Source organism: Cryptomeria japonica, chromosome 4, assembly GCF_030272615.1.
Source record: "Cryptomeria japonica chromosome 4, Sugi_1.0, whole genome shotgun sequence".
In the NCBI taxonomy this organism is placed as follows: Eukaryota; Viridiplantae; Streptophyta; class Pinopsida; order Cupressales; family Cupressaceae; genus Cryptomeria; species Cryptomeria japonica.
The window spans coordinates 163,325,685-163,397,773 of record NC_081408.1 but is presented as its reverse complement, the minus strand read 5'-3'; the positions used below and the strand labels follow the sequence as shown (position 1 = coordinate 163,397,773).

General features: G+C 36.6%; 1 protein-coding gene and 1 long non-coding RNA gene across 4 annotated transcripts; both read right to left on the bottom strand.

The window, feature by feature from the left end:
- Positions 1 to 51,102: 51,102 nt before the first annotated feature.
- On the bottom strand, positions 51,103 to 52,173 carry LOC131874985 (uncharacterized). The gene is made up of 3 exons (XM_059218970.1): positions 51,802 to 52,173; positions 51,551 to 51,651; positions 51,103 to 51,439 (listed from the first exon to the last, which is right to left on the bottom strand). The coding sequence occupies exons 1-3, from the start codon at positions 52,171 to 52,173 to the stop codon at positions 51,103 to 51,105; spliced, it is 810 nt and encodes a 269-aa protein (XP_059074953.1).
- A 2,923-nt stretch (positions 52,174 to 55,096) lies between these two features.
- Positions 55,097 to 62,000, bottom strand: LOC131048976 (uncharacterized). 3 transcript variants are annotated; one of them, XR_009372278.1, is made up of 8 exons: positions 61,365 to 62,000; positions 60,860 to 61,200; positions 59,342 to 60,651; positions 59,146 to 59,201; positions 58,963 to 59,052; positions 58,726 to 58,879; positions 55,820 to 58,633; positions 55,097 to 55,695 (listed from the first exon to the last, which is right to left on the bottom strand). It is a non-coding gene; the product is annotated as an uncharacterized LOC131048976 (long non-coding RNA). The 3 variants fall into 3 exon arrangements; XR_009372277.1 differs by having other exon boundaries at positions 55,943 to 58,633; positions 61,365 to 61,998; XR_009106640.2 differs by lacking the exon at positions 55,097 to 55,695 and having other exon boundaries at positions 57,381 to 58,633; positions 58,726 to 58,870; positions 61,365 to 61,993.
- Between the last annotated feature and the right edge of the window lie 10,089 nt (positions 62,001 to 72,089).

Here is a 72,089-nt window from a genome sequence, read left to right as displayed (position 1 = left end):
GAGAAGGAAGTTTCCATGAGTTGAGAACAAAGGTGAATAACTTTGTCACCAAAACCAAACGCTTTCATGATCCTAAGGAGAAACTACCAATTCACTCTATCAAAAGCTTTAGCCATGTCTAACTTTAGGAAGAAGCCCTGGTTATTTGCCACTTTCAGGAAGTGGATATTTTCATGAACGGATATAATGGAATCCAAAATCTGTCTTCTAGGGACAAAGCCATTCTGCTGGACAGAGATAATCCTTGGAAGAATTTCCAACAACCTGGAAGTCAGAACCTTGGATAAAATCTTGTAAATAGAGTTACACAAGCTAATAGGTCTAAACTTGTTGAGAGAATCAGCTCTGGGGATCTTAGGGATAAGGACAATGAAGGTGGCATTCAATTCCTTGAGGAGTCTTCTAGAGCCAAAGAATTATTTAACACCATTACAGATGTCAGCCTCCACTATGTGCCAAAATTTTGAAAGAAAAACATTGGGAAACCGTCCGGTCCAAGGGATTTATCACCCTAAAAGGAGAACGCCACCTTTTTGATTTCCATATTAGAGGGAATATGGGATAAAAGGTTGTTATTAGCTTCAATCAGGATAGAAGGAATAGCTTGTAAAAGGGTGTTTTGATTGCTGAAATCCAAGTTATCCACATCTCCCAAAAGGGTGCTAAAATGCTCGAGAGCTTCCTTCCTAATATCGCTATCCTCTGTTAGGATGCCTTTATTGCAAGATAATATGGATATTCTGTTAGCAGCCCTATGCTTAAGGGCAGTTAAGTGGAAGAACCAGGTGTTTTTATCACCTTCCTTCAGGAACAAGGCTCTGGATCTTTGTCTCCAGAACATCTCTTCATTAGAAATGATGGTGTGGTATTTAGATAAAAGAGCATTTTCAGCCATCCTAAGATCTTCAGACAACCCTGCCTCTTGGATTCTATCTTGAACTTCCTTTATTTCAGTTTTGACTTGAATTTTACTCTTGAATATGTCCCCAAAAATCTCTTTATTCCATATTTTAATTTTGTCTTTTAGGATATTGAGCTTTTTGGCAATTCTAAAAAGAGTCGTACCCTCCACTTCAAAATTCTACCATTTAGCAATACAAGCTTCCAGAGAAGGATGGGAAAGCCAGGCTTTTTCAAATCTGAAAGGGAAGTTTCTCTTGGCCGAAAAGGAGTTGGCAGTAAAGGAAATGGGGTAATGGTCTGACCCAATTTTGATAATAGAAGCCAGGGAGCAGCTATACTTGGAAAACCAGTTAGGAATAATTAAAGATCTATCTAACTTAACTTGAATCAGATCAGCTTTGGTTCTTCTATTGGTCCAAGTGTAATTAATACCCCAGATATCCACATCAATGAGAGCTTGATCATTTATGAAATCATAAGGTCTTGTTATAAATACCTCAATCTGCCTTTAGGATGCCTGAATCTGCCTTTAGGATGAATGCTTTGATGAACTACTTCACTTTTTCAATAAGGATGCCTTCACTTGGGAATTTTTGTGCTCTCAAAGGTTTGACTGCTTGATGAATGAAAAAGAAGCCAAAACACTTGCTTTATAATGTTATTTTCTCCAACTACCACATTTATTGCTCATCGGTTAAGTCACAACTTAACTCATCTGTCGATATAGAAGTAATTTCAACTTCTCACCATCAACTGAGGGAATAATAGCATGTTGTTCGTTTTGTTGCTAAACCCCCAAAGGATTTTCCTTCAGTTAGATGAAGAGTCTCCTGCCGGTGGAGTGATAATCTATTCTACTGGTGGAGGAGTATTCCCATCAACATTCTGATCTAACTTTCTAATCCATTGTTTTGAGAATTCTTGCTTTACCTCTTCAACCTTTTATTTACCTTTCAAACTAGGACCTTTGTTATTTGTCGGTGGGGGCTTGCATCTACAAAAGTTTGCAATATGTCCAATTTTGTTACAAGCATAACAAGTCACATTGTTTTTCTGAATAGCTTTCCCATATCCTATGTCGGTATGTGTTCTGCATTGATTAGATAAGTGTCCAAATCTTCCACAAACATAACATCTTACATTCATTCTACAATTTTATGAGTTATGAGCAACTTTGTTGCATTTAGAACATTGATCAGTGGGTGTATTGGTGTTCTGATAATTTCTAGATCTACATTGATTTGCTCTATGACCATACTTGTTATAGTTAAAACATTTCCCATTAAATTTGTATGCATTAGGTTGTCTTACCGATTTGCTATGATCATGATAATTTGTTGTACTAAAGCTTTCACTAGTTTCAAAGCCAAGGCCATTTGTATCACCATTAGGTTTCTGATTCTTTAGCATGTCAACAAGTTCTTCTAAACTTTTCTTGAATTTCTCCTTGTGTTGATTTGCAGCAGTCAATTCATTCTCCAAGATTCCTTTTTGTCTCATGAGTTCAGTTTTGTCATTTTGTGTGTGCATCAAATCTATCTTCAACATATCATTTTCATGACTAAGTCATGTGTTTTCATTTCCAGCATCATTTAGTCTTCTAACCAATTCTTCTTCATTCTTCTTTTTGTCTTCAATTTCTTTACAAAATCTCATATTCATATCTTGCATCTCATTCTTTGTTGTACTGATTTCTTGTCTTAGCTTGTTTACCAAATCATTAAGAGTTTTCTTTTCATCTTCCTCTTTCTGCATCTTCTCACAAAGTTCTCTTCTTTTATTCCTTGCTATAGTATAATTTTCTTGAAGTTCTTGAATGATATCCTGAGCATCCTTCAGATCATCCTCAAGTTTTATATTCTTCACCTTTTCTGCATCATAGTCTGAAAGAGTTGTTTTCAATTGCTTTCTCAAATTTTCCATCTCTACCAGTGACAAGATCTTCCTCAAGTTGTTAGGCTTCTAAAAATACAGGACTAGGCTCAAATACCAATTGTTAGGATTCCCAAAGATACTGAGAGGGGGGGTGAATCAGTATCTGACCAGTAATAATATTTTCTTAACTTATAACATGAAAAGCATATTAAAACTGTGTACCGGTAAACCAGATATAATGCAGCAAATAAGAATAATAACCACAACATGAAAAGCACACCATAACACAATATTTTAATGAGGAAACCTAGTGTGGGAAAAAACCTCAGTGGGATTTGTGACCCACAATATTCACTTACTGGCCAATAAGAGAATATTACTGCTACAATAGGGGCCTGCACATGCAGGAAGGCCAAGTGCCTAGAGCTCACTGCTCAATTACAAAAGAAGTCACACTGACTTACAAAAATGGATTATACTAATCCAATGTCTTGTACTACTTTAGATTAGCATCTGCTATGCTAGATTCATTATCGGTTTAAGCTCTGCTACATACACAAACCCTTATCCAATAATTCGCATAATAGGTCTGCTACCTTCTATTCATATTTCACATCTTATATTCTAAATGATCTACAATCATCTCATACATATATGAGTCATGTTACAATCTGCCATGTCGGCTTACAAAATATTTTACAATTAATTACAAAATACATTAATACAAAATTGTTGTCGGATAGGGTGTCAGTATTCTTCTTTTTAGTGCCGGTGTTCTGTATGCCGGTGTAGAGTCTGTCGGTGCCGGTGTCAGTGTCTACCTGTTGGTATCATATGATTGTAAGGTTGCCATCAATGACAATACCTTCAATCACCTACAATATCTCATTTGAGTGTGCATTTGCCAACATTGTAGGGAGTCAAATGCTTCAATCTCTTTAGCTTTAGTTTTTCGATCATCTCTTTTGACACAAGTTGTCAAGCTTCCACTTCCACAATGACTTTGCAGCATTTTCCTCCAAACTTACATTTGATTCTAGACATATTTCTCATATGTTCTAGCTCTCCATGTGTCTACTATGCTAACCCTCCTTATCTTCAAGATTCACCATGTTCATTTTCTTCTCCATGGCTTGGTGAGGCCACACTTGCCACACTCTCCTCAATACTTATGAGGCCACCCTTGCTACTCTTCTCAATTTTTTCTATATGAATCTTTGATTCTTTTTCTTTTATATGCTTTGTTGCACTTGAGGGCATTCAAATGCCATATGTCTAGCTTGTCAACATTGGAAACCTATTCTATTTATGACCATCTCAAGGCTAACCAAATAGCCTGCCCGCATCCCTTTATTTCGGAGTCTGAGGAGGATGGGTTGGACTCTATTTTTTCCTTGGATGAGGGTTTTGATAGTGATCCAATGAGTGATTCTGAGGAGAGTATGGATGACTCGAAAGTCGAAATAGGTAAGAGGAAATATTTGAAAACCAGGCCTTCCTCTTCAAAGGGAAAGAAACCCAAAGGCAAAATTCTCTAGATTAGCTCCTCCTACTCCTCGAAGGGCTTAGAAGATTCAAAGAAGGAGAAACCCCAGAGTTCTCAAAAAAAGAGAACTAAAGTCCATACACAGACCAGAAAAAAACAAAAGAGAAAGGATGAGAATATGAAGGAGTTGGAGGATCATAAGCAGAAAAAGATTCTGAAAGCTAACCAGAACTTGGAGGAGGTGACCACTAGAGAAATTCTTAGGTCTAATGACAAAGCTACTATTGGTGACACCCCTAATAAGGAACATGACAACTCTAGCAAGATTGATCTCTCTGTAAACCCACCTCCTCGGGGTATGAAAGATTTTATGGACACCATGGAATGGTTATTCACCAGTTGCAAGAAAGTTGTGGATGACAACAAAAAACTCAGCCACAGAATCCAGATTTTGGAAACTATTAACACAACGGAAGGGAAGACTATGGTTGATTAATGGAGGATTTGACAAATACTATTGCTAAAGCTGAAAACATAAGAGACTCCCTCAACCCCAGATTTGAGCAAAATGAGAAAGACCTGCTGGAGAGGAAAGCAAAAGCTAATGCTATGGATCAAATTATGTCGGAAACTGTCAGTAAAGTCAGCAAAATTGAGGAATGTCTCAAAAGTATCACAGAGAAAAGCTTGAACATTTTGAAGGTCTCTGCTAGCAATACTAAAACTCTCATCAGCAAATTGGATGAGGAGAAGGATAGTTAATAACCAAGGAAGGTCACTTGTATTAATTTGGTCTCCATGGCTATTTGATTGAATGACATTTTTCATTGCATGATTGGAATCCTGAATGTCACTACAAATTTTGATAATTTTTTCTTTGTCACGCCTTCCATCCAATATTTTCCATAATGTCTCTATTATATTATTTCCAATATGCATAGTATCAAACAAATGCACAAATAGTAGGGAAACCTACTAAATTGTTGGGGATAAACTTTTAGTCCCTTAGAAAGGTGGTCATTTATGCCTTGACGACCTTCACGATCATCAATCACATCATCAGTAAGCACAACACAATAGAAAAGATGTTTTATGACATAAACCATTAGATGGGATGGCATTTCCTTGACGATTAATTCTATTATATTCCAACTTCCACAGGTGAGGTGTCATTCTTTGTGGCTTTGATGTATTCTCTTCTTTCCCATTGAAAAGATGTTTTTCACTATTTCGATACTTATGATTTTTGTGGAGAAAGTGCCTATACTCATCAAACACCTGCTTTCCTAAAAATTTTGAATGACAAGATTTCATCTTTGGACCACAAACTAGACATGAAAATTTTCCCTTTGTTTGAAGACCTACAAGATAATGTATAATTGGATTAAATATGTTAATTTTTTTAATTATAATTATCATGCACAACTTGAACACTATAACATACCACAAAAATGTGTTAACCCTGGGGCATCATGCATTGTCCATACAAGCATCGCATGGAATTGAAATTGTCTTTGTCCTATTGGTCTAGAGACGTCATACTGAGTAAACAAAAAATGGGCCATACTGAGTAAACGGATCTCAACTCTCCAAATGGATTGACACCGTCCGCTTCCAATGAAGGCCTGAGATTATGAGGTTCTTCTTTAAAATATGGCCACTTTTCCTCTATGTCCATAAATGTTGAACCATCCACAGGAATTAGAATAATGTCATCTCGGCTTCTATTGTGTGCATGGTAATCCATAAACTATGCCAAGCTAGTGCACTTGAATAATCGTTGCATACGTGGAATAATGGGAATATAGTGAAGAACCTTGCGAGGAACCCTTTTTGTTATTTGATCTGTTCGATATCTACTGATATGACATTCAGGGTATTCAGTTTGAAATTCATGTTGTTTGTGATATATAATATGATAATTAGGACATACATTAACATACATGAGATTGTTATGTTGGATAAACCATTCATAACCTTCAAGTTCATCAACAACAATACAGCGGAGAGAAGAGTTGTCTGGGAGCCTTCGTAAAGGGCCTCAAATGCCTTCTCAAGTAGAGGGACATCATGAACAACATCAAGGTCATCTTCATCATCATGATCACTTGCGCAAGTACTAAATGTGTCATGGATCAATGTATTTGTACCATCATCTTCAATTGTGTTTTGTGGCTCATGATCGTCATCTTCTATGGGATCATTATCTTCAGCTTCGATATTCACACCTCCATGTTCCTCCACTTTGAAAACAATATTCTTCGGGTTGTGTTGATCCATATCATCTACTTCAGGGTGCTTGACCTATATAAAATTGATAAACATAAATAAACCATGATCATGATCTCATCATCAAGTGATTTATTATGTATATAAATTGTTAAAATGATATAATGAAAAACTTACCAATGGATGATAAGCATGTCCACCTTCAATGTGACCATGCAGCCTACAATGTTTCTTAGTTGTTTTGATTAGAAGTCTTCTAGTATTTAAACCCTTACAAATTTTGTAGGGACAATAACATTTTCCATCACCTTTTCTTTGCAAGTTTGACCACAATCTAGCAATTCTCTCCTTATTTTGTTGTTCATTGATATTGTTTGACATGATCCTTCTTCACAGGCAAAAACATTGGGCTATAAAACTAGTTATATAGAAGTTGAAATGTTAGTTATAAAATCACGTTTCAGTATAACATACCAAATTAAATTACTTGAACATAGAAATTATGCAAATTGAACCAAAACCATTTAACTCTTCTTTTTCCTCTCAAAACATATCTAATGGCTTTGTGGTGATTTAGAGTGGGTGATATGCCCATTGAGAACCATAGACCCAAGTTAGCCATAGACCCAAGTTATAGAGAGTCATAGACACAAGTTAGTCTAAAAGGAAAGTAACTATCCATTCCCATGCTCATGCATACTTACATGACTAATGTTTCCCTTATGTATCCTAAACATTGGAGAGACCTTATTTGACTTGCCTAATCAATGTGGTTTCTATCCTAATATGAAATACTGAGTTCTACCCTTGCCTCTGCATCAAACTTCTCACATCATGTTTCTTCACCAAAACACACTATTCCCAATCTTCACCAAAAGGCACTTTTTCGCTTTCTAGGTTAGTTGTCTTAGCTTAGTTGGTTGTTGTCGAGTCTTTATTGTTAAGCTTTTGTTCATAGTTGCTCAGGAGCTGGCCAAGTCTTTCTCTTTGAAATGAAGTGAGGTTTAACATTCCCTTTGCCCAGCCAAGGCATAATTGCTTCCACTTCTATCGATCCTATCAGTGGGTGCCCTAACCCAATCACTCCCATTTCCATTTCCTCCCATTTCCACCTCCCCTAACACTCTTCACTTCCATTTACCATACCTTCTAACTCGCCTACCCTCTTATCCTCTATCCTTTAACCACCTTCCATACCCCATGCCTTAACCTCCTTCACATCTTAACTTAAACCTACCCTTCCATCTTACACCCTCACCTCCCTCCACTAACTTCCTTTCCACCTTACCCCTACCCCTATTTTATCCTATCATCTCCCTTCCCCTCATAACTTATATCTCACACTCCCCTCCACAATACCTTCGCCTTTACCCCTTTACCCCTTTACCCCTTTATTCCCCTAAAATCACCTATTCTAACCCACATCCCATAAGTCTTACTTCCTTTATTTCTCTAAGCTTACGTCTACCACACACCTATTAAGCTACCCTTTCCATCTTATCACCTACCCCCATCCTAGACTACCCATATCCTATCCCTATCCTAACCTACCACCCTACCCCCATCCTAGACTACCCATATCCTATCCCTATCCTAACCTACCACCCTACCCCCTTACCCTTTTTCCTTGCCCCTGCAACTCCCATTGTAACTTGCATCCCCTTTACCCTTTCATTACCCCCTTATACCTTCCACTCTACTTTATTCCCAAACATAGCCTAGCTCCCACCCCTTCTACTGCCCACATACTAAACCTCTTTCCCCCCCACATATCTCCTTCTTCCATCATTTATATCCCTTATGTGCCTAAAGAAGAATGGGATAAAAGAGCGTGCCTATTTTGTAACACTGGACCAGTAGAGACGAAGCGACAATTTTTCATAAAATGCTCAGCATATAGTGACATTTGTGCCATCTACGAAGACATTTTGAAAATAAATAATTTAAACACGCTTTTTGTGGAAACAAAACTCAAAAAATGATAAGTTTGCTAATTAAAATTCATTGAAGAAGAGCCGATTTTGAGAAGAGGTTACATGTTGTTTAAAGTCATAATGCCTTGATTTTATAGGGTGTGTGTTGTCTGTGGATCCCATGGGCTGCTTTGGCCTCGTTGATGTTATTAAAACCCATCATCATCATCATTTCACATGGCATTCAGGGTATCTTTGTGTTCATGTCAACTTTTCTTCCTATTTGGGCTCCTTCATTGTGAAAATGAGTTTAACTACTAAAAAACATTGCGTGTAAACCCTTATACGCCTACTGCACCACCAAAGAAGCCACAAAATTGGCAATAATCTAAACCATGTGAAGAATCATGCATATGAAGGGAAGTCCCAAAGATTCAACAAGCAGTCAAAGAGCAAGTTAAAAAGAGTTTTCAACCAAGATCAGAGATTGAGGTAGGATTTCAACCCAAAGCCAATAGCTTACATTGCAAAGGAAAAAGTATTTGCATTCAATTTAGATTGTTTATTGATAAATATATAATTGTTATCAATTACTTAGGAGAGATTGTAATTTGTGAATATTACATAAGGAGGGCCAAAATAAGATGTTTGCAGAGATATGATGACAACCCCCAAGGGTTAATAGTCATAGAAACCACATAGATGTCAGCCATTAGGTAGAAGACAATGAGTAGAACAATGGGAAGATGATCAAAAATAGATGGAGTAGCAAATATTACAATCCAAATAGAAGTTTTATAGTAGCCAAACATAGAGATTAAAAGCTCATGCCTAATGGATAGGTCTGAAGTGTTGCAGACAACAAGGGTCAAAAGAAATGTTTTAGAGATAAAGAAATCACATGCTTAGAGGGATTTCATTGACACCAAGGAGTAGAGATTTGTTCTTGGCCTTTAATTCCTATGAATGCATGCAAACCATTACCAATGATAAAATATATACATTTGTATAAAGAACCAATAATGAAGAATATGATATTCTTAGGCACTCTCTGTCTGATACTAACATATACATAACACGTGCCTCTCATATAACCCTATGTTGGCTATGCCCCACCATAATTAGAAGATCTTAACTACTAAAAACACTTGATTCTCCCCTAAAAGGTTGTTGAGTCATAGAAGGCCTAGCTTGATAGCCCTATAGTCTCTCATACCTAAAATATCCTTGTGTCGATGATGGTCACATGTGACTACCCTGTGGCCCCTACTATGTTCTAGACCTTTGTCCCTAATATTGATACGATTGGGTTTTTCTTTGAAATCCTATAGTAAGTCTAAATTCTCCTTTGAAGGATGGGGAGGCCTATGGACACTTTAGTCCCTTGATCAAGGTTACAAACTTCTCTCATGCCTCTTGTGTCCTCCCATGTACCTCCTTTTCCATAAGAGGCTTTTCCATAGCAACCATAAAGTCATTTGGATTGGCCATGTGTAGGAAAATTGAAATTTTGGGTGTAATCTACAAACTACAAGAACTCCAAAAACTAACTATCATGTTGAGCCACTATGAAACCTCATTATGTAAATTGTGAAACTCATCTATGCATCTCTGTCAAAAATATTTTGAAATAGAACACACTTTGAAGCACTCCAAAATGGTATCTCATGAGAGGGTTTCCAATGTGAGTTGGTGCATTTTATCCTCCCAGTACCACAAGGTGGAAGCAAGTCCTCTAAAAAATTGCATTGCAAATTATGCCTTTAGGTTGCTCACATATAGATGAAACCCAAAGCATAAGTCCAAGCTAAGTAACCAAGACTTAGCCTCAACCCCATTTGTGGATCTTAAAAATCTAGAGGATTGGAGATGAAGCAACTCTCGAATATAATCCTTTGGCTCAAATATGTGCTTGAAATAGTCTATACCTCTTGTATTTATGAACGATGAGGTTAGGTAATGTGTTGATCAATCTTCTATCTCCTCTATGTGTATTTCCCAAATTCAAGGCGAACTCCTAATAAGCTCCCAAGATGCAAGTATATGCTCCTCTACTACAAGTGGATCCTCATGAGGTGTCTCTATTGTGGGTGAAAACCTATCCTGTATCGCACCTATCAAATTCTATAAGGCTTGTAAGATTTGAGGTCCATACTCAGGCTAATCATCTTGGTGAAAAATCTCAAATTGACATGACTCTTCTTGTCCCTAATGTGAATGTGCTCCTCTTGAAGCACTACGACATGGATGCCCCTTCCTTCCATTTCCTACACCCTATTTTCTAACCCACACCTCATAACCTTTACCTCACTTCCTATCATTATTACCTTCTATCTACCTTTTGTATCCCCTCTCTTAACCTCCTTCACTTTCCTACATCCTAGACTAAACCTCAACCTCATACACATTTACTTCTACTTCACCTACCTAACCCCATTCCATCCTTCACATCCTTTTATCTCAACCACTTCACTTTCCTACCTTCCAAACCCCTAACATATCCTAACTTACTCTTTCACCATTACATCATTCATCACTTACCTCCCTATCTTATCCTAACCGACACCTAATAGCCTTATACCTTTCAGCTTCCTTTTTATACCACCTTCCTATCACGGTACACTTATCCTCCCTTCCAAAACACCGACAAGCATATGGCTAATGTCAATGCCACCTAGGATCAAGGAGGTCCCACACACAAAAGAAGTGTTCAACTAAAAAGATCAAAATCGACCCCACTTTGACCTTCAAAGACCATGATGACCATTGAAAGAACTCAGGGCTAGCTAAAAGGAAATGAAGGCTGACATGGATCTAAAAGGAGAATCATATTCAAGCACAGCTATTGAAAATTCCATTTTTTTTTTTTAATAAACATTTCAAAAACTAAGTCAACTATCATAAGGGTACACCACTCAAGGAGAAGGGATAAAATATTTTTTTTGTTAAAGAAATTCGTCTATCACAAGGGTACACCACTCAAGGAGAAAGGAAGACAAGAAAGAGGTTAAGCCTATAAAGAGGATAATTGATCGTTTCATTTGATCAACCATCCAATTCAATCTTATTTATCTCTTTTTATACCAAACAATGAATATGAGCTAGGGAAACAAAAATTATGAGCAGTAAAATTCATTATAAGAAGGATACAACTTGATCATCAACCAAGACAAATGCAACCTCCTATGTAAAATTCAAACAATTTCATCACTACATCAAGCAAATTCGACACATTGTCACAAACATAACGATTTTTTCTTCAAGAAAACATCTTGTGAATAAATAGGTTGATTACCCTAACTTTTTTCTTCAACCGGATCTTAGCGGCACCCCAATCCAAAACAGTTTCCCTCCTTGTAATGCCCAATAACTTTGTGGATGCCAGAGGTCGACAGGATGAAGTCTAGGTGGGAATGATTTATCAAAGGACTTGCTCTTTTTTTTTAAGTAATGTCCGCAGTCATTGGAATTTCGCCGAACACGAGCACTTTTTCTCAAAAAACACAAATTTCATTGTCAATTCCTTCTCCGTCGACACCAAATGTGGAATTATCATCAGAATTTTGACAAATTTGGGCATTTTTTCAAAAAAATCAAATTTGGTCACAATATACCTTCTCCGTCAGAACCCTCCATCAGAATTTTAGGCCAAATTTATTAGTGTGATTTTTGCTCAAATTTGTTCTTCGGGACTGTGTTTGTGTGCTTTTCCGAACCTAAAAATTGCAGCGACGATCGGATCATATACCTATACCTGCAATTGAAAATGGGGTTTGGGGTGGCTATATAGGGTTTTACCTCAGTCAAACCCCTATGTTGGTGATTTCCACCTCCACAAATAACTGATAATGTACTGAAAATGTGTGTATGCAAGATCCTAAAATGAACTAGAGCTACCCTATGCCTAAGAGTAAACCCTAAATGTAAATGTGAATGTAAATGGAAATGATTCAAATCAAATATGCTAAATGATCTAAAGAATGAATGTAAATATGCAAATTGATGTAAAGAAGCTCATACAAAGACATGAAAATAACATGAAACCATACCAATCCCCAAGGGAGAGATATTGCCACTAGATCTCCTATTACTCTTCAATGTCTTCAAGGCTCCTAATTGATGACGAATGCTTGATGAAATGCTTGATTAATGTTATTGAATTTTGTTGAAGACTCCACATAGGCTTCTCTTTCACTACATAGAAGGCTCCTTGTGCTCCAAAAACCTATGCTTAGATTCTCAAATTCGATAGATAGACAGTTCTTAGTTGCCTTTAAATGAAGAAAGAGAGCTCTTATGTATGAAACCCTAGATCTTAATTTTGACTTATTTCTGCCTTTAGGCCAACCTAGGAATTGAATTTCCCACCAATCTTTTGGGGTTAAGCATTATAATATCATAGAAATGTGCTCCAAAAATTTTGGGAAAAAAGTTAAGGACCATGTGCATTCCCGCCATGGTCCAGCCAACTTTTCACCAAATTTTTTAGTGTCATTAGATATGATGATATTAGAGAGAATCCCAAAGTTACATCTGATTTTGAGGTGTTTTGATATGCAAAATCAGGCCTTAAAGGTCAAAATAGGACATAATTAGGGTTTATGATTAAATGATTTATTGGAGGAATAAAATAAAAAGGGGCACACTTAGGGTAAAGGGCCCAATTTTATGATGTATGAAGTGATGAAATATGACTTTATATTTAATTAAATTAATTAAATGCTTAAAGGGAACTTAATAATGCAAGATGCAAGACACACTACGGTGGGTGCTAACCTAAGTGTGAAATTGTACCACCCTAGCAAGGGTGTACAATTTATGACACTACACAAGTATGATGGACAACTCATCATACAACACGAAGCCTAATTCCCCCTAGGCTTCAATATTCAATTACAAAACAAACTTGAGTATGACATGGTGAACATTGGGGAGTGATCAGGAAACCCTTGAACATATTTATGACAACCTTTGTAGACCCCAAAAGGAAACTAAATGGATCACACCCTTCAATCTGGCGTTAGACACAATGAAACCCTCAATTTGCCCTAGTATCCCTTCACCATTGGACAAAACCAACACACAACCACAAGGTGAATAAACCCAACTTGTTGTTGGCAATATAATATTATAACAGACAATGAAAGATTGTTGGCATTTCAATAAGGATATTGAGAAGGTTGTTGATGATTATGGATATAACTGATTAAGGATGTTTACTGTCTTGATATTATTATTTTGTCATTGATGTCAAGAAATTGATTTTCTAATTCAGTATGATGTTGCCATATCTTGAGAAGTAGGATTTAAAGAGTATAAAGATGTCGGTAAAAGACACAGGAAAGATTATGATGAATAAGGGGATGAATAAGGTATTCAATGGGCAACTATTACCGAGTCAGACAATGATGAGATCATGATGTTTAGATTGTTTTAACATCATACATATGTTGTAAATTGTAAGGTTAATACTATACTATGTTACCAAGCAAAGAACCTAGTCGATAAACCCTAAGGTTATCGCTATCGGTTAATGAAGGCGGAATGTCTACCGAGTGAAGTTTAGTATTCACCGAGTTGTTACCGAGTTGTAACCGAGCTATAACAGAATGTATTAAATGGTTACATGCATTATTTAATGAAGGAAGCTGATGAGCTGGAATTGATTAAATGATTGGTACGCCGTAAATATAGTTTGTTAAGAATCTAAGGCAATGGAAAGTCGGTATGAAGATCTATAGTTCAGAATGAAACGCAATACCCTGGCACAAGTTCCAAGAAATATTTGCAAGTTCCAAGGTGGGGTAAAACATTTTCAGATCAAAAGATGCATTGAACCTGGACAATATTGAAGATCTGATGGCTATGATTGATCATGGGAAATGTGATCAAGGAGATTAAGTGGTTAGCTAATTGTTTATAGATAGGAAACTATTGATAAACAATGTATGCAGGCAAGTGTATGCACAGGGATGCTACATAGTGATTATCAAGCATGGAAGCTTGAAGACCTGTTTGAATAACAAAGTATAGAAGCCCAGCAGATGGACAAGATTATTTCTATGTTTAGATTGTATTGAACAAATAAGAATCTGCTTTAGCATTTTAGATGTGAAGTTGCAGATAGATTTTAATTACTGTTATTTTGTGAAAGTGACAGAAAATCTCTTAACTGAATGGACTTAACAGTCTTATTTGTAAAACCCTCTAGCAAGGTGACATTCTGATTGAGTGTTTGAAATCCTTTAACAAGGTCACTTCTAACAAGGTGAAGATCCTAACAGATCTGAGGGAAATCCCTTAACCGGGTCACATCTAGCAATGTGTTTGTAATCTTTAACAGGATTTGCTTTTAACCGAGCATACTCTAGAAGAGTATATTTCTTAGTGGGTCTGAAATCCCACAGTGGTTTTTCCCTATTTGGGTTTCCATGTTAAATCTGGTGTTATGAGGTTTATGATGTTTATATGCTTTTGAGTTTGCATGTTTGACAGTTTTGGGTTATATTACTAAAGTATATGTTACTGAGGTTGAATCTGATGTTTTTATGGAAGATTAAGTTTGTATGATTCACCCCCCCCCTCTCATCTTGTTGGCTATTGGATCTGTACTTACATGTAGTATCAGAACTATCACTTATACATGAAATTAATTGTTTCAACAAGGCCCTAAACATGTTACAAACTCAGACCTTGACACCTTGAATGGATTCTTCAAATGAAGATTGACCTATTAGGCCTAGAGCCCCAATTAGGTTACTTTTAATAAGGAGCTACCCTCCATTTCAATCAAAGAACCCAATTACCTACTGGAACACTTCTAATATACCTCCAAACCACTAAATTCCACAATATTTGGGGTACCCCTTCAAACAGCTTGGATCTCATTTCTCGCTTCACGAACATCCCTACAACCTTGAGAATCCAATAGTACACATGTAGACTTGACATTACCCCAAGCGATGTGAATTTTAGGTAGTGGAATGTCAAGTTATTAGCATTTTGGTTCAAAACCCTAGGTGTAGGGGTTTTCTTGACCCAGTAAGACAAAATTGATTGGATCTCCTTCAAATATGCACCAAAACTCATCAAACCGGTTGGGAAATAAAGTTAGTTCAATGCTCTAACATAACACACACATCTTTTGCATTCACCAATCCATACAAGAAAGTACAAAGGTCTGAAACATATGATTTGCAGTAAAATTCAAGGAAAACATAGATATTGTATTGCCAATTCTTCAAGAATACTTCAACAAACATTTCCTCGGTTGGAGAGAGTCTTATATAGAAAAATTACAACTTACCAAATGGCCATAACCACTTTTTGAACCATACGACCGTTAAGTGATAAATTTGGCAAAAGTTGCATATGCAACTTTTCTTTTGCAATGCAACTTTTGGAGCAACTTTTACAACATTGACCTCCAACCGATCCAACTTACCTAGATACATCAAAATGTCTCAAATAGGCGAAATATGGCTCAGACATGACAAAAAAAATTGATCCTGACAACATGAAAGCATTGAAGATGTCATATCGGAATAGCTATACACAGTCAGCTAAACAAATTTTAGCTATCTCAACAATAAAAGCTATCTCGATAACATTGTGAAATGATCCAACTGAACTTATTGGGTATGTGCACCAAGTTGTGGTACCAAAAGGGGGTCTTAAGATGCCACTTTTTTCTGAAATCAACAAAGTATGAACTTCAACAACAAATTGAAGATAGTTACACTCCAAATTTGAAGATGCAACAAGAACAAGAGTCAGAGTGCTTTGAGTCTACTTTCTAAACTACTAATTTGTTTTGAAAATGGCTGAGATTAAGGGCTTAAAAAAGGGGAGCCACAAAAAGTGGTCCTATTTTTATGCAAAAAACATAGCGTTTGTTGCGGCCCCCCTAAAATATTAACTTTTTTTTTGAATTTTTAAAATCGCTTTGGTGAGAAATTAGCTAACACCTTGTAGTTTATGTGAGATTTTTCAGCTAATTTTTAAATGAGTATATGATTTTTTACTAATTTTTGAAGTGGACACATCCTGAAAAATAGAAATTTGAGCATGCTCTCCGCTAAAATCATTGATAACTAATCAAAAATCATTTTTTTTTTAAATTGTGTAGAATGGAGTCTAGTTTCTAAAAATGTAAGTTTCTTCAAAATTTGATGAACGTGTAAAAAACTATACCCAAAATAGTGCATGTTGGTTTTCAACCAAAAACGGACACACTAACAAAAGAAATTATAGATGAAAGCCTTAACGAAATCAAAATGTGAAAATAATTACATGCTTGGATAGCTAAGAGAGAGATCGTGGTCTCTATGGTGTTTTTTTTAGTTTTATTGAAAGACATGCAAACCTAATGGAGAGCACAGCCAAGAATATGTGAAATTTTCTAATCTCCTGTTAAAAACACGTCTCAGGCCTAGAATGGTCATCCAACCCTTTCGGTTGGATGCCCAAGTACAAACCAACCCTTTGGGTTGGTGGTTTCCAATGCAGACCATTTGGCGAGCGCCAAATATGGCACTCGCCCTATTTGGTGCTCGTCAAATGAAAAAAAATGACTTTTCCCATTTGGCATGCACCAAATGAGAAAAGTCAACTTTTTTCATTTAGCGAGCACCAAATTTGCCAAATGTCCTGCATTGTCCAATTTGAAGGTTTTGTGATGCAAATTTTTTAACTTGGGCACAAGTTATACCCATCCTGAGAGGAGAATATATACATGTAATATAACATTTAAGTATAAGAAAGAAAAAGACTTATGTACTTAAATCAACTGAAATCAAACATCCCAAATGTAATATAACATTTAAGTATATATTGGTGGGATGTTTGAGAGTGGTTTCAACTCTATACGAGTTATAATGTAGATTCTAGTTTTTAGAGGATCATATTGAATTACATACTTAGTCAAATTTCAGTAATCAACATGCTCCTATTAGCACTCTTTAGATCTATATCTCACTATCTTTATCTTCCCTAAAATCTACACCTATCTCTCTCCCTCGCTTGTCTCTCTCACTTCTCTCTCCCCTCTCTAGATATATCCCACCCTCTCTACCTTTCATCCCTTCCGTGTACCCTAATTTATATCCTTGACTCCCTTCCTCTCTCTTCTCTCTCACTCTTATTATTTCTCTCCCCTCCCATTCATTTCTATCATTCACTACCGATCCCTTCTATCCTCTCTCTCCCCATATCTAGGGCTCTCCTTCCCTCCCTATTCACCTCACTACCTCTCCCTCCCTATATTATTACCCACCTCTCTCTTCCCCTCTAGGTTTCTCACTTATCTAATTGTCCACCCTCTATTTCTCTCTCTCCCTCTCCACCTTTATCTCCCTTTCCCTTGACCCTATCTATTTATGAACACTCTCCCTCTCTTCTTTCTCTCCAAACCTAGATCCATCTCCTCATTCTCTATGTCTCTCACTCCCTCCATTTCTACTTCTCCATCCATCCCCTCTTACTCATCTCTTTGTTCTTGTATCTCTTCTCTTCTCTCTCCCTTCCCTCTCTAGATCTATCCCTTCCTTCCTTCCCCTCTCCATTTATATCTCCTTCCCCCACTCTCATTATCTCTCTTCCTCTCTTATTCCCTATCTCTATTGTCTAGTTCATTAACTCTCCAACCTATCTACCTTTTCATATAGGTCTCGTTACCCACCTCCCTTTATCCCCCTCTATCTATCTCACTCGTCTCTCGCAATATATCTCACCTATCTACATGTCCCCTCTATATTTCTCTCTCTCCCTCTCTATCTCTCTCTCCCTCCTCCTTAACCCTATCCCTTTATGAACTCCCTCCTCTTATCTTCCTCCCCTAGCCTCTTTATCTCCTCCTTCCATAGGTCTCTCACGTCATGTCTATGTCTCCATCTAACCCCCTCCCTCCCTGTACTTGAGCAGTAAATAAGCATAAATTGCATAATCAGATTATCAAAGAGCGAATCACAACTCTAAATCTAATTAGTATTACTCCTAAATAACAATAGAATAAAGCTAATATCAATTGAATTGAAATGAAACTAATTAAAAGCTCCCTCAATTGACACAACGAGGCTTCCATTTCTCTTATCCATTGTTGTTGATGTAGGTGTCTCTTAAGTATTGCACTTGATTTCTTGCATAAGATGGACAACAATTTTGAAGACTGTGATTCCAGATTGAATCGAGAAAAGAGGTTGAATTTATAGATTTTCAACACAAAGGGGGTGAGAAATAGAACTCAAGTGTTGATTGATAGATAACTGATTTAGATTTATCAGTCAACTCAGTTGATTGATTTGTTAACTCATTTGATTGAGTAGTCAACTTGATTGATTGAAGAGTGAACTCCATTGACTGATCAGTAGACTGAATAGATGGATTAGTTGACTAGATTTATTAGAGAGATAAGTGGATTGATTTTGAGTTAAAAAGGATGATTGATGAGTTAACTGAGTTAATTGATTAGACAACCGATTTGATCATTCAGTTATGATTTTAGCATGTGTTGTAGGAATTTGAAATTGAATTTGATTTTCATTTTCAATTTGGATTTTAATTTGGTCATTTGAATGCTAAAATGCACATGAAATCAACTGAAATTCAGATTTGGGAAAAATGTGAATTTGGAAATATGAAATTAGATGAAATTAATTAAAATTCGAATTTGGGAGAAAATGAAATGAAATTAGATGGAATTAATTGGAATTGGAAGAATAAGTTAATTAATTTAAATGAAACTATTTAAACTTAGGAAATAGACTTAATTAAATAATAAAGATTATTTAACTAAGGAAAATATCGTAATTAATTAAATAATTGATATTTAATTAATAGTTGAGATATGGTTAACTGATTAAAATGATTTGAGAATATAAATATAATAATTAGAAGTGTTGAAGGGCGATGATTAGAAGAAATAGTTAGTTTAATCAAATAATTAAATAATTACTTAATTAAACAAACGAATAATTAGTGTAGAATTAATGAGACTTTTTTAGGTGTCTACATTTGCCCCTCTTTGAGACAATTTTGAAACAACATTGTTTCAAATAAAATGAAAATAAAAAATTGCCCCAGTATACCCCAGCGATGCTAGGGTATAATACCCCCTCGAGAGATTGTTTGTGCATTGAAGGCATGAATGATCTCTCGAAAGAAGAAGAATGTTAGATGAAATATGGAAGAATGGTTAGTTGATGACATGAATGAGTTTGATTATAGAAAATAAATGGTTAGAATGATTTGTATATTGATTGATTTTGATAGGATTGGATTGATAAAGATAAAGTCTGGTTTTAGGAAGGACACATCTTGTATAAGACAAAAATAGATGATCATGTCTGGTTTCAGGAAGGATACATCATGTATAAGACAAAGATAGATGATCACGTCTGGTTTCAGGAAGGATGCATCATGTATAAGACGAAGATAGCAAAAAATTGGATGAATGATAAAATATGATGAAGGTGAGGAATAATTGATTGATCGATAGAATAGTTGATATGAGAGAATGATAGAATTATAGATGAAAAGATTTAAATTAAGTGATGAGAGAGGCCATGTTAGAATGATTGGAGGAATTGAAAAGGTTGATTCAAGAAAATATTCTTGATGAGAAAATGATCCGAAGAGACAATCAACATGATGAGATCAAAAAAATAAAATGATATGATTGATGATGAATAGTCTTCTTGTCTTTATTCATAGTGCAATACATTTTCATCATTGAGCCTTAATATGTAACAAAGAATCTTTTTACATCAGGGTATAAGGAACCAAGATGCATAGATATCTCATTGCAAAGAAACAAACACGTAATAGACAAGGAATGAACCCTTCATTCTAGGAAAAACAACAGGGGTCAAGGTATGTGCGGTAGTCACAAACATAGTTATCCTTCATGGGATACTTGCCAAATGAACGTACCAATCATAGACACCCACTGGAACTATTGCCCTAGAAATTCATTGGTTTAAACCACAAACAACAAACAAAGAAAAAGGATCATGCCCATCACAGCCCCTCTAGTCACTTTGTGGACATCCTTGAGTAGCTAGAAACATGATCTTTGCCAATTTGATAAAAGATAAAACCAACTAGAACAAAATACATCAGCCATACTGATTTGTGTCTTCGTGTGATTGCTTGATGTGATTTTGATAATGTTTGGTTTCAGCAGTTTTGAGTACCTCGTATAAGACCGATTTGTCTGGTTTTGAGTGTACTGATTATGTTTAAGATAAGATGTTGATCATGTTGATAGTTTGATAATGATTCAATAGATTAGACAGTTGATCAATTTGATTGCAAACGTTTTGACAAGATAGTTGAATCCTTTGTTTAACTTTGTGCAAAGTGTTTGTTGGATATCTACTAGGATATTTGATTCTTGCGAAATAATTTATTGCAAGTTTTTTTTAAGTGATATTTGAATGTTTTTGGATTTTGTGGATCGGTATTGATTGTTTTTTTATTTTTGCCCCATTCTAGCAATTGCGGTGGATTTTAGCAATTGCACTGAATTTCGATATCAATTGCACCGGATTTTAATAGCAATTGCAGTGTAATATTAGCAATTGTGTGGGATTTTGACATCAATTGCGGTGTAATATTAGCAATTGCAGATTTCAATTTTCTAGGCTTGATTTTTCAATGTTTTGGTATTTTTGACATTTTTTGATGTTTCTTTTTGGATTTAGATGTTTTTCGATGTTTGTTTGGATTTTGATGTTTTTCGATGTTTGTTTGAATTTTGAATTTTTTGATGTTTTGTTGTGATTTTGAATTTTTTGATGTTTTTAATATTGATGAAGCATACCTGCCATTAATTGATAAAGATAAGACTAACTTAGACAAAATCCAGCAGTCATACGGATCTATGTCGTTTTGATTTGTGTGATCATTGATAGGAATATCAGGTTTCAAAGAGTGAGTACCCTGTATAAGATCGATCTGTCTGGTTTCGACTATACCCTTTCTTGTATAAGACATGTTGATGTTTGATAGAGTTTGATCGATGGATTGATTAATAAGACATGTGACCAGTTTGATTGTAGACTTTGAGAGTTTGCTTGTTGTTGATTTGATTTGATGGATGGCCCATGCTTTCTTGCTTTGATTTTTTTATTTTTTTATTTTTTCAAGACTTTATCTGAATGTTTTTGATTGATTTTTTTCAAGACTTTTTATGATTTTTTGAATTTCTTCAGTTATGCCCCAGAGTATGCAGACCTATAATGATAACATGATGATGCATAATGCGATGGAGACAATGAATTTTTTATATGAGTTATGCTAATGCAGGATACATGACAAAAATGCAGTTCCTATTCAAACAAGGATGAGTGTGTGTGTATTTCATTCTGAAATGCACTAATTGGATTAAAGGTATCAAACGTTTTAGAGGTAGGAGTTAAATCCATTCTCAAAAGACTTAGACCATCCAACCTAACATACTATGTAACCAAGATTTATGAATGGAGTCACGAAAAAATTCCCCATCAATTCTCGAAACTTTGATCTTCTTTTGCTCATGTGTGTGCAATTGAGTTTATTCTAACTCTCTTAGCCATCAAAGACGCTTAGAATCGTGTGGCTAGCTATGTGAGTTGTTCTGACTTCAAAAGCAACCTGGATAGATCCTCGTTACCAGCAAACTTTTAGGGCTCCGATGAGGTCATGCATCGTAATCTCTCAAATATTGCTCCATTGCCAGTAGGCATCCATAGCCCTGATGGAGTTACTGGCATGTTCCCATAGTCAAGATTTTTGTTTCACTTGTATGCATGATATTTCCATAATATATTTTTTTCTCTTTTTTCTTTGAGATGGATTTTAACATAACACTTTTTTCTTTTATTTTATTGGCTTGACTTGTAAGTAATGAAACCTACTTAGATATGACAATTACAGTGGTGCTGAAGCAAAATATTGGATTTTTCACAAGCCACATGACCAACTAGATATCTGTAATGACTTAGAGCTTTTGATTAATGTGTGAGATGTAGGAATTGATAGATTTTGGGTAACAAGACTTGATAGTGAAACTTCTACCCAACCAAGGATAAATCTTAATCACGATGTGACGTTGAAGATGAATGACTAAAGACCTCCTAAAGACTTTATGAACAAGTATCTAGGAAATGAGACAACCTTCATTCCTTTCAGTGCATACAGGTGAATAACTCGGACAATCATCATGTTTTATTGATGCAACTACATGAAAAAGCAATAATGATATGCAATGATATGTTGTGCAATTTGAAATGCAAGCAACTATTATGCACGAAGATATGCAATACAATACTTAAAATTGAAATGAACCCACCCTTAGATATAATGTCTTTTTCGTTGAAAGTTGTTATTGAGTTGGTATGAACTTTGTGTAGATAATTCATTGGTCTTTGTTTAAAGAGTTGGATGAACCTGTCTTTTTCAATAGGATATTGAGATTGGAGTCTTTCATGTATAGTTTCTGTTGTAACCTCCTTATTTTCAAACTAATCCAATTGTGGTAGACCTTCTTGCCCCCAATCTTTCAAGTGTGGGTGTATGAAGAAAATAGATTTTGGTTTCAAATTTTTGACATGAGTGGGTGCTATGCCTATTTTTATGATGAAGTCAATCGAGTCTTGATTTCATTTGTTGGTGTTATGTTGTGCTTGAAGAAGATGATGTAACAATATGGGTGTTGGTTTCAATAGTTGGTGCTATGCTTGTTTCTGTCATGACATTGGATTTTGATGATGGTGCACATATCATTGTTGACAAGTTGTCCTGTGTAGTATGATCTGGATTGGTGATTTCATTGATAAGGGGTTCATGAACAACTTGTGTATTGGAATCATGAGGGACACTAGGATAAATGATAATCGGATCTTGTTTAGGAGGTGGATGTTGGATGGTACTTGAAAGAACATCTTGCTCTTACGAAACAGGGGTGTTATTATGAGTGGAATAGAAAAGAATGAGGGGATCATCGTAAGGCTCTTGGTCGACGGGATCTTGATCAAAAACTGGGTATGATGAAAAGGTTTGTTCTTGATCTTGATTTATTTCATGACTAATTTCTTCTGATTTTGGATTGTCCCCCTGACATGGAGAAGGAACTTGCAGGGGAGATTTTTTGAAGGTTCCAACACTTTGACTTGATGAGAAAGGAATTTGAATGAGACTTTTGGAATCATGGCTTGGATTAGGTTGGATTTGTATAATAGATATCCCCTGGGAGATTGTGTTGTTGGATGAAGATAGTGTGGATTGGTCTTGTGTGACTTCAGGAATGATGAAATTGTGGATAGATATGGTTGATTTGGATTTTGGTTGAAAGGGGTTGGATTTTGGTTGAAAGGAGTATGATTTTGTATGATTTTGGGTGAAAGAGGTTTGATTTTTCTTGAACAAACTTTTCTTTGGACTTTGAAAGGGGTTGGATTTTGGTTGAAAGAGGTACTTAGAATGTTGGGTTGATATGATTGGTATGATTGATATGTTGGGTTGAAAGAAGGTTGGCATGACTCTAATGTTAGTTGAACTGGGGTAGGAATGATTTTATTGAAGAATGAAGTTTGGCATGTTTGAATGGTCTCACAAGAAGAAGAAGGTTTGCCTGATAATGATTTCCTCATGGTTATCACTTCTCTCATCATATTTTCTAACTAGCCCCTATGGTTGCTAGGACTAGTCATGTCTCTCATTTGTTGTTGCAAAGTATTGATTCATTGGGCTAATGTTTCTATGGATGGCGATGGAATAGGAATGGAAGGGATGAATTCTTCACCTTCCCTACGAAATGCATAATGTCAATCCATGATGTTTTCTTGATCCTAAGATCACAACATGTAAGACGTTTTCTTCATTTCTAGAATGTTGCATAAGTTTGATTTGATGTTGATATTCACAAGCTTGTTTGATGCAGGGTTTTGATCTTGTTGATATTGAAACTTGACTTTGTTGAGGGATTTGATATTTGTTGATGTTTTTGACAAAACTTTGGTTGAGATTCCACTTTGTTTTTGCTATTTTATAATATTGATGAACTTGGTGAAATGTAGCAAAGGACACAACAGACACATCAAAAAGAGTAAAACCATGAAAATAATACTTATTTAAGGAACATTTTTTTTCAAATTCTCATGAATTTTGGAGTCTTTTTCAAGACCCCATTTTGTTTTCGTTGTATTTGGGAAATTTGATGTCACATCAAGTAGACTCTCCTAAGGTCAAAAGGTCACAAGTATTATCACAACCCACATCTTGATACTCCGTTAGCTCAAACGGCCCTGTCATGCCCTAAGGTGTGCCCGTTTTTTTGTCTTTTTCTGGAAATTTGAGCATAGAAGATTGCTCCTCAATTGGCCCATTATCCTAGGAGATATATGGTTATTGCCTTGGGGGCAGATTCTTCCCCACCCTCACACTGTGATAAAAGAAGTGTCTGGTTACTGACTTAGCTTGGCTTCTAATATCTATGGTGTTTAGACAGGGTTATGTTCTAGTGGTCACAATCAGCGATATTTTACACTTCATTGAGGGAGATCTCTCAGTCTATAGAGGTTACCCTCTACAGATTTTAATGCACCATATAGGCATTGAGGGAGGTATAACGTTATTGTGACAACATGTAACACTTGTCGCATATGATTTTCATCACATACACATTTGATTATAGTGGCTTGGATTACTTGGCTTTAGTCATTGACCACTGAGGTCGTTCCCCTCTCACCAGCCTTAATGGTGCCCTAAGGGCAACTCGGGAGGGCAGACCTTCTAAAGGATTTAATTGTAAGAAATAAATGAAAGTGTGAAATAAGAGAGTCTAGTTTTCTTATCACCCATTGAAGGGCAGAGCATAATACTTATCCCTTCGAAGACACAAAAAACAAAATTTCATTTTTATCCCTTCATTGCAATGATTTTCTATTCTAAGTGGAGATGTTGCTCCACACAGACATGGTGTTCATTTTAACTAGCATAGCAATAATGAAAGTTGTTTTCTTCTTTTAATAAAGCATGAAAAGGAATTATTTCTACTCTAACCCTATAGAAAAGATAATGTTAGTCAGCACATGGTGGGCTATCTAGCCTAATTTTCCAGTTACAGAGTTATGTCTTTTCATAGACAGAAAGATATCTTGGTAAAAACCAGAACTGTAACATAAAAGAAAATAAAAAACTGAATCTCTCTAATGCGACTTAACTACAAATCAAATGTGAACTGATATCGTATCAAATATGAAATGATAAATCATCAATTACGAATTATTGTGTAAGAAATTGCAACAAGATGATTGATCAATTGTGATATGATATGATAGCAATTGTGACTTCTTCTTTTTTTTAATAGAAAAATAGAAGAAGATGGAAGATAGAAGGGTTATTCTGCAATGATATTGTCCCACACTACGTGAGCCATCACATCAATTTCATCAAAGAATTTGTATTTGGTTAAAAAATGGTGGATGGTTCTATGATACTAAGCGATCTCCTCTTTTCATTGATCTCACGGAGCTCCCTTTCAGCCTTTAAAAGCCTTAGATAAGCCTATTGTTGTCTCATATTCTCGTTTGCCTTCCTTGCGCCTGAAATTCAAAATCTCACCTTCCTTGACATTGGATTAGATACATTTGATATGTAGAAATCAATTTTTCGTGCACATATGGATCTACAAAATTTGTCAAAACAAAAAACAAAGGTCAGAGTGTTTCACTTCAGGTTCACCAAATGTACTCAAGCAGTAAATAAGTGTAAAATGCATAATCAGATTATCAAAGAGCGAATCACAACTCTAAATCTAATTAGTATTACTCCTAAATAATAATAGAGTGAAGTTAATATCAATTGAATTGAAATGAAACTAATTAAAAGCTCCCCCAATTGAAACAACAAGGCTTCCATTGCTCTTCTCCATTATTGTTGATGTCGGTGTCTCTTAGGTATTGCACTTGATTTCCTGCATAAAATGGACAACAATTTTGAAGACTGTGATTCTAGATTGACTCGAGAAAAGAGGTTGAATTTATAGATTTTCAACACAAAGGGGGTGAGAAATAGAACTCAAGTGTTGATTGATAGATAATTGATTTAGATTTATCAGTCAACTCAGTTGATTGATTTGTTGACTCATTTGATTGAGTAGTCAACTTGATTGATTGAAGAGTGAACTCCATTGATTGATCAGTAGACTGAATAGATGGATTAGTTGACTAGATTTATTGGAGAGATAAGTGGATTGATTTTGAGTTAAAAAGGATGATTGATGAGTTAACTGAGTTAACTGATTAGACAACCGATTTGATCATTTAGTTCTGATTTTGGCATGTGTTGTAGGAATTTGAAATTAAATTTGATTTTCATTTTCAATTTGGATTTTAATTTGGTCATTTGAATGTTGAAATGCACATAAAATCAACTGAAATTCAGATTTGGGGAAAATGTGAATTTGGAAATATGAAATTAGATGAAATTAATTGAAATTCAAATTTGGGAGAAAATGAAATGAAATTAGATGGAATTAATTGGAATTAGAATTTAGGGAATTGGAAGAATAAGTTAATTAATTTAAATAATTTAAATGAAATTATTTAAACTTAGGAAATAGAATTAATTAAATAATAAAGATTATTTAACTAAGGAAAATATCGTAATTAATTAAATAATTGATATTTAATTAATAATTGAGATATGGTTAACTGATTAAAATAATTTGAGAATAGAAATAGAATAATTAGAAGTGTTGAAGGGTGATGATTAGAAGAAATAGTTAGTTTAATCAAATAATTAAAGTATTACTTAATTAAATAGACGAATAATTAGTGTAGAATTAATGAGACATTTTTAGGCGTCTACACTCCCCTCTCTAGGCTTCTCTCTTCCTTTCTTCCCCTCTCCATCTCTATCTCCCCATCCATACATACCCCCATATATATCTCACTCCCTCATTTTTTTAATTCTCTATTCCTCTTGTATTCTCTCTCTACATTCTATGTCATCAACTTTCTCTCTCCCCTCTCTTAGTTTCTCACTTCCTTCTTCTCCACCTATCTACCTCTACATCAAGTCTCATTACTCACCTCTCTCTCAGCCCCTCTATCTATCTTAATCCTCTCTCTTGTCATCGAGGTCTCTCATCTCTCTTTCCCCATATATTATGACCCCTAACGACACGTAATGGGTCATATCATATCTTAAGGGGTCATAGGACACCATATGACCCCTTAGGACACAATATGACCACTAACGACACCTAAGGGGTCATATGGTGTCCTAAGGGGTCATAGGACACCATATGACTTCTTAGGTTATCATACAATCTATAACGACACCATATGGTATCATAAGTGGTCACAGGACACCATATGACCCCTTATTGTGTACGAATGGGTCATATGGTATACTATGACCCCTTAGGACACCATATGGTGTCATTGTGGGTTGTATGGTGTCCTAAGGGGTCATATGGTGTCCTATGATCCCTTAGGACACCGTGTGACCCCTTAGGACACCATATAGTGTTGTTATGGTTCATATTGTGTTCTAAAGGGTCATATAGTGTCCTATGACCCCTTAGGACACCATATAACCCCTTATGTGTCATTAGGGTTCATATTGTGTCCTAAGGGGTCATATGGTGTCCTATGACCCCTTAGGACACTATATGACCCCTTAGATGTCATTAGGGATCATATTGTGTTCTAAAGGATCATATGGTTACCTATGACCCCTTTTTCATGTGTGTCATACCAAGACACATTTTGTTTGAAATAAATAGTGCATGCATTTGGATTCAAGGAAACAAAATGTAAAAATAAAATAAAAGTATTATTAAGTAAACTTTGCAGGGTAATGAAGACAAATGTAGAATCAAAGGCCTCTCTTAAAAATTAGAAAGAATGACCTAAGGAATGTCCTCATATATACACCAGTAACATAAAAGGTTGGTGGGATAGAAAAATAAAGAGGATATTGAAGATATCAAGTTTTCACAATATATTAGATTTAAAAAAATTGTTTCTACTATCAATGTTTCAGATCATATTCTATGATCTATCATCGGGAATTAAGGATGATTGAATGCTATCGAAGAACAAAATAAGTGAGAATATTAATTATATGGAGCCAATAATCTGTAAGCCTTCTAAAAAATGTTAGGCATGGCAAGCATTTTAATTAGTGCAACCTACATTGCCATCTATATTTGGCTAGTATTGGCTACCATTATAAGTGCTTCTTCTATAAGTGAGATGGAATGAGAAGAATACTGCTTACAACAGAGAAAAAAAAGGTAAGAAGGAATCTATAGAAATTCATTCAAAGTTTTGTCAAGATCATGTTGTTGTCTTGGGAGACATGATAATTAGGATAAATGGCTGCATTATTTTTTTTATATTAAAGATAGTTCAAAAAAAATCACAACATGACTATATCAGCATTCTAACAATTACTTCAAACTGAGTTTTGAGAGTATTTATCCCTATTCTATCATCAGTATCTTCAGTATATCAGATCAGATTACATAATTTGGCTATCAAAATAGATTAACTACAAGTGTCTCAAAGCTGCAAAATAAAGGAAACATAAGCTAGATTGGTCATCAAGAATCCCATAAATTGATGACGTTGTAACTACATTTAGCAAGATCATTATCAAATGTCCCTAGTGGAGGATCAACTGTAGGAGGGACATTCACAACAACTTCCCAACTTGGTGCATCTGGTACTATGGAATCCTTGTTCTTTGTCCTAATCTAATCTTTGTCTATTCCCTTGTCTTTGATAAACTGATCCAAGATGTCCAACTCTTTTTGGTCCATCGTATCTATGTAGGTGTTGAAATAATGAGTAGAATGATTGTCTAATTTGTATATTATGAGAGCTCCTTCCTGAATAAGGATCATAAACCTTCTTTTAGGGATTTCAAGAAATATAGAAACCTGGATCATTATAAGATTATGAGTGAGTTTATTGCTAAACTAAGTAAGTCCTCTCTTCTTCTCCTGGAAAACATATTCATTTCTTTGTTTCCAAAGCAACCATAAGACCTCAACAAAAAATAGACCAGAACTTATTCAACTTTTCATCAAATAGATCAACATACCCAGCCAAGACCTCAATCCAAAATAAATCAAGATGGGAGTTCCAAACAATAGGGGAGCCAAAAAAAATAGACCAAACCATGTATGCAAATTGACACCCAAATAAAATATGCTCAACTGTTTCAGGAACCTTGCAAATGGAACAAGAAAGAGGAAGAATACCCACAAAGGACAGAATAGAACCAACATCAAGTTTCTTAAGTAACAAAAGCCATCGAAAACAACTTTTTAGGTTCAAGGGGTTGGTGCCACAGAAGATCAAAAACAAAATGCCACTTAGAATCCGGCCACTCTAGGGCCCAACACTAATTTATCCACTTGAGAATGATTGAGTCTTCCTTAGCATATTGTAGATTTGTCTGGTAGAAACATCCAACAACAAAGAACTATCTTGCCATTTTCTTAATTGTTTAAGAAAAGACTCTTTGTGATAAATCTTACTAGGAAAATGTCTGCCCGTAGATTTTACAATCAAGGTATAAGTCTTTTTGTGAGATGGGGGAATCTCATACTTATTTCTCAATTCCTCCCATGACCCAAGACGGTTTTCAATCGGAATATCTTGAATAAGAGAAATACCAAGGGCAACCCATTGTTTAGCAAAGAATCTTTTGGTTAATGCAAGGGGCTTGTTATCCATTTGGATACCCCACCACAGAGATATGTCCATCACAAAGAAAGTAGGAGGGCCTCCTACAACACCTTTGAAACTCAATAGTCTTCTCACTTGGGTCCATTCTTTCCAAAGTAAGGCAAAGATATTGGATCCAAAAACTTTGATTTCAAAATCACCCATGATAATATCACACAATGAAAGATCCTTCGAATTTTTCTCTTTCTTAATAGGAGATCTCATCAAGTTATTTCTAATTAGGACTTTCCCTAGCTCATTACCATGAAGAGCTTTGAATATCCATTTAGAAGCAATGTTGGAATCAATGTACACTAAGAGGAGGGGGTGAATCATTGTTTTGCAATTTACAAATTTGTTATACTGATTCTTTAACCACCAGATGCAAAAGAATGATAGCAAAGTGTTGAAACATAAAGCAAATAACCATGCAACCATAACACCAAGATTTTTACGTGGAAACCCAAAAGGGAAAAAAAATAGAGGGATTTGAACCCACAATATTATTATACTATGGCCAGTAGAAAAATAATATTACATGAGGGGAATGCACCTGCATTCAGGCACACTGCCTAGAGCTCACTGCTCGGTTACAAAAATAGGGCTGCAACCTCGAAGGAAGGCTCACTGCCTTATAGGCTAATACAAAAAGGTTACAATGAGTAATGAACTAATGAAAAGCATCTAACTATTCCAAATAATAGTTTTGGTTAGGTACAAAGTGATCCATTGTGACTGTTCTGGTAAATTGCTCTATTTTGCTCTACTATTGATTATAGAATCAACAAAACTTAAGGTGCACAAGTGAAATTGTGCTCAATCACTCCCAAGGTTATCTCCTTCTTCATATCATCGTCCAAAAATATTATCCAAGTTGATCTTATATATTTGCATTAACAAAATTGATCTCCCACAAGTCAACTTCACAAAATATCAAAATATGAAATGTGTAATGTTGCGTCATCTCAATCCTTACAAATCCTTATTCTGGATGAATAACAGATGATCACAAGCTTCCTATAGATCTCACCAATCATCTCAAACACATCACCAATCACTAGAATATATTTAAATAAACCAGACCACACGTTATACCATCAAATATGAGGAATACTCTGTTTTACTACTCTACCGAACACCAGATCTTCAAACAAGCATAAGAATCAACACGAGAGGGTAGATTAGTATAATAATCTACCTCTGATACTCAACCAACTAACCCTGATCATGGAAATGATAAAATGCTTCACTGGAAATGAGAGAAGCTCACAAAACTGAACATTGGGTTGCATTGACAGACTTATACCAAAACTACTTACTCAAGACATCCAGTTCAGCAAAACTCCATGCACCGGATAAGATCAATAGGCAGAGTTGTCATCAATGACAACTCCTAAGAATCCTTATGTATCAAACATGATCAATATTCACTGGAGCATCACCGAAATAGAATCAAATGGCAACAATCTCCCCCTTTGGCATTGATGGCAACACTATGAAAAAATGTCAAGTGTTCCAAAACGCCAAAAATCTGCAAGCAATTTGACAATCTGAAAATTTGTACAATCACCCGACTAACTAACCGACTCCCCCCTAAAATGTGCATCATTTTACAATGCTTTCTCCCCACTCTCTCCATTTTTCACTGCTCTCTTCCCCTCTGATATTAATGGCAAAGGAAATGAATCTGCCAAAACATATGAATGAGTGAATGAATGCAATTATTTACATGAATTTAAATATATCTGAGTAGGTAACCTATAAGGATTTTAGGTACTCATTCCATCCTCTCAAGAAACAATCTAGGACATTTATTAAAGCACTAAACATGAATATATGAACCTCAACACCTTTGAGATCTGATGGCACCAGTTTATCCAAAGCATTGATTGCATCGTGGTGAGCTCCAAGTAAGGTGTCCATCTAGGGAGTGTAAGGACCCACTTGTCCTAACCCTAATTTAACCAGCTTAATAACTCACAGTTACAATTAAAGTTAAATTATCATTAATGCACATGCGATGTTTACATTAACTGACATGCAAATAATAAGAGAAATTTAACATCCATGCAATTCAAGTCTAACATGAGGAACTTAACATGTGGATCATGATTAACATACAACTAAATACAATGTAGCAAAAGCGAAGTAAATGTGCATGACGATTAAGTAACATGCATAAACCATAATTATCAGTGATTTTGATCTAAGTGTGCGCATGCATAGAAATAAATCATGTGCATGAGTCATTACGAATTAAATTAACATGCAAAATGTATAATTAAATCAACTAACTGAAAATTAAATACGAACATGCATGCATGTGGAAAAAGAAAACTAATCTATGGAAAGTAAATCATGCATGTTAGTGGGTTAGTAAGTTAGTATCTTTTCTTTCTTTTCTTTATGTTAGTAGCTTTTGTACGGTGACTTTGTATCACTTTAGATTATAGGACCTCTTGGGTCTTTTACATAACTTTTACATGTGACCATTCTGGTCTTTTACAATAAGATAAAAAAATACATCATATAACAATTACATAAAATTTATCTGAAATCTCTGATTTTTTGTCTCCAGATGTGTCGTCTCTGTTGTCTTGGACAAACTTCCTCTCGCAAACTGGATGACAAACATATGACCCATGCATTTTATTCGCCCAACCAAATGAAGCATAAGCTTCCTAGTGCTCATGATAAGCTTCCATCCCTCACGATGGAGTATCCTAGCAAGTTAGAACCAACTGGCGGGAATGGAACTTGTGCATTCATGTAGAACTAACAACCCATCATGTTGAACTAACTACATACATTATGGCATGGAGAAAAATAAATAAATAATTTTGATGGCCCTCATTACCTTATTGGGGAGGTGAAGAAAAATCACCCTTCCCTAGTTAGCCCATAAACAAGCACCCTGTTCCAATCATCCCTCATACATAGAAAAATTAAACCCACCCCCCCCCCCCCCCCCCGAAATTACTCACTACTGCAGATCGGCTAAGGTGTGGAGGGAGAAAAAGAAGGGTAAGGCAATTCATGCCTCCTAAATCAAACCTCCCAAACCTGCAAACTAACAACCAAGGCTACGCCTCACCAATAGACTTTCCTGTCTTTCTAGCACTCATTCAAAAATTCAGTTACAAAAATCCTCATATAATAAATGTTGATTGCAGAGACAAAAATAAGAAAAGAGGCTTAGAATTTAATAGTAAGAAGTACCCTAAATACATCGTTAAAAAAAGACCTGGATGGAAGAAAATGGAAGAGAGTCGATTTGTCGATTGTGGATTCGATCCTTTTGGCCTTCAGTTCGTGGAGATTTCAGAGATGAAATTACTTCCAGTTACTTCTTCATTGTGTTTGAATGTGAAAAATCCTCCCTATATTTATTATTAATTAGGCTAAGATTGAATTTAATGCATGATCCTGTTTTAATTAAAAATTAAGTAATATTGAGTTCTAAACATAGAACTTTACAAATTATGATTTTGATTTCATGTGTTAAATTAAAAAATATTCTAAATTAATTACAAATTCAAGTGCATGAATTTTACATTTCTCATGCATTTAGTTTTCAAAAATAGATCTTTAGTCTTCTATTGATTTTCAAATATTTTATTCCTCTATTATTTCTTTGAAAATCAACTAATTTCATTTATTTAATTTGAAACACACATGATTAATTGTTTTCATGCAATACCTATTGCATGTTGTTTATTATCATTTATATATAATTCTCCCAAATTTATCATTTATTACTTACCCATGCAAAAATTATCATATTTCTTAATTTATAACTCATGCATGTAATATTATAATTTACAATCTTAAAATTGATTTTATTATTATTTTAATAACTCAACCTTTGAATTAATTAATTTATATATTTATCTATACTACAATTGGCCTCTATTTCAATATTTAATATTTTATTTTATCTCTTTAATTATATATATAATTTTATAATTTAACTATCAAATAATCTTTTTGGAATAAGTATTAATTATTACTTAGTTAATTTCTAGCATTAATTTATTTATTTTAAATTTTAAGATTTAATTTATTTAATTATTATCTAATTGGTTTTTTGCACAGGGTTCCAATCCGTAGGTTTCTACAAGCAAGCTAGAAAACTCCTCCTCAGTCATATGTCTGCCTTCGACGGTCAACCTGCAACTTGCTCAAACTTGACAAAAATTCGTCAAATCACGATAATAAAAAAATGCATTATATTCATCACCACATTTAAAATCTAACAAAATCATTAACAACATTAAACATCATCATTAAAATAACTAATCATTAATATCATTAGACATCAGTATTACATAACTAAAACAACATTAAACATTATAAATAGCATATATCGTCATTAACAAAATTAAAACAACATAATATCATCTAACATCATTAATAATCTAATCAAAGTCATCACGTGCAAAAATGTCAACAGTATAAGTATCTGGCATATAAAAGTAACCTCTAACTAGGTGGTATGAATCGGGTCGTGACAAGGAGTGATTAGGCTTCTTAGTTCTCCCACTCTGCTTAGCACATGCTCATTTTCTTTATTTAAGCCCTTTATTTTATTAATATAATTCATTATTTGGGCTTCAAGGGAACTAGGAAAAATTGAATGAGGGGTAAATGAATGACCAGTACTGCCTATTTTTCCCTCAGAGTCTCGTATTTGCTTATCAATGTTTGCAATAAACTTAGGCAAAAACATATTTGATTTAAATATTTTACCACCTTCACCTAGTGCATCTTCAACATTCTTTACGATAGTCTTTAGGCTTATTCTATCTCTCTCAACAGCATTCAAGGATTGTTGCAACCGCATCTCATTAAATCTTTTTTGCACTAACTCATCTGTGACCTTTTCCAATGATACAAAATGAGTGTTAACCACACTTAACATATACATTAACTTTCTGGAGGGAGAAGCACTAGAGTCCTAGGTATGTGCACCAAGTTGTGGTATCAAAAGGGGGTCTTAAGATGCCACTTTTTTTCTGAAATCAGCAAAGTCTGAACTTCAACGACAAATTGAAGATAGTTACACTCCAAATTTGAAGATGCAACAAGAACAAGAGTCAGAGTGCTTTGAGTCTACTTTGTAAACTACTAATTTATTTTGAAAATGGTTGAGATTAAGGGCTTCAAAAAGGGGGGCCACTAAAAGTGGTCCTGTTTTTATGTAAAAAACATAACATAGCGTCTGTTGTGGCCCCCCTAAAATGTTAACTTTTTTTTTGAATTTTTACAATCTCTTTAGTGAGAAATTAGATAACACCTTGTAGTTTATGCCATATTTTTCAACTAATTTTTTAATGGCTATATGATTTTTACTAATTTTCGAAGTGGACACATCCTGAAAAACAGAAATTTGAGTGTGCTCCCCCCTAAAATCATTGATAACTAATCAAAAATCAAAAAAACAAATTTAAATTGTGTAGAATGGAGTCTAGTTTCTAAAAATATAAGTTTCTTCAAAATCCGATGAACATGTAAAAAACTATACCCAAAATAGTGCATGTTGGTTTTCAACCAAAAATGGACACACTAACAAAAGAAATTATAGATGAAAGCCTTAATGAAATCAAAATGTGAAAATAATTACATTCTTGGATAGCTAAGAGAGAGATTGAGGTTTCTATGGTGTTTTTTTTTAGTTTCATTGAAACTCGTGAATTTTTTTAATTTTCTGACAAAAATGCGTCTCAAACCTGAAATGGAAGCCCAAGTACAATCCAATCCAAAGGGTTGTTGGTTTCCAATCCAAACCATTTGGCGAGCGCCAAATATGGCGCTCGCCAAATGCAAAATTTTGAATTTTCACATTTAGCCCTCGCCAAATGTGAAAAGTCATTTTTTTGCATTTGGCGAGCGGAACATTTGGCGCGCACCAAATGTTCTGCATTGTCCAATGTGAAGGTTTTGTGAGTGTGTAGATTTTCCAATCTAGGCACAATTTATCTCCACCCTCAAAGGAGAATATATACATGAAATATAACATTTAAGTATAAGTCACATTTCAATGTCTTTTTTCTTTCTTATACTTTAAGTTATATTTCATGTATATATTGGGAGGATGTTTGAGAGTGGTTTCCCCAAACTCTAGACCTATCTCTATCCCTCTCTTGTCTCTCTCACTTCTCTCTCCCCTCTCTATTTAAACCCAACTTCTCTACCTTTCATTCCTTCCTTAACCCCATATCTATCCTTGACTCCCTCCCTCTCTCTTCTTCTCTCTCATTATGTTATTATTTCACTCCCCCACCTCTCCATTCTCTTGTTCACTACCTATCCCTTCTATCTTCTCTCTCCCCATATCTAGGTCTTTTCCTCCCTCCCTATTCACCTCACTACCTCTCCCTCCCTATAATATTACCCACCTTTCTCTCCCCCTCTAAGTATCTCACCTAATTATTTGTCCATCCTCTAGTTCTCTCCCCCCATCTCCATATTTCTCTCCCTCTCCCTTACCCCTATCCATTTATGAACTCTCTCCCTCTATTCTCTCTCTCCAAACCTATCTATCTCCTCATTCCTTAGGTCTCTAAATCCCTCCATGTCTACCTCTCCATCCATCCCCTCTTAGTCATCTCTTTTCTCTTCTATCTATTCCCTCTCTCCATTGTCTAGGTTGTCACCTCTCCCTCCTACTCTCTCTACCTCCCTCTCTCAAATTTCTGGGTTTCTCCCTTATTCCCTCTCCACCTCTATACTTATCCATTAATATCTCATTAGGAACCTATCTTTAATCCCATCTATTTATTTCTCCTCTATCTCTCCCATCTAGGTATTTAACCTCTCTCTCATGCTCTACATATCTCATCTCTCTATTTATCCCCTCTCTAGTTCTCTCCATTCCTCTCCACCTCTCTCTCTCCATCACCCCTTACCCATCTCCCTTTATGAACTCTCTCCTTCTCTTATCTCTCTCGACACCTCTTTGTCTACCAAAAAATCTAGACCTATTACTCCCCCTTTCTTCTCTCTATTTCTTCTCTCTCCCCTCTCTAGGTCTCTCCTATACTCTCTCTCTCTCTCACCTTCCCTCCTTGACTCCACATCTATCCTTCCCTCCCGCCATCTCTCTTCTCTTCTTATTGTTTCTCTCCACTCTCTCTATGTTCTCTCAATGAATACCTCTCCCTCCTAACATCTCTTTCCATACCTATTTTTCTCCTTCCCTCCATCTTTACATATCTACATCTCCCTCTTTGTCTCTTAATCCCCCTGTATCTCCTTCACCTCTATATTTCCACCCTAGGTCTCTCACCTTTCTCTTCCTAGGCTCTAGATCTCTCTCCTCTCTAATTATTTCCTTTCCACCTCCTTTCCCCTCTTTCTCTCTTTGTGAACTTATCTCTCTTATTTCATTCTCTCTCTCCCTCACCTATCTACTCTTCCCTCTCTAGGGCTCTCAGCCACTCCCTAACGACCTCTCCCTTTCTTCGTAGATCTCTCTTTATTCTTCCCTCTCACCTCTTTTTTCTCGCTCCCTTGTATAGGATTTAGATAATAGGTTGTAGGATATAAGGTTTATGGTATGGGGTCCAAGATTGATGGAGCATTGTTTAGGGTAGATATGGTTGAGGGTAGTAGTCGTATTGATACTCAGGACACCATATGACCCCTTAAGAAACCATATGACCCCTTACGATACCATATGACCCCTTAGGACACCATATGACCCCTAACAACACCATATCATGTCCTAAGGGGTCATATGGTGTCATTAAGGGTCATATGGTGTCCTAAGGGGTTATATGGTGTCGTTACGGGTCATATGGTGTCATATGGTATTCTATGACCCTTAACGACACCATATAGTATCTGAAGGGCTCATATGATTTCTTAAGGGGAAATATGGTCTTCTATGACCCCTTAGAACACCATATGACCCCTAACGACACCATATAGTATCTGAAGGGCTCATATGATTTCTTAAGGGGAAATATGGTCTTCTATGACCCCTTAGAACACCATATGACCCCTAATGACACCATATGGTGTCCTAAGGGGTCATATGGTGTTTTATGACCTCTTAGAACACCATATGACCACTAACAACACCATATGGTGTCCAAAGGGGTCATATGGTGTTCAATGACCCCTTAGGACACCATATGACCCCACACAACACCATATGACTCCTAATGACACCATATAGTTTCCTAAGGGGTCGTATGGTGCCATTAGAGGTTATATGGTGTTCTATGGGGTCATATGGTGTTCTATAACCCCTTAGGACATCATATGACCCCTAACAACGCCAAATGGTGTTCTAAGGGGTCAGATGGTGTCCTAAGGGGTCATATGGTATTTTATGACCCCTTAGGACACCATATGACCCCTAACATCACCATATGGTGTCCTATAGGGTCATATGATTTCCTAAGGGATTATATGGTGTCCTAAGGGGTCATATGGTGTTCTATGACCCTTAGGACACCATATGACCCCTAATGACAACATATGGTATCCTAAGGGGTCATATGGTGTTCTATGACCCCTTGGGACACCATATGAGCCCTCAAGACACTATATGACCCCTAAAAACACCATATGGTGTCCTAAGGGGTCATATGGTGTTCTATGTCCCCTTAGGACACCATATGATCCCAGATGACACCATATGACCCCTCACGACACCATACGGTGTCCTAAGAGGTCATATGGTCTCCTAAGGGGTCATAGAACACCATATGACTCCTTAGGACACCATATGACCCCTAACGACATCAGAGGACCCCTTAGGATACCATATCATGTTGTTAGGGGTCATATGGTGTCCTAAGGGGTCATAGAGAATCATATCACCCCTAACGAAATCATATGACCCCTTAGGACAACATATGACCCCTAATGACACCATATGGTGTCATTAGGGTCATATGGTGTCCTAGTTGGTCATAGAATGCCATATGACCCCTTAGGACACTATATGATCCCTAATGACACCATATGACCCCTTAGGACACCATATGACCCCTAATGACACCATATTGTGTCTTGAGGGGTCATATGGTGTCACAAGTGGTCATTTCATGTACTCGGATGTTAAAAGTGGTCATATGGCGTTCTAGGGGGTCATAGAATACCATATGACACCTCAAGACACCATATGGTGTCGTTAGGGCATATAGTGTCCTAAGGGGTTATATGGTATTCTATGACCCATTAGGATGCCATATGACCCCTTAGGACACCATATGATTATGGTGTCGTTAGGGATTATATGGTGTCCTAAGGGGTCATAAGGGTTCATATGGTGTTCTATGACCCCTTAGGACACCATATGACCCCCAAGACCACCATATGGTGTCCTGAGGGGTGATATAGTATTGTTAGGGGTTATATGGTATCGTTAGGGGTCATATTATGTCCTAAGGAGTCATATGGTGTTCTATGACCCCTTAGGACACAATATGACCCCTAACGACACCATATGGTGTCCTAAGGGGTTATATGGTGTCATAAGGGATCATATGGTGTTCTATGACCCCTTGAGACACCATATGACCCCTTAGGACATGTCATATGGTGTTGTTAGGGGTCATATAGTTTCCTAAGGGGTCATATGGTATTATATGACCCGTTAGGACACCATATGACCCCTAAAGACACCACATGATATCGTTAGGGGTCATATGGTGTCCTAATGGATCATGCAGTGTCCTAAGGGGTTATATGGTGTTCTATGACACCTTAAAACACCATATGACCCCTTAAGACACCATTTGACCCCTTAGGGCACCATATGATCCCTAATGACACCATATGGTGTCCTAATGGGTCATAAAATACCATATGACCCCTTAGGACACCATATGATCTATAACGACACCATATGACCCCTTAGGACACCATATGAACCCTAACGACACCATATTGTGTCTTGAGGGATCATACGATGTAACAAGTGGTCATGTCATGTACTAGGATATTAAAAGGGGTCATATGGTGTCCTAGGGGGTCATAGAACACCATATGACCCCTCAAGACACCATATGACCCCTTAGGACACCATATGACTCCTTAGGACACCATATAGTGTCGTTAGGGGTCATACGGTGTCTTAAGGGGTCATACGGTGTCCTAAGGGGTCATATGGTGTCCTAAGGGGTCATATGGTATTCTATGACCCATTAGGATGCCATATAACCCCTTAGGACATCATATGACCCCTAACGACACCATATGGTGTTGTTAGGTGTCATATGGTGTCCTAAGGGGTCATATGGTGTTCTATGACCCCTTAGGACACCATATGACCCCTAACATCACCATATGGTGTCCTAAGGGATCAAATGATTTCTTAAGGGGTCATATGGTGTCCTAAGGGGTCATATGGTGTTCTGTGACCCCTTATGACACCATATGACCCCATACAACACCATATAATCCCTAACGACACCATATGGTGTCCTAAGGGGTTATATGGTATTCTATGACCCCTTAGGACACCATATGACCCCTTAGGATACCATATGACCCTTAACAACACCATATGACATGTCCTAAGGGGTCATATGGTGTCTTAAGGGGTCATAGAACACCATATGACCCCTAAGGACACCATATGACCCCTACGGACACCATATCACCCCTTAGGACACCATATGGTGTCGTTAGCAGTCATATTGTGTCCTAAGGGGTCATATGGTGTTCTATGACCCCTTAGGACACAATATGACCCCTAACGACACCATATGGTGTCCTAAGGGGTGATATGGTGTTCGTAGGGGTCATATGGTGTCCTTAGGGGTCATATGGTGTTCTATGACCCCTTAAGACACCATATGACCCCTTAGGACATGTCATATGGTGTTGTTAAGGGTCATATGGTATCCTAAGGGGTAATATGGTATTCTATTACTCATTAGGATACCATATGACCCCTAATGACACCATATGGTGTTGTTAGGGGTCATATGGTGTCCTAAGGGATCATACGGTGTCATAAGGGGTTATATGGTCTTCTATGACCCTTTATGACACCATCTGACCCTTTAGAACACCATCTGACCCCTAATGACACCATATGGTGTCGTTAGGGGTCATATGGTGTCCTAATGGGTCATAGAATACCATATGACCCCTTAGGACACCATATGATCCCTAACGACACCATATGACCCCTTAGGACACCATATGACCCCTAATGACACCATATTGTGTCTTGAGGGGTCATACAGTGTCACAAGTGGTCATGTCATGTACTGGGATATTAAAAAGGGGTCATATGGTTTCCTAGGGGGTCATAGAACACCATATGACCCCTCAGGACACCGTATGACCCATTAGGACACCATATGGTCTCGTTAGGGATCATATGGTGGTCTAAGGGGTCATATGGTGTCATTAGGGGTCATATGGTGTCCTAAGGGGTCATATGACATTGTATGAGCCATTAGGATGCCATATGACCCCTTAGGACACAATATGACCCCTAACGACACCATATGGTGTTGTTAGGGGTCATATGGTGTCCTAAGGGGTCATATGATGTCATAAGGGGTTATATGGTGTTCTATGACCCCTTAGGACACCATATGACCCCTAAGACCATCATATGGTGTCGTTAGGGGTCATATGGTGTCGTTAGGGGTCATATTGTGTCCTAAGGGGTCATATGGTTTTCTATGACCCCTACCAACACCATATGGTGTCCTAATGGATCATATGGTGTCCTTAGGGGTCATATGGTGTTCTATGACCTCTTAAGACACCATATGACTCCCTAAGACATGTCATATAGTGTCGTTAGGGGTGATATGGTATTCTACGATCCATTAGGATACCATATGACCCCTGATGACACCATATCATGTCATTAGGGGTCATATGGTATCTTAAGGGATCATACAATGTCCTAAAGGGTTATATGGTGTTCTATGACCCCTTAGGACACCATCTGACCCCTTAGGACACCATATGACCCCTAAGTACACTATATGGTGTTGTTAGGGATCATATGGTGCCCTAAGGGGTCATCTGATGTCATTAAGGGTCATATGGTATCCTAAGGCATTATATGGTGTTCTATGACCCCTTAGGACACCATATGACCCCTTAGGACACTATATGGTGTCGTGAGGGGTCATATGGGGTCATATGGTGTCCTAAGGGGACATAGAACACCATATGACCCCTTAGGACACCATATGGTGTTTTTAGGGGTCATATGGTGTCCTATGGGCTCATGAGGTGTCCCAAGGGGTCGTAGAACACCATATGACCTCTTAGAACACTATATATTGTCATTAGGGGTCATATGGTGTCCTAAGGGGTCATAGAACACCATGTGACCCCTTAGGACACCATATGGTGTCGTTAAGGATTATATGGTGTTGTATGCAATCATATTGTGTCCTAAGGGGTCATAGAACACCATATGACCCCTTAGGACACCATATGACCCCTTAAGAAATCATATGACCCCTTAGGACACCATATGATGATGTTAGGGGTCATATGGTGTCCTAAGGGGTCATAAGATACCATATGACCCCATAGGACACCATATGACCCCTTAGGACACCATATGACATGTCATAAGGGGTCATATGGTGTCTCAAGGGGTCATAGAACACCATATGACCCCTTAGGACACCTTATGACCCGTAATGATACCATATGACCCCTTAGGACACCATATGACTTGTAACGACACCATATGTTGTCCTAAGAGGTGATATGGTGTCCTAAGATAGATAGTGATGGTTTCCTAAGGGGTGATATGGCCCACCATGTTCCTGCACATACCCAGATGGGTTATATAGAGATATAAGATATCTAGAGGGGGAGAGAGAGAGAGAGAGAGGGGGGGGGTAGAGAGATATTGGTAATGAGATATAGATGGAGATGTAGAGAGGTGGAGAGAGAATGAGGGAGAAACCTACAGAGGGGTAGAGATGGTGTGATGGAAATTTGATGATGTAGATGGTAAAGAGAGAATAATAATTAGTAGGGAAGGGAGAGAGAGATGAGGATAATGAGGGAGAGGGAGAGGGAGAGGGGAAGAAAAGAATTGAGATACCTATAAATGGGAGGGAGGGATAAGTAGAGAGATGAAAGAATAAAGAGAGAGAAGAGTATTAGGGGATTGAGGGAGAGGTAGACATAGAGGGACTACAAGACCTATGGAAGGGGAAGATAGAGAGGTGGGGGGAAAGAGAGAAGAGGAGGAGTGAGTTCAAAAATAAATATGGGTAAAGGGGGAGGGAGATAGAGGGGAAGAGAGAGGGAGAGAACTAGAAAGGGGACAAATAGATAGGTGAGAGAACTATATTGGGAAAGAGAGATGAGAGGCCTAGATGACAAGAGTGAGGAATGAGATAGATAGCGGGGGGAGAGGTGAGTAATAAGACATGATGCAGAGGGAGATAGGTGGAGAAGAAGGAAGTGATAAACCTAGAGAAGTGAGAGAGAGTTCATGACCTAGAATGTAGAGAGAGAGAGAGAAAATAAAAGAGGAAGAGATAATTAAAAAGTGAGGGAGTGAGATATATATGGGGGTATGTATGGATGGAGAGGTAGAGATGGAGAGGGGAATAAATGAAGGGAGATACCTAGAGAGGGGAGGGAGGGAGAAGAGAAGAGATAGAAGAAAAAAGAGAGGAGTAAGAGGGGATGGATGGAGAGGTATACATGGAGGGAGTGAGAGACCTATGGAAGGAGGACATAAAGAGGTTAGGGGAGGGAGAGAAAATGAAGGATTTCATAAAGGGATAAGGTTAAGGAGTAGGGAGAGAGGTAGAGAGGGACAAAGAGAACTATAGAGGGGGAATATAGATAGGTGAGAGACCTGGATGGCCAAAGAGGAGTGAGATAGATAGAGGGGGATAAAGAGAGGTGGGTAACGAGACCTTATAGGTAGATAGGTGGAGAGAAAGGGAGGGAGAAACCTAGAGAGGGGAGAGAGGATGGGATGGAGAGGAAATGACCTAGACAATGAAGATAGAGAATAAGAGAGGAAGAGAGAAGATGAGAGAGTGGGAGAGGAGAGAGAGAGAGAGAGAGAGAGAGAGAGAGAGAGAGAGAGAGAGAGAGAGAGAGAGAGAGAGAGAGAGAGAGAGAGAGAGAGAGAGAAACGAAGGTAGATACCTGGAGAGGGGATGGAGGGAGAATAGAAGAGATAGAAGAACAGAGAGATGAGTAGGAGGATATGGATAGAAAGGTAGACATGGAGGGAGTGAGAGACCTAGAGAATGTGGAGATAGATAGATTTGGAGAGAGAGAGAGAGAGTTCATAAATAGATAGAGGTAAGGAGAAGGGAGAGAAAGGTGGAGAGGGAGGGAGAGAACTAGAGGGTGGAAAATTAGATAAGTGAGAAACCTAGGGGGGGAGAGAAAGGTGGGTAATAATATAGGGAGGGAGAGGTAGTGAGGTGAATAGGGAGGGAGGGATAGCCCTAGATATGGGGAGAGAGAGAGGATAAAAGGGATAGGTAGTGACCAAGAGAAAGAAGTGGGAGGGGAGAGAAACAATAAGAGAGTGACACAGAAGAGAGAGGGAGAGAGTCAAGGATAGAGAAGTGAGAGAGACGAGAGAGGGAGAGAGATAGGTCTAGAGTTTGGGGAAGATAAAGAGAGTGAGATACATAGCTAAAGAGTGATAATAGGAGCATTCTGATTACTAAAATTTGACATGCTAATTACTGAAATTTGACAGTCTAAAATTTTATATGATCCTCTAAAAACTAGATTCTACATTATAAGTCCTATAGAGCTATACTTAAATATTATATTTCATGTATATATTCTCCTTCGGGGGTGGATATAACTTGTACCCAGATTGGAAAATCTACAATCACAAAACCTTCACATTGGAAAATGCAGATTATTCGGCGCATGCCAAATTTGGTGTGCACCAAATGTGAAAATTCAAAATTTTGCATTTGGCAAGTGCCATATTTGGCGCTCGCCAAATGTTTTTCTTGGGAGAATACCAACCCTTTGGGCTAGATTTGCCTTGGGCATCCAACTCATAGGTTTGGACGACCTTTTCATGCCAATGACGCAATTTTATGAAAAGATAAAAAAGTGGCACCTTTTTGGTACCACAACTTGGTGCACTTACCCTCCTGTCTAAAACTAGGCAAATTCTTCTCCAAAACTTCAATTGCAAAAGAGATAACTTCTTCATCCTCAGACTGATATTTTAATAGATCCCCACTTGCCTTGATTTGAGTGAGAGTGGCAAGTTTAGGTACTTGAAGAGGGGATAAGGTGCTCAAGTCTATCGGACCATCAGAGAAATCATCTTCAACAACAATCAGCTTGCCTTTGTCAAGAACATTGGTTGTAGTCATGGCTACCAGAGCATTCTCTGTTTGCTCATCACCTTTCTCCTTTCCAACTTCATTATCCTTATCCACTTCACCTTCTTATCCGCCTGCATCACCTATCTCTTCTTCTAGCATCTCTGTTATGATCTCAACTTATGGAGGATCCTGAGTAGCATCACCAAAGTCATTGATTTCCTAATTACTAGTGGGACCATCTGCAGCTTCCTGCACAACCGGATCAACAAATGGCTGATCTTTCACCTCACTGGAGACTGTTGTTGGTACTTACTAAATGGAAGTGTCTTCAAGTATCTCTTCTTCTGGATTGGTGCCAACCTCCTGATTCACCTCATATCTCAATTCCAACAAAAAGTCTTTCATAATTTGCTCTTTTTCCTTTGCCACTTCCATTTTACCAAACATTATTCTCTTGATCCTCTTTTTCCTTCTGAATTTTTCTTTTGTTAACTTTAATAACCTATCAATTTCATTCTCAGATATGACTGAACAAGTATTGACTAACACATATTCTTGCATATTTTCATCTTCTCTACAAGTTGTATTCCTCCTATCATCCAGAATGACATATAGTTCCTTAGGAATCATGGATGACAGTTCAATTAGAGATCTATTGAAACTATTCATATATTGCACGATTGCTTCTTCAATTTCTCTTTCCTCTTTGTCATCTGCATTCTCATAATATACAAATAGGTTATTCAAATTCCCATCCTTAACAATCTCATCCTTGACTTCATCTAAAGATTTAGGAGGTACTATGGAGTAAGAACTCTCAAACTCATCGGATTCCAAAGCTTAATCTAACTCAGATTTCTGATTCCTACTTCCTCTTGGCTTTCTAGATGGCTCCCCTTGTGTTTTTGGCTTCTTGGCAGGTGGAGCATCACCGAATGGTTTTCTGACTACCCTTGCATAAGTAGCAGTCTTCTTTACTTTCCTAACTTCTTCATCTGACTTTGTCTCCTCCTCTGCTACTAAATATTGCCTTGTAGGCTTCTCCTTTTTCTTCTTCTCAACTCCACCGGTTGATACTGTTGGCTTAGGCTTGGGTGGAGGTATCAGATTATGCACACCAAAGGTAGGTGCAAATCTACTTGGCTTGGCCTTGGGCTGCTTAGAAAGGGATGATACTAGTTAGGTTGTTGTTTTACCATATCCTCTTACTTTAATATGTTATGAGCCCTTTCCCTTTGAACTTCTTCTCTTGTGATTCTCATCTGCTCTACAACCGCTTCCACTTCTTTCCTTATTTTCCTCTTCCTTGTTGGCTCAAATAATTTTTTATTCAAGTCCATCTTCTTTTACTTGAATGTGCCAAATATTTGCTCTTTCTTGTCCACTGGTTGACTCAACATGTGTTGAGCATATGTCTTAAGTGTATCTGCATCAACTGCATACCCCATGGACCTAATCCACACAGTCCTCAACTCAACTGCTTCTATCAAGCATTGATCCTTATCCACCATAAAATAAATAGTATGTTCATATTTCTCTACTGTGGTCTTGGGGATTCTCTCTTTGTCCTTCATAATTGCTTGGAAATTCTTGAAATAACTCCATAAGGTAGATACTCTCATTACATTGTCACTTATACCCATCATCTCTTCCTTAATTTGCATCACCACCGGTTTGTCATAAGCCCATTGGACTTTTCCTATACTGAGAATCTCATTCAAGAAGTATAATGTCAAACAAATAATAAGGGATCCAAACTTGAAGGTGTGTTTCTTATCCTGTTTTGATTTTCTTCAAGTTGTTCAACAATTCACTCAAAAGAACTGCACAAAGATCATACCTCTTATTTTCCTTGAGCATCTGATAAGCTGAGATGATGGTAGTACTAGAGACTGAGTTTTGCCTATTGGATTGATATACCTTGTAGCCCACCACCATCGAGGCAAATCTGACATCATGCTCTAAAATGTCACTGATCGTCATTGCCCTGTTGTCAAATTTGAAACCAGTAGCGGTTATCACAGTGGTATTCTACACTTTTCTCAGTCCGGAAACTTCACCTGTTTCACTCAAGCATGTGACTGCTTGAATAGTCGGCTTTGTGATTTTGTGGGGTTTGTCTAACCATATGAACTCACCATGAACCCATGCTCAAGATGTACCAGACCCATTCCACTTCATCGAATACCGAAAAATGGATGAATTGCATGAAACCCTTGTCCTAAAGAATCTTGTATTCCAATTTCATATTTGCCAAACTATCCGCCAAATGCTTGTTATAGAGGGATAACATGTCTGCAATGCCAAGTTCCTCAAGATTACAATGAATATATTCCCTAATGTCTTCATTTTGAAGAACATCATAGGAAACTGAAGAAAATGCACCTTTTGGATCATATTCAATAGATTTGAAAGGATGCCTCTTGCAAACGAGCCTTTCTCTATTAGAAATCTCAACAACCAGAGGGGTAGAAATATCGGACGCAGATGTCATTTCAAATTTAGGGTTTGAAACAAATAGCTCATGAAACAGGTAAATACCTTTTGATTCTCAACTGGGTGCAAGAAATCTCCCACTGATCTCCACAAGCTCAAATTAAGTTGCTAAATTACTTTTACTCGATTGCACTGCTTTCTTGACTTCTTCACATTGTGAAGAATAAACTTTTGAAATGCCTTTTTAATCTCTGAAAACCTAATTTTGAGTTGTAATAAATGCTTAAAGCTTCTGGCTACCTTGTTTTTCATGAAATCGCCTACCGGAGTCTCAAATCTCCATGAAATCTCCCAGATATTATCTGCATACATGATCTAAACCTTCTACAACCTTCTGGAGCCGGTTACAGATCTTTTAAGAGGGTATTCTATGGATTTGCATGAAAAAATCCCCTTAAGGCCAAAAAGCCCTAGTTACCGGATGAGGTTCCATCACCGGATTCAAACATGGAGTCATTCTGCACATTAGGATATTCTTTCTTAACCCACATCTTCTTATGCTGATCTCTAATTTCATCTACCTTTTCTTCGTGTTTCTCATCAGATTTATTTTGTTTATCGGACCATTATTCCTGCTTCTGCAGTATTTTGTAATGTGACCTAGTTTGTTGCATGCATGGCAGACAACATTTCTTTGAATAGATCTAAAATTCATCTAATTTGGTCTCATCCTGCATTGGTTAGAGATATGTCCAAACATTCCACATGCAAAACATCTCTTGTTCTAGAAATTATTCATCATTATGCACATGTTTGACTTGTAACCAAAGTTGTTGCATTTGAAACATTGACTAGTAAAGGTAGGAACATTATTCATCATATTATTCATCCTACTTCTACATTTATTTGTCATATGACCGAATCGATTGCAAGTAAAACATCTACCATTGAATTTATAGGCATTAGGTTGTCTTACTGAAGGTTTCTTGCTCTTCTGATGATTAGGTTTTGCATTGCTCTATCCAGAACCGAAGGATTCACCTTTCTCAAATCCAAGTCCTCATGTGTCCTTCCCATGTCTCTTGACTTTCTAGCATCTCATCAAGCATTGTTGAGCTAGCCTTGAATTGCTCCCTTTAATCATTAACAATTGCAAGTTCATCTCTCAAAGCAACAATCTGTTTTTCAAGTTCTTATCCATCATTCTTTGATTGCATCAACTCAAGCTTCAATTGATCATTCTCATAGGTTAGTTTGCAACATTCATCTGATCTATCTTTCAATGATTGAGTCATACTTTCTTCATTCTTCTTCTAGTCCTCAATCTCCTTGGTCAGCTTCATCACAATGGATTGCATCTCATTCTTCAATACTGCATTCTCTCTAGCAATGTTTTTACATTCATTTGTCTTGCCTTGATTTTCAATGTTTTGCTCTTCTTTCTCTTTCAATTTGTCCATCAGCTCCTTCCTCTTGTCTCTTGAAGTGTTCACTTGTTCTTTCAATGACTCACTGAAATCTTCAGCTGCACTCAAGTTTCTCTTCAAGGAACTTACTTCATTTCTTACTGCATCAAGATCTTCAAGTGCCACACTAAGTTGTCTCTGCAAACCGGAGTCCATTGATTCAATCTTCTGAATCTTCCTCAAGTTGTTAGGCTTCCTCGAAGGAACTAGGCTCTGATACCAATTGTTGGAATCAATGAACACTGAAAGGGGGGCAGTGAATCAGTGTTCTGCAATTTACAAAAAAAATATACTCATTCTTTAACCACCAGATGCATAAGAATGAAAGCAAGGTGCAGAAACATAAAGCAAATAACCATGCAACCATAACACCAAGATTTTTACATGGAAACCTAAAAGGGAAAAACCGCGGTGGGATTTGAACCCACAATATTATTATACTATGGCCAATAGCAAAATAATATTACATGAGGGGAATGCACTTGCATTTAGGCACACTACCTAGAGCTCGTTGCTTTGTTACAAAAATAGGGCTGCAAACCCAAAGGAAGGCTCACTGTCTTATAGGCTAATACAAAAAGGTTACAATGAGTAATGAACTGATGAAAAGCATCAAACTATGCCAAATAACAGTTTTGGTTAGGCACAAAGTGATCCATTGTGATTGTTATGGTGAACTGCTTTGTTTTGTTCTACTATTGATTACCGGATCAACAAAACTTAAGGTGCGCAAGTGAAACTACCCTCAATCACTCCCAAGGTTATCTCCTTCTTCACATTATCGTCCAAAAACATTATCCAAGTCGATCTTATATATCTGCACTAACAAAATTGATCTCCCACATGTCGGCTTCACAAAATATCAAAATATGAAACGCGTAATGGTGTGTCAGCTCAATCCTTACAAATCCTTATTCCAGACCTACACCATACAATCACAAGCTTCCTATAGATCTCACCAATCATCTTGAACACATCACCAATCACCAAAATCTATCCAAATAATCTGGAACACACGTTATATCATCAAACATGAGGAATACTCTATTTACTGCTCTATCGAATACCAGATCTTCAAACAAGCATAAGAATCAACACCAGAGGGTAGATTAGTATGATAATCTGCTTCTGATACTCAACCAACTAACCATGATAATGGAAATGAGAAACAACTTCATTGAAAATGAGAGAAGCTCACAAAACTAAACACTGAGTTGTACCGATAGACTTATGCCAAATATACTTACTCAAGACATCTGGTTAACCAAAACTCCATGCACCAGATAAGATCAATAGGTTGAGTTGCCATCAATGATGGCTCCTAAGAATCCTTATGCATCAGACATGATCAATCTTCACCGGAGCATCACTGGAATAGCATCAAATGCCGACAAGCAAGAGCAACTCCATGAGTCTTTAGATCTCCAAGCCCCAAACCCCCAGCTCTCGTGGGCATACAACACCATTCCCACTTAGCACAAATGCCTTTTTTTACCCCAAACCATCTGACCAAAGAAAGTCTCACATGATCCTCTCCAACTTATTAATTTGATATTTTACAAAAATCCAAGAGGCCAATACCTTATGAACCACCTGAACTCTCCCAGCCAGGGATAGGAGATGAGTCTGCCATTTGAGGTGCTTCTTTTCAACTTTGGAATAGACTCGCGTCCAGATATCTTTTGTTGAGGGGGAGACTGCAAAAGGAATTCCCAAGTATCGAACAATAGAAGAGGGCCCAACCCACACCCAGCCTCGTGAAGAAATCAACCGTGGAGAAGCCTTAGATCATCCAAGGACAATGGACTTGTACGAAGCCACTTTAGCCCTAGAGGGCAAACAGAACAATTGTGACCTGTCTAATACATTATCAAAATTCTCCTCAGGGAGTTCCAAGAAAAGAGTAGTTTCATCAACAAATTGAGCATTTATTAAGTCATCATGATTAGGAAGAGTAAGTCCTTTCACTGGAGACCCTAAAGCAAAAGATCTAAGGATATAAAACAATGCATCCACTGCAATCACAAACAAGACAGGTGCAATTGGGCATTCTTGCCTTATAGAACGTTTTAGAGGAATAGGCTCAGAAAGATCTCCATTGACATCAATAATTGTGGACGAGTCTCTGAATAGAATACCAATCCATTTGCAAAAGTAGGGTGGAAAGTCAAATGCTTTGAGCATACCAAGGACAAAAGGTCATTCAATTTTGTCATAGGCCTTTTCAAAATCCAACAAGATCATTGCAGAGTTTTGCCCATCTTCCTTAGCCCAATGTAAAGCCTCCCAGCTAGTGATCAAGTTTTCAAGAATATACCTCCCTTTAATGAAACCTGTCTGAGTAATAGAGATTATTCTACCTAGTAACCCAACAATCCTTCTAGCAAGAAGTTTGGCATTGATCTTATAAGACAGATTAAGAAGGGTAATCGGCCTCTAGTTTTTTATTTGTGTCTTATCCCCACTTTTTGGAATCAATTTGATCACCCCTTTGTTAATGTTCTCTCCAAGAGATCCTTGTTCAAAGGCATCATTATAAAGTGTTAGTTGTTCCATACTAATCCAAACAATGTTCTGTTTGTAGAACTCAGCAGGGAGCCCATCAAGTCCTGGTGATTTTCCATTTGCCAAAGATCTAATAGAGTCTTCAATTTCATCAATGGTAATATCTTGTTCAAGAGCCTTAGCATCTGACTTGGGAACCTTCTCAGGAATCAAAGTCAAGCATCTTTCCAGAGCCTCTTGGTTTCTAGTCGCATGTTCAGAGGTAAACAAGTTTCTATAAAAGTTATAAAATGCAATCTTGATTTCTTTCACATCTTTAATAAGTCCATTCTCAATCTGAATTTCATCAATCATTTCTCTTTTTTTTGCTTAGCTCTAATCAAATTGAAGAAATAATTAGTGCCTTATCACCTTCCTTCAACCAATTCATCTTTGCTTTGATTTTCTGTCCTTCAAATTCATAATTCTGCAACTTTCTAAGCTCCATTCTTATGGTGCACATATGCTCTTCCAACTGTCTATTATGGCCATTAGATTGTAATAGCCTTTCAATTCAATTATGTTTTGACTGAAGTTGAATCTCAATTCTAACCCTATCCTTGGCCTTATTTTCACCAATCAATTGAAACATATTCTTCCATACAACAATGAGAGAGTCCCATTGTCTCCTAGGCCCAAGATCCTTATTATAGAATTTAGATAGACATGTAGTCATCCTTAAAGCATCAAGGGAATCCTTTTCTTGAAGAAGAGAGGTATTAACCTTAAAGGAATTCTTATTTTTAGGTTTGATATTGGGAGTATCATCCATCTCAATCAAAATAGAAGCAAAGATAAGGGAGTGACCAGAAACAGTAGCAGGAGAAACTCTCACTAGCATTAGCCCATCAAAAGTCTAAAATGAAAATAGGGAAGTGTCACAACCCGATTCAGACCACTTAGTTAGATTACTTTTATATGCCAGATACTGATACTGATAACATTATTATGCTAATAAATTATGACATTGATTAGATTATTGAGGTAATTAATGATGTTAGATTTATATTTATGATAATTAATATTATTTTAATGATGTCCAGTTATTAAATGATGATGTTTAATGCTATTAATGAGTTTTTAGCTTTTAAATGTGATGATGTATATAATGCGTTCTGACGTCCTTTGTCAACTATAAGGTGGTTGTCGTTGAAGGCGGACATATGACCAAGGAGGAGTCTTCTAGCTTGCCAACAGTGACTTACAGAATGGGACCCTGTGCAAACATAAATTAAATAATTAAATAAATTAAACTTAAGGAATTAAAATAAAAAAATAAAAAAATTGATTGAAGAATTAAACTAAATAAATAAAATGTAATAATTAATTTATTCGAAAGTTGAAATATTAAAATATAAAAATCATATAAAATTGGCATGCATGGATAAATTTTGAGGTTTATAATCAATAATTATAATAATAGCAACATGCATGAGATATTAATTAAGAAAATATAATAAATTTGCATATGCAAGAATATTAAAAGATAAAGCATTAAAACTTATAGATTAGTATTTAAAATAGAAAATGGCATGCGATGGTATTGTTATAAATAGAAGGAAATATTATAATCATGCAAATTAATAAAAGAAAAAGAAAAATTGATTTTCGAAAAGACTAAAATTTGAGCATGAATGCATAAGTCGTGCATTCAAAAAAATAATTACTACGATTAGTCAAGTTTTCCATTATCTAAAATTTTAAAAAAATTTAAACTCATTATCATCTAATTCATGCATCTTTCATGCATGGAATCAAAACCTAAGTCTTATCATTTATAAATATAGGGTGGATTCTCATATTTCACACAACCAAGAACTGGCTGGAAGTAATATTATCTCTTCTTTGCAATCTCAGTGGTCTGAAAGCCGTTAGGATCAAATCCCAATTGACGACTCGCCTATCGTCCATTTTCTCACATCGAAGTCTCTTTTTAATGATGTATTTAGGTTACTTCATGTCGTTAAATTCTTTTTTTTTTCTCTCTTTCTTACTTTCTCTCTGCAATCAATATATATCGATTTTGCACTAATCTGGAGAGTTAACTAATTTTTGGTTAAATGTTAGAAAGACAAGCGGGTCCTTACAGGAAGGATCCACATATACTCTGTCAAGTCTACAGTACACCCTCTATCTCCCTGCTTGGTTGTTACACCAGGTATACCAGATATCAGAAAAAGAACTCTTTCTTCCTTTCAAGGGGGTCAACCAAGTTAAGCCTTCTCTTAAATTTTGCCCAAAAAAAGTGCTCATTGCTCTTCCAAGTATTTTTGATGCCACCACATTTATCTTCACTATATTCCACCATGTTGAAATCACTTGAGAAGATCCATTGAGCCTTTAGGGAGGGATGAAGCCATCCAATTCCAAAGAGCAACTCTACCTCTATAGTCATTGGCCGCATAAATGTTGCAGATGCCAATGACTTTGTCCATAAACTTAAATGTAACCCAAAAGGCTTTGTTACATGGAGAAGCCCAATATGAGTCAATCTTATCTGCCCACTTAGGACCAATGAGGATAGCAACTCCTCCATTGCCTTTTTCATGTTGTGAAACAAAGCAGGTAGCTTGATCCCATAGGAATTTCATAATGGTAGAAGCATGGAATCCAATTACCTTTACCTCTTGAAGACATATTACATCTTTATTCTGCATTTTTTTGGACCAATCTCTTACAACATACTTTCTATCAGGCATTTCCAACCCTCTAACATTCCAGCTAGCAATATTAATCATCATATTATTTATTTTGGGTAGGTTTTTTATTCTTGTATAACCTGGCAAATAATCAGGTAGGTCAACATTCCTATGGTTGTTGCCTTTGCCTGTAGATTTCGAATTGGAAAGAGACTGTCTATCCATAGTTTTCCTCTTTTTATTAGAGCTCTTACTAACAACTTCCACGAACTGGCTATCATCTCCATCCCTCATAGCAGAGTCAGGGACAAAGGGTACAATTTGTCTGTCATGGACTTCCTCAACAAAAGAATCCATGTACTCAGGTGGAGGACCATCATGTTCCAAAGGTTTCTGTTTGGAGTTTCTATACATCTCTGCTCTTTCTTTAATAGAATCCAAGGCTATCTGTTGTGCATTCTTCCTAATGCGTGCATCATTATCAGCGGGGGAGGGTCTAATAATTGATTGACAGCCATCGTGGAAGGGGGATCTTTCTGTTTACCATTTGCAGGAAAAATCTTCAAAATCCTCCCCAAACAAAGGATTAGTGACAGAAATAAATTTGGAACCACCATTATTGATATCAGAGTAATCCCTTTCAAAATTCTTAGCACTATTTACATTATCCACATTTACATCCTTATCAACATTATTACAATTCGACCCACCATTCTTTTCAGAGTTTTTGTCATTATTCACAGAAGGGTTTGCCCCAGAATTAGGGTTAGAAGCGACATTAAAATTGCCCTTCTATACATTTTTAAGAGACAGGCAATCTCTTCTAGTACGTCCATTTAATTTACAATGAAAACAAGCACTAAGATTACCAAGCAATGAGAGTTCCCAAGTATATACATCTTCCTCCATTTTTAATGAAATCTTTTCAGGAATGGAAATTTCAGGGGACAAAGCAATCAAAATTCTACCATGCAAATGAGGGAGAGTGACCCTTGAGTCTTCAACTTGAAGGACCGACCCTAAGGGTTTTAAAATTTGAGAGATAAAAGGCCAGAATTCAGGTTGAAGCCCTTTTTAATTCCACCCAATTCGGTGAGGAACGAGCAACAACTTGTTCAAGATCACCCTTCGGCAACCAAGGAAAAGCTCGTAGGAGGGATTGTCCTACGTTCCAAAATCCCTTTTTTAGGACTCTATCCTGCAGAAAAACAACAAACAACCCCTTCTGAATCATACGGCAGAAATTCACATAAATCCCCAACTTTTTCCCCCATACATTAGCCAACCAATCATAAAAAACTTCCGAAAAGGTAAAGAATTACCATCCATACAAACAAAGAATATTGCCACATTCCTCAAACGAGATTGTTCAGTTCTGATGGCCTTAATCATATCCTCATTGGGAGAAAGTGAAAGAGTTTTCGGGCCAAGAATAGAGGACTTACAACTTCCTCCCCCTCCGGGATCTCCAATTTCGACGACGCTTCCCGAATGGTCTTCCTGGCACCATTGCGGGCTGCTCCAAGATGGTGTCATTGAATGCTGCAGATGGCGGACACACAGTGACAAGATTCTCTGAAACAACAGTTTTGAACGAGGGTTTTTGAATATCCTTCTCTGAAACACTAACATCCTTCACACTTTCATCGCCCCCAATATCATTAAGGCCTGGGAGTACATTATTTAATGCTTCCATAAAACACAAGTGGAATAAATACAGGACTAGGGATCAAGTGGTCGAACCCCAGAGACAAAATGCAATCGAAAAAATGGAACACATATGGGAGCCCAGGTCGAGGACCAGAGACCCACAAACACAAGCAAGCCCACGAAAAGACTAAAGGCAAAGAAACACAGGGAAAAAGACACGCAATCAACCAAGGACACCAGTAGGATCACGCATACGCCAGCAAGAGGAGGTACAGGCTCTAGGGCAGATGAGGTGGCTTTTCACCTCCCACAGAGCGTACCTCAAAGTCAAGAGAATTTTTCTTAGAATTCTACACTTTAGTAAATAAGGCTACACTTTGTGGTGAGCAATAAAATTTGACAGAGAAGGGGTACAAATTTATTCATATATAACCGATCCGAAGTTGTGGTAGGAAGCATCAGGGAGGTCAGCAGCTGATGGAGCATCTACCTGCATTACTATGTCTTCCTACAGCTGAGGTAGGCCTTCCCATGCAGCTGGTAACAATTTCAGGTGATATTTTTTAGGTAGCTGAGCAGTAGCACTGAAATATTTAGTTGATACCTTACAGTTAACTGACGACTGTTCTGGATGAGGAGAAAAGATGATGCTGAGGTCCGAGTATATTTCTAACAACATAAAGGCAGGAATAAGACTTCAAATCGCTGAGCCAATTACAAAGTAAAAGTGATTGTTTTAACATTCTTTGTCAAAAAATGCACAGTTCTCGGCATGGTTGTCTCTTTCAACATTGTGGGAGGCAAGAACTGATAAAAATAGTCGGTTTTAATTGGTCAAACAACCAATTGATAATTCAACAGTTATACATCTACAGATGCTATAGCACAGTTTACTTGGCAGGCAAGAACTTAGGAAAGGAAAAGATCTTTAAATATAGTTCAAATCTGTATATGGGCCATAGATTGGTTTAAGCAATATGGGATTACTTCTATTCTTTGCAGGAGGATACCTTATCCCTTTAGATTTGAACTTGTGACCTCTTTTTCAAGAGCACAAGTTCTCCACCACTAGACCAACTCTAAAAGGGAGTATTGAAAAAAATCCATATCTTTAATTTACCAAAAGAAATCTACTTCGAAGAAAAAAATATTTTATTAAAGAAAATAGAAAATTCATTCCAATGACATAAATTTAACTTTCTAGAAGATGTACGGCAAAATCTTAGGTTGCAATGGTCGCTGCAATATAGAAAATATTTATTATTTTACTGAATTCATCTTTTTCTACATTAAGGATAATTTAGGCCTATCGACCTAAATGTGGCAGATTAAATTTGTCATAAGCCCCTATAAGCCTCTGCTCTTCTCCTCAATCTTTCCATGCACTCAAAAATTTCTATACAGGCCACCCTATATATACTTTCATCACCTCCAGTTCTCTACAAATTTGTGTACCTTGTATTTTCTTAATTTGGCAGCAACCTTTAAGTTCAAATCCTTGGAGAAGCAAATTGTACAAAAATGGGAAATGGATCCACTTACGGCAATCAGTTGTCCCCAGTTTTGATGGTTTACAATACCAACAAAACCCCTGCTGTCTCTAACTGTACTTGATATGACTTCTATGTGTCAATGGTGATTATACTCAAGTGTGAGTTTCAAAGCTAGGACAACAGTCTTCTGAGATGGAAATACAGGAAAATTTAGTTCCTTCTAGATCTATCCTCTTGAGGTTGCAAAAGGAAGAACTAAACAACCCTGACCCAATATACAGTTCACTGATTGAACAATTCATTATCTTCAGAGTTTCAAACTGGTTCTGGTGAAGATTTTGCTCCTGATTCTGTTATACTGAATAACAGAATAGGATGCCCCACCCACTCTGGTAAACATTCCAGCTCAGGACACCGATCAACACAAAGATTAATAAAGGAAGACAAATCTCCAAGAGAGGGCAGCAAGCTTCTTAACAATCACTCCTAATATCCAATTTTCACAGCTTGCTCAGTTGACAGATCTTCGTTGGTACCTGACACCTGATTTATGATGTGATGGAGCAACTCTTCCAATTGCTTGCTTTTTGAGAAGTACAGATACCCAACTTTGTCATGTTTTCCAGGAGGTCTAATTTCAAAGGGAAATTAGAACATTCCCCTAAGTCCAGACGTTGCAGAAGCATCAACTCCTTAAAGAGTCTGGCAACACCCACAATTTCCAGCACCTCCTCAAATCTGCATGCCACAGATGTCTCAAATTGCCCATACTGTTAGGCAGTGATGAACCAACGACAGCTCAACACACCCGATTAATCCATGTGCTCCACCAATTGGAAAAGGCAAAATTCTTCTGGAAGACGCTTCATCTTGTTCTTGATCCCCAACACAGGACTATCTTGAATTCAAATGCTTGAGATATTGTACTGACTTAGGAAACCCTTGGGATTCTTGGCACTCTGAAATTACCAACTCTCTTAACTGCAACGGTGCCTGCAACATATTTTCAAGGAGATGAACTAAATGTAACACAATTGTTGCAAAAAAGTTAAAATATAGTTCTAAAACAGCTGGAAGATATTTACATCACACTCAGTCACCAAAAGCTCTCATAAGTGATGAGTTCCCGAACCCCCAGCCCATATAGTTGTAAAACCCTCAAACTTTTCAATGGAATTACTGGCTGAAGATTTCTCTGCCCAAAATCAAACCACCGAAGCCAGACCAGATCTGTTGAGACTGAGTCAAGTACTGATTTATATCAAGTCCTTGAGCCACAATAATTTTTTGTATAAGTTCAGAAGACGCAAGGGGCCAAATACCTTTGTTTGTGTTAACCATGAATTCCGCACAAGCAATCACCTAACCCCTTATCATCACTATTTGATCCATCTGTTTCGCCAGTATCGTAGCTGTATAGGAAAAATCCAGAAAAAAATCAGGAGAAAAGAACAATTGAAATTCTTTCAATGAATCAGAAAAACAAAGGATGTAGAAAAACAAACCCAAAAATCCCACTTCACTCAAATTGAGGTGGCTTTGTTCCTCGAAGTGTTCCTTTCTGCATTGAAATAAAACATAAATTAAAGAGCTGTGAAAACGATACAATTTCCTAGATGCAACCACACAAAACAGCAAGAAAGAAGGTTCCTTTGCCATTAATAAGTGAGACAATTGAAATATACTAAAATTTAATTGCACCTGTTCTTCATTATAGACTTTAATAGTTTGCTGGAGCCCAAAGTCGGTAAGGTGACTGTTGATTTTGCAATTTCCCTTACCAGATCCCTTGCCTTATTCTCCAATGAAGGAATGAAGAAATACACGGTATCCAAAAACGCTATCATCATCTAGGGCATCATCACTTCAAAATCCTCTGCTTGAAATCATCATGCAGTAGCCTAGAGATATTACATATTTGAGTTTACCAGTGATCTTCGCTTAACTTTCCATAATGCTGCCTACCAAGGACTTTGACAGCGTGTGTTAGCCACTACTTGCTTTTCAGATATTTTCCACAAGCTTCTCAAATCCATCCATTGGAGACAATTGTCAGAAGCATGTCAGCCAAAATTGCTTGTCATGAAATACACTCGATGCTTTCATTTTACACATGGAAGAGATACCCCAAAATCTAGGGACTTCAAATCAACTAGTAGTGACAACAATCAAAGTTCCTGATACAATCAAATCAATGGATCCCAAGCCACCATTGACAGTCAATAGAGCATTCAGGTGGTTCACATGATCAACATCATCCAGATGATGAACATTTCGATCAGATCTCAAGCAGCCTGCAAGAATCGCCTTCCCCTCTTCTATATTGTGAATTGACACTACTGAAACCAAGGTCATTTGAGATAATTTTCTACTTATTGTGCATCAAGCTTTTTTGGGAAACATTACTAACATCTAATATGACACTAGACTTTTGAGAAAAATTAATTTTGCTAGAACCACCCATACCATTGAATCTTGTGAAATAAATATCTCAGGGTGCCTTCTTCCACCCTAGAGGATGACTTTTTTCAGATTGAACTGTGGTAGAACATCCTAGATTGCCTCCTTCCATTTCTGAAGATGACTTTTGTCGAATTAAAGTGTGAACAAACATCCTAAAGCACCTTGTTCCATTCCTTAAGCTTTTCTGAAGTGTATCTACCCTTCGTTTAATTCTAATAAAATGCATCAACATACATTTCAAACATCTTCAAGCTTAATATGAAAGAAATTGGAAACTGTTCTAGTACCTCTTTTAATTATAAATGACAGCTCTACCAAACACCACAAGAATAGTGCATACTAGCATAGTTGTCTCTAAATATAGCTATATATGAAACGAAGCACTAATCATTGTTTCTTCTAGTTCTCTAAGCAAGGAATCTCCCAATTCAACCTCTTTTGAATCCCAGAAAAACTTTAGTCTCATGCCATTGGCCACTGTGTGTTTAACATCTCGACCATGATGATTAATAAATACATCATAGAATAACTTTTACGGGACTATTGACCTGTAAACAAAACAATTAATAAAGAATAAATCAACAAATGCACACTTTTCTAATGAAACATTAAATTTAATACATAAAATTAAATAATTGGAAAACAATAGAATTTTCTAAAACAACTACACAAAAGCATAGAAGATTCTTTAATTGTTAAAATGTTAAACAATTAAAACAATTTTTTTTGCCATTGATAAATGAAACAAAACCATACCTGTGATCCATTATACATGGCAATCCCTCGCCGTGACAATAAAGAACAGTAAGGTGATTGTTGATTTGCAATGTCCCTTCCCAAATCCCTTGTCATTAATCGCTGCTCTTCATGCAGAGAGCAACTGCTAGAATAACTTTAATTTTGCCTGAACCGCCCATACCCATATTTCTAAAATTTGCCATCTGATAAGCTTTTCAAATACTGTAGTGTAGCCAATGTCGAAGTCTCTTACAGCTTTATTTAAACCTACATCACACTCTGCGACCGCGAATGCTACCATTCTAATTACTTTCAATACAAAAGAAACAATATTCTTCAGCTGCAACCTGTCCTCATCTCTAGACATATAACAACAAAGGAAACAGAACAAACATCATGTTTTAACAGTGAACATTAAACAGGGATCAAAAAAATTGTGGGCTTATAAATATAGGGGGAAAATTGCCCAGAACGCATAGATAAGAAAGGGGTAAGCATATGAGGTAGAGTACTTGTTGCTTACTCATTGCTGTTAACGGAATCACCCATTTTATGTGAAAAGCCGTAGAACATCCTCTTCCACTCCTGAAGTTTTTCTAGGGTGTATTTATCCCTCTTTTCATTCTGAAAAAATCCAGCAGCATAGACTCTTTTTGCATATAGGACATCTTCAGCCATAACATGATAGAAATTGGGAACAATTCTAGTACAGGTTTTACACATAAAAGACAGATCTGCCCAACACCAACAAGATTGTACATGGTTGTATGAAAGTATAGCTATATGAAGCGAAGCCATGGCCATTGCTTCTGATTCTCTGGGCAAAAAACCCTCCAACTCAAGCTCTTCTGAATCGAGAAAAGCTCTCAAACCCATATGCATTAAACATTTTATAGAGAAAATCTTGACCATCATATGCTTACAGACGTTACGGATACACCACAAGTAGATGTAGATGGTCCATATTCTGCAACCTACAGATGCCTCCAAGGGTTAGAAGCAGATGACATGAAATAAGATCCAAACAAACCCCAAGAAATATCAGAAAAAGATGGACCATTCTTGGAAGTTCTGAAGAAAAATTAACCTGATAGGACCCAGATAACGTAGCCTAACGTCAACGAGGAGCTGTCGATGGTGACCTCCAAGAAAAGCCGTCGGAATTAGTTCAAGAAATGTGAGAAATGACCCGTAAGGAATCTTTTGGGAGTTCCCACTATCGTTCAAAATCTTTGTAAATTCTAATAAATTATTATGGGGAGAGTTATGCCAAGAGGCATCTAAATTACATCTAAATGGCTAAAACAAAAACTCAATTTAGAAACAATGTTTTTTTTAGAGTGCCTTAACACGAGGTCGATAGGTCTGATTGTTAGGGCAATATGTTAGTAGATGTATTAGAGTTGTGGTATTGAGAAGTATATTAATTTACAATCTTGGCATAGAAGTATTGTATAACTGAATAACAAAATTTTATTAAAGTCAAATAGTTAATTGTACAATAAGACAATTTTGGTGTACATAACCCAACCAATGGTTGTTCCCAAAGTTGAAAATTTTCTCCCCCCACCATCAACCATGCTGGTGTATGCAGCATGATGTACTTGAAGAAAATGTGATGAATACTTGTTTTACATTTTTTTTTTGTAGGCTATATTATTCTCAACCAATTTTTTTTGTTGGACCCAGAGTATTGTTGTTATCCACCCTCCAACCCCCATGCTGGTAAGAGCAGCATGTTATATAGCCTTTTGTTGTATTCCATGTGATCTATATGATGAAAGACCTGCATCATTGTTTCATTTATATAAGTTAGATTTGGATAACATGTAAGTTTGGTGAAGTTAAATACTTTGAAAATCTTAAAAATTTGAAAGTCGGTACTTTTTAGTAATATAATACCTCATGGATGTGTAATTGCAGAATTGGAATCTCATGTATGATTCATATCAGTATTTGTTTGTTGTGAGAGAGCTTTTTTGCAAACTTTTTGAAAATAATAATTAAATTTGGTTTAAGAAGTGAAAGCAAGTTAATTTTTCCAAGTGGCTATGATATAGTTATCTACCTAACAGTATTTTGTATTATGAAAAGATTTACATACCTTGATAGTAATGAGTTTGGTGTATTGGTTGTTGTTCTTTATGGAAAGCTAAATTCTTCAGTGAACAGAACCTGAAAGCGTGAAGGGGTGTTAAAGAGAGAAGGTAGTTAATGTTGAATTGAATAATAGGTACAAATTGAAAACCTTGACAAACCATAATACGTGCAAAAGTGAACATGTCCAGGGATAGTTGAACAACCTAAACAAAGTAAGAAGCCTGCAAGCAGACGTTGGAAAATCAATATATTGAACAAGTGAGTAAGGTTTAAATACCGTGAAAGTAATGACCTTGCTGCATTCGATGCTATTCTTTATTGAAAGCTCAATTATTCAATCAAAATAACTTGAAGGTGTAAAGGAATGTTAATGAGAAAAAGTAGGTAATGATAAATAGTATAATACTTATCAATTGTAAAGAGAGACACAGTGAGCAAATACCATCAGATATCATTATACGTGTAAAAGTGAACAGGTGCCTTGCAGACTAAAAGTGGTCAAATGTACAAACAGTTAAAGAACATAAACAAAGCAAGAAGCCTGGAAGTACAGCACAGAAAATCTGAAGACTGTTACATACCTTGAAATTAATGAGCTTGCAGACTGAATGTGGTCACGTCCACAAACAGTTAAAGAACATAAACAAAGTAAGAATCTTGTATTAGTACATCATTAGTGAAAATTAAATGTATTGAACAAGTGGCTAAATTTTGTAATTGTTATATTCATATGATGCTATTCTTTACTGAAATCTCAATTATTCAATCAAAAGAACTTGAAGGTGTAAAGGATTGTTAATGAGAAAAGGTAGGTAATGATAAATAGTATAATACTTACTAATTGTAAAGAGAGACATAGTGAGCAAATACCATCAGAAACCATCGTGTAAAAGTGAATAGGTGCCTTGCAGTCTGAAAGTGGTCAAATCTACAAACAGTTAAAGAACATAAACAAAGCAAGCCTTGAAATTAATGAGCTTGGTGTATTGGATGTTGTTCTTTTTGAAAGCTAACCTTCATAAACTATAATACCTGTGAAAGGGAAGAGTTGTCTTGCAATCTGAAAGTGGTCACGTCGACAAACAGTTAAAAGAAGATAAACAAAGTAAGAGTCTTATATTAGTACATCATTAGTGAATATTAAATGCATTGAACAAGTGGCTAAAATTTGTAATTGTTATATTCATATGATGGTATTCTTTACTGAAAGCTGAATTATTTAATCAAAAGAACTTGAAGATGTAAAGGAATGTTAATGAGAAAAGGCAGGCAATGATAAATAGTATAATACTTACCAATTGTAAAGAGTGACACAGTGAGCAAATACCATCAGAAACCATTATACGTGTAAAAGTGAACAGTTACCTTGCTGACTGAAAGTATATTGGAACCTGTGATAAATAACAATGTATGAGAAAGTAATTTTGGCAAATAAGAGGGGAAAAATTTGTTGAAAGCTACAAAATAGTTGAATAGGAAGTGGGTGTTAGGTGTGTACCTTTTGTTGCAGAGTTGGGACATGTAAAAGGGCTCTTCACCTCCATAGACATTAGTTATGTTGTTGATCTTGAAAAGTAGAAATATTGTTTTGTGTTGATACATTGAATAGAAGATATACAATACATGAAAACATAATGAAGATGTGATTTGCATACCTAATTGTGTTTGTTTTGTAGGTATGTTTCTTCTGTCACGTGCGAAAGCTGCAGCAAGCGAGCTTCCTCAGTCTTTCGTAGTTTTGTTGATGTTGCACCTTTCAATCGTGAGTACCTTTGGTAGGTGAAGGTCAGCTGTGTGCGTAGGTGTTCAATTGCTTTTACTCTTGAAAGTGTTGTGAATGTTAGGCCTTGTTTCTCTATTTTGTCGATGTCAACTGTGGCAAAGTCTAATGTTAGCCCCTGTGATTTGTGAATAATAATGCCGCATGCCATTGCTAGTGAAATTTGTGTGCGGTTTCCTCTAGTAATTGGTGGAATTGGGACATGTTTTGCATTTTGTGGATCCCATGAAGGCCCAGTATAATGTTTGAAAAGAACAACCACATATTTTGGCAAATCAAGTGGTTTGGAAACTGCATCATAGACAATTTGTTTGATTTGACCCAAAGCACCATTTACAAGGCCAACTTCTATCCACAAATTTGCAATAAGCATAATTTCCTGATCTATAGAAAGAAGAATTTCAAATGCTAGTTGTTCTTCTTGGTGTGTCTGCTTATCTCTTTGATGAGCAATGATTGTTGTTGCAAGTTGAATGGGTGAGTGCAATTGTGTTAACATTTTTATGTTGTGTGCACTTGAAGCTGCATTTGTTGCAAACAAATGCTTCTGTGGGTTGAAGTGATTATTCTGATCAAGTGTCAAAGCATGGGTTGACCATAACTGGAGGGATTCTCAGTCTGTTTGCAATGGTGTTGAGTTGCGGATATTAAGAAATATTTCACGGAAACTTATCTATGAAGAACTTGTGCCTTGTTGACGAAATGGAATATCCAAGGTCACAACAATATTGAATGTGTGCCATAGAGCCAGTGTCGTTGAGTGAGATGCGTATAATGGCCTATCCATAACTAGGGGAAGCTGTACAAGATCACCAACCAAAATGACTGAGATACCTGCAAATGATTCATGTTGTCTGCTGGGAAAATCTTCTCGCAATCTTTTATCAATCTTAATGAGTAATTGAGGGCCAACAAAGTTCATTTCATCTATTAAAGTGTAATGTAAGTGTTTGCATTGCTCTTGAAACATTAATAGGGAATGGCCTATTAAGGGTTTGTATTCTTGAATGGGTATACGGAGGGCAGCATGGATTGTGGTTGCTTGGATATTATATGTGGAGACACCTGTTGGTGCTAGTACAAGCAAAGGGTATTGTGCATGTTTTGAATTTGAATTTAACTGTCTGTGTATGCAGTCAATAAGAAATGATTTTCCAGTGCCTGTTGTGCCTTGAATGGTTAATCGTAATGGTGAAGAATGCAAGTGTTGTTCAGCATGAGTTTTAATGATATCAAGTGCAATAATTTGATTTCTTGCAAGCTCATAGTTAGTAGGTGCATTTAAATGCGGGTTGGCAAGATTGTGGGGTGCTTGGCTTTTCTCTATTAAAATAAAGTGAGATGCTTTTGAATGCAGTGCTTCATCAAGTATAGAAGCAGTCCAATCAAATTGTAGATCAAAATCACGTCTGCCAGGCATTTGAAGAGCAACAACGTCAAAGTTGTTTGATGTTCCCATTTGTGACAAGAACTCTCATTCATACAGATCTTCGTGAGCAGATTGTGGAATGTCTTCTGGTTGTAGCTCTTCACCATTTTCTGTTGTAATGTGTTCTTCAAAACCATTTACATGCCACCGGATGTAATCTGTACTTTGAAGATCTTTCCAATTTATGATAATTTCTTCAGCTGAGTTCCCTATATGTAGAGGAATGATTCGAAATGGTTTGTAAAGAAGCAATTCACTCCAATAGAAACTTTCAAAACTGTTGTCCTCTTCTAAAGGTAAAGATTTGTGTTGTGGGTAGACATTTACAATTGCAGGTAGCTTTCTTTTCATTCATTTACATGATTTACGCTGGTCAGAGTATGTATATAGCTGGGTTGAACAAAGCAGAGTCAGGTTTGCTAATTTTGATGGTCGTTTCATGTAGTTTGAGATGTAAGATATTGAGGTTTGAGATTCTTCATCACAATTAGCTATGTGTTGGAAGATTCTTTTACCAACATTGAGTGTTACAAATTGGCGTGTGCAAGATATCAATGGGAGTTTAAGTAGCATGTGACAAGTTTCTTGTGCGCTAATGTCCCTATCAGCAACAATTCCCATTAATAGTCTTTGGTATGCTAAGAGAATTGTATCGTCTAAATTTATTGATTCAACTATGCGTTTCAAGATATCAGTATAACTTTCTGACTTCTGTTCAGTTTTGGATGCGTACTTTGAGATATATTGTAGAACTATTTTTTTGAAGCAGACAGGCTGACAGTCAACATTAGCCCTCCATATGGCGAGCATTGTTGGGTTGTGTGCATTCAGACGATTGTCATTCCTTGTTGGTTTGTATGATGTGTTATTGTTGTGGTCTAATATCAATGAGGATTCATGTTGTTCAAGCCAAGGAGCTTTGTACCGGCATTGAAGGGTTGAGTTTTTTTTCCTCAAGTAAGTATACTCTGAACACTTTGTATGTCATTGACCAACATTGAGCAACTCAGTATAACCAGTGCAAGGATCAGACCTGGATATGATCTTTGTATCTGCAAGACATGGATCTGAAATTGCGGGCATATATTACCTGTTCAAGCGAGCTTCTTCAGGACGTGGATTCCATGCTGTGATGTACTGGTCAAATAAGTGTTTAACTGTTTGGATACTTGCATGATCTGACCAATCAAGGTTATCAACATTTGCTGCTTCTGGTAACCAAAGAAAGCCATGTATATGTGCAGATCCTCAGTGTTGCCATTCATATTTGTACCAGTGGTCAATGGTTTTCAGTTCTTTGACAATGACTTCATCACGAAAGATTTGAAATCTTAAGTGCAAGTATAAAGTTGTAATGTGGGGATTATTGACTAAATTTTCAATAAATTGTCTTCTGTTGTTGGGTATAGTAGTTGACTTGGTTTTTGGCAATAACTTATGCAAGTCTGGCCATTTTTTATCAGCTGAGCTTAAGGTGAAGAACAATGTAGGTGCACTTAACTGTTCTATCATTGATGTAAGGTCACGCTGGGATTTGCTCCAAAATGCTCGTGTACCACTCAACGAGGCTGCATATTGCATGATATGATTTGGTAATTCACTTGAGGGTGTGTTTTGTAAGTATTCTTTTAGGCCATGAAGATTGTGTGGAAGACTATCTTATAGATTAGTCTTAATGAACACAGCAGCTGATTGTTGGGATCGATGTCTCATCATAAGATTGTAGATATAATATCTAAAGCGAACATGTTGCCCAGATATTTAATCATAATATTTGACTAGGTGCAAAGCATATTCATGTAAATGTACTTTCCTTGTTCTTTGTTGTACTGGTAAAGCTATTCTAGAAGGGAAAAGTTTTGGGAATGCCATGGAAAGGAGGCCCTCGGTATTGTACTCATTGATAGGCGATGTACTAATTTGTGGCCAAGGAACAATGTTGTTGTTGTTGTTATCAAGAATTGCCCTCCCATTGCATGTGTTACTTGTAAAACAGGGGCAATTCTTGATATGAACATTTCTTCTACTTGAGAGAGAGACTTTAAAATAGAAGGTTGCTCACCTGGGTCCATATTGTTTGATAATGAGAAACGGTGGAGGCCTTTTTCAACATAACATCTCATGCACATAAGTATGTGATTGACTTTTTTAATAGTCATGCCCACATACATTTCTTTACAAACAGAACATGGCTCTATGACCTCCAACATATCAATCCTTTTGCGGAAATTAGACAATGTATTTTGAAATGAAGCAGTCTTCACAACAAGTTTAGGAGCAGTAGAATATGTTTGATTGAGATTAATTTGCTCAAGATCATTGTTTTCTGTTTCTAATAACTTTCCTGAGTTATTGCAAGGTATGTGTAGTGCATGACGTCTCAGTTGTCATTTCTTGGAGATATCGGTTTTGGTTTTTGCATAGTAAGTTCTATTGGTTTGGCTTCTCTTCAATTTGATAGCGTCAATTTCTTGAGGGCAAGGCTAGATAGATATCTAATATTTCAAAATAAGTAGAGGTATGTCAAAATTTTCATAATTAAAGGTAGTTAACTTTGAAATATGTATCAAGAATGTATGAGAATTGAAAATTGCTTCATCGATGGTTATGTGATTTTAGAGGATTTGTTCTATATGTAAAGTGGTTTTGTGATGTTTATTTGTATATGTAATGATCTGTTCTGTTTTTGTTGCTCTCGTTCACTCAACTTATATGTACACATATTTATATACATGTAAATGACTTTACTTGAAATGTATGGGTTCTGGAAAGTCATAAATTGACTTTGTAGTGTTGTTTTGCGTAAACTTGTTGTTCGCAACTTGGTTTTTCAAAAGTATCATTGCAATATAGGTATGCATAGATATAGTAATTTCTGATACATATAGATGTATGTATACATATACACATGTATATATACATATGAGTTAAATATTTGAAGTGCTGCATACAAACATATGCACATATATAACTACACATGTATATATCAAAAAAACTAAGACTATATATATATATATATATATATATATATATATATATATATATATATATATATATATATATATATATATATATCAGTGTATATATGTATAATTCTTTGTTGTTGTTTGTTGCTTGTTGTTTTTAAAAGCATGATTCTAATATAGGCATGCATAGATATAGTAATTTCTGATACATACATATGTATGTATACATATACACATGTATATATACATATCATTTAAAAATTCAGAGTTTTGTATATGAACATATGCACATATATAACTACACATGTATATATCAAAAAGACTATAACTATGAATACTTATATGTAGTTATGTACATATATAAGTATAGTTGTATATCTGTGGAATTCTATAACTATGAATAATTCTGGTGTTGTATAGTTATACAAATAGATATTAGACAAAAAAAAAATGATATATGTGCATATATGTATAATTTTTCTGCAAATAACATAGAGTTCGGCACATTTAAAAGTAATGAGTATGAGTGAAAATAACATGTCAGGAGGAAAAACTTTCAAAGAGATAAGAGGTAGATGTAAGAAATGTACATATAGATATTAATAGAAGCAACCTTGTGTTCGTAAAACGTAATTGTTTGTATATGTAAAACTATTGAATATGTAAATTAGCTAATGTTATAATTGTATTGTAAAATGAAAGTTTAATAATCAGAAAAGGTGCATTATAACTCTAAGCCTGTGTACTTAGGCGACCAATTTCTGCAAGTAGTGCATGACACTTAGCTTTGAAGTCAACAGGAGAGACTTTATTGACTGTGACTTTCATCTTTGATTCTGAATTATATGTCTCAGTGGAAACCAGCAGTGTGAATGAATAGTGATGTGGCAGTAGTCTCTTAATCACTGAGCAAGGTGTCTCTATTGTTGTTGCATCATTTTGTAGTGCACAAAGCTGTTTTGCAGTTTTGTGTACCAAGTGAATGCCACCCTCATCAAATGCAGTGGCCCATAGAGTACCTGTGGCATCTTGTAACTTTAGTGGCAAGAGGTAACTATAATTACAATCTTGCATAGTCATTTGACATCCAGAGTAGAACCAAGAATCATCAACTTGTTGTGTACATTTTTTTTGCAAGGCCTTCCATTGACTATTAGTGGACAAGCTGCGTAACATAAATTTTGTTCAGTTACGTTTACAAAGAGCAAAACAACTTGCAAAGTCATCTGAATTGTTTCTGGTTTGATACTCATCCGCTCAAGGATTGAAGAAATAGTCATTCTAGTATATTTGCCATCTATGTGGATAGGTTCTGGAACAAATGGTACAACAAGCAAAGGGTCCTTTCCTCTTAATGTTAGAGGCTCTGCTTCTGGAAAAGTTGGGTTGATATGTAATGTGGTTGCAGCTGTTATGTTTATAAGCTTCCCATTGAAATAGCCAACACGAGCATTACGCAAAGCAAGGATAACCACACTATCATTGGTCAACATATTTTTCAATTCTAGGCCTTTTTGTTCTGTCATTGGACCCCATAGGTTGATGTCAATCGTTGAATCAGATAGATCATTAATTTTCATAACACGTTTCTGTGTTTGACTGCCATCTTTCCTGTGTATTGGAATGATATCTCCAACATATAGGAAAAAGGCCAATTATGTCAACCAACATGTTATTTGTTAGATGAAACAATTCACTAATGGGCGTGAAAAGAGGACGTTGTTGATCTGCTTGTTCTTTGTTGTTGCAGCGTTTCAGTATGGATGCATCAGACAAGGTGATTTCTAAATGACTGTTTAGTTTGTTGTACCTTGCATTTGCCTCCTTAATGGATCCCTTTGAAATAATATAATGTGAACCTACGTCCACACGGTTAGAGTGCAACTGAGCTATCTCATCAAAACATGTAATTCTAATTTCACAACCCTCACAGTCAACAATGTCAAAGCTAAACACATGGCCATTTTTTGTGGTTGTGCTATATGCCTTAATAGGGCGTTTATGAGTAACTCTCCCTTTGATTGTCCATTTACTTTGTATGGATTCAAAGTTTTGATAGGGCTTATATTTTCAGAAGTTGTTGTTTGCGGGGATGACAATTCAGTGGCAAACTGAAGAGATCATTTAGATGTTGATGGTCTGTCCTCAGACATCATTTCTGGTTGTTGTTCTTTGAACAGGTATACTAGTTTACCAAAGAACGGGCAGTCACTTTGTTTCACTTCCAGACTAAGTATTATAATAGTCCTGTGAAAACAAAAGACTTCTTTTTAAATTACTGTTAATTATACATAAACAAAATTAAAAAAAGATGAAACATATTGTATTTAATAACCATAGTTGATTTCCTACCTTGGGTTCTATATGTATCGGCATGTATAACTCGATAACTGGACTATTGTGCCTATTTTTAGAATATCTAAATCTATCAGAGTAGCATATTTAGAAGGCAAGATTGCCAACTGCATGTATGTGCCATTAGATAACACTAATTTATGTCTATCAGTATCATCTGTGCTGTTTTGCATTTTCTGAAATGACAAAACTTGTAACAATGCTGAAGGAAGGTCATCCCCAGCATTGATAGATTGAATTGCAAGAGGGGTAGGGACATACTCTTGGGTTTTGCCTACAAAAAATAATATGAATATAGAGGATTTAATTTTAACGTCAAGCAAGTCATATTTTTGCTTACTTGTTAATGTAAAGCTTGTGTTGGTAAACTATGTAATCAAGCTATGTTATCTATAGAATTTGCATCTAATTTTGCACTATGCTATGAAAAAAGGATGCATGTGGTAATGAAAAGGATGGTATGGAAAAGAGAGATGTATTGTCCAAAAAAAGAGCATAAAAGCTTTCTATTTTGAAAAGCTTTGATAATTTAGCTTACCAAATTATCAATTTTGGAGTGCTCTATCGATTCAGAGGTGGTTGTTGAAGATGTCATTGTGCATATATACCTTTTGACAA

What these genes read in the sequence shown, in the direction of transcription:
- LOC131874985 (XM_059218970.1), bottom strand. Translation starts at nt 52,173, where the DNA reads ATGATTGATGAAATTCAGATTGAGAATGGACTTATTAAAGATGTGAAA. An exon ending in GAGAGAACATTAACAAAGGG is followed by an intron (nt 51,652 to 51,801) that starts GTGATCAAATTG and finishes TCTATTACTCAG; the next exon opens with ACAGGTTTCATTAAAGGGAG. An exon ending in CAAAACTCTGCAATGATCTT is followed by an intron (nt 51,440 to 51,550) that starts GTTGGATTTTGA and finishes TATTCTATTCAG; the next exon opens with AGACTCGTCCACAATTATTG.